The sequence below is a fragment of the Adiantum capillus-veneris genome, chromosome 3 (genome assembly GCF_014529385.1).
Source record: "Adiantum capillus-veneris isolate H3 chromosome 3, ASM1452938v2, whole genome shotgun sequence".
NCBI classification, from domain to species: domain Eukaryota; kingdom Viridiplantae; phylum Streptophyta; class Polypodiopsida; order Polypodiales; family Pteridaceae; genus Adiantum; species Adiantum capillus-veneris.
The window spans coordinates 41,146,119-41,218,207 of record NC_140933.1 but is presented as its reverse complement, the minus strand read 5'-3'; positions in this window follow the sequence as shown (position 1 = coordinate 41,218,207).

Here is a 72,089-nt window from a genome sequence, read left to right as displayed (position 1 = left end):
TGCTCGCAGCCTGCATGTCGTCGGCGCTTTTCCCCTTGCTTGGCTTCACACTTTTTTCCCTTAATTGGGTGGCCACCCCTCTTTAGGCAATGGCCGGGCGGCCTTTTGAAGGGCATCTCATTCTCTTTAGGCAACGGCCGGGCGGCCTTTTTAAAGGGCATCACATTTGGCATATAAATTTACCAAAGCATTGCCAAGCACATGTTTCTCCAGAAGCCCTGTCTAGCTGAGCTTATCCCACAATCTCGGACTATGAGCTCATCAAGTGCTAAATCGTAATGGCACCACTTTTAGCATGCATAATCTAGCATGGCATTGCTAAGCATGACATTTTAATGCTTCTCGAGCTCAATCCACTTAGCATATTTATCATCCAAGGCACTGAGCACATCAATCGTATCTTCATTAACTGGTCATGAAATACAATTTCATTGAAGCACCAGTTAACAGTGCACTGCAAGAGATGAAATACGGAACAAGATTCCAGTTCCCAAAACCTGACTGAAGCTCAAAATTTCCCAGATGGCACTCAGTACCAGCCGACCAGATTGGTATGGAACTAGCCCTCGATGAATCTTTAACAGCCAATATCTTGACGACTGGGACTCCGATCACTAATCTGAAAAGACCGACATGCTCCACAAAGTGAGCACTTCAGGCCCGTGCATTCATTTCATCTGTGTCACCTCACCTGTAGTTGCCCAATCCGGTATGGATTTGCAATCGACTTGAACTTCAAACTACCATAACTTCTTCACCGTAGCTCCAATCGACAAGCCGTAAAGACATACCGATAGAGCAGTTTAGGCACTACAATTTTTGATCATAATCTCTCATCTGTGGTCATTGCAAGCATACTCATTTTTGGCATCATTGAGGCATCTGTTGGCCCTTTTAAGCCGCATCTGGCATACATGAATCAGTAAGCTTGGCCTGTTATGAAGCCCTGATCCCTGCTCACTAAATGTGTAGGCTTCAAAGAAGCTTAGCTTGCATTTCTATGCTCTTTTTCTCTACATGGCAGTGGAGCTGCACGACATCCACCCCCTCTGAACCTGCACAGCCTCCGGTCTGTGCCAACTGCACTTCAATCTGCATCTGTTAAAGGTACCTTAAGTTATTTCCATCATCAGACTCACATTAGTGCTAAACATATGAAAACGAAATAAGGCGTATACCCTATCATCAATGTTCTAGCTTAAGCATTAGGTAGCTGCCCATGAAAATTCTTTGAACCCTATCTGTCGTATCTTCAAAGCATTCTATTATGGATAACCTGTTTAGTGAACCCCACCAGACTCAAGTGAACCCCACCAGACTCAAGTCTTTCAGTTAATGATGCACACGGCTTGACCATTAAGCTCTGTTTAAGGAACCTTGTCAAGCTCAAGTATGCCTTACTCTGTCTGGACACGGAATGGCCGTCAAGTCCTTTACTTCTAGTTCTGGTAGTAGAACCAACTCAAAATATAAGAAAATACTTCATCAATTGTCCAAAGAAATCAATTGGAAGCCAACCATGTAATCTTATTGACTGCATAACCAAAAACTCTTCTGACTTAGCATAGATCTAGAAAACAAAATCTTGTACCATGCAACCTACTACAACAGATAACTGGTACTCTTCAAATTTGCAAATTTGCACTTTAGTAGCCCCCGGGATCAAACGGGAACTCAATCATTTGTCCCACTGTGAGCATTCCTTTAAAAAATTTGCACCATCCTCTAGGATCATAGGGAAAATACAATAATTTCCAACCAGTATAGCATAAACATAAATTAGCCCACAAATCTTCATACAAACTGCCTGGATCATATGACATATTAGTCAATTTCCCGGAACCATGCATGTCTCTGTCACCTCCTTGGTCAAAAGCTAGCTCAAAATCCCCTACATCATAGGGTAACATCAGATTCCATATAGCATCAGGTAGCACTAAATTGTTAAGTATGGAGCTTGATTTACCCTTGTAATTTTTTGTGGTAAAAGCGCACATTTGTAAGGCCCCCATTATGAGGAGAAGCCATCGTGCGTGAAGGAAAATCACTCGCCGGAAACCAAAATTTTCACGGAAAAAAATCAGGGGCAACTTTAGGGGCCTCGGGGGCGGAAGCCCCCGAGACATTTTTTTTCCCTCGCCGGAATATTATGGCCGAACGGTGGTCGGAAAACAACCGTCGGTTGGCCGGTGGCCGGTAGTCAATGGCCAGTGGCCGGTGGTCGGAAGTCAATGGCTGGTGGCCAAATTCAAAAGCGGACTTGTCTTCTCAAGGGTGGCCACACATGGGTGGATTGGAGGGTCCGATTTGGACTTATCTACACAAGGGCGGTTACACATGGCTGCCTCTCATGAGAGAGGGAAGCCCTTTTGGCCTATAAAAGGAGGCCATTTCTACACACATTTTACAGTGTGTGAAGTTGATGCAACAAGGTGAGTGTGAGGTGGTGAGAGTGAAGCAAGGCGGGAGCTCCATTAAGAGTATAATCCCTTTGTAAACTACTTCTTGTTTTGAAGTACTAAAGCCATTGAGTGGCTGCTTTCCCATGGACGTAGCCCACATTGGGTGAACCACGTATATTGTGTGTACTCTCTCTCTCTCTCTCTCTACTCTATAATCTCGTGTATGTAAATTTGTCTCTCCCCATTAAGTAATCTACTCAATTATCTATTTAGCTACGTCTTATTTCCTAGCATAAATACTGCCATATCCCCTATGCAACTGGCTCATCCAATTGTCGATCATCACTCACAGGTAAAAGCATTGGCAGTTCACCTTCACTCTCACAAGTATTGGAATTCCGATCATGCATGTCTGAATACATCAAGTCTATGGTAAAATCCTCTTCATTAGGCTCAAAAGATGCATCTGAAAACAATTCTCTATCTTGTAGAGGCTCAAAATCAAGTAGTGCATTATCTAACAACTGCATAAGTTCATCATCTGCTGAATCTAAAAAAACTAGCTCATGCATGAATCTAGATTGATTGGTATCCTTAGCATCTGTGTTTGAGAACCCTTCCAAAGCTTCGTCCAGTAAGCACATAAGGTCTAGGTCCACCACTAAAGAAGGTTCCGCCATCTTGTACATCTCAGGTTGCTGTAAACTAAGATTTCCACATGTGACATGCATACTAAATGCATTTGCTATAAACTGCTCTTTAAGTCTTTCACCCTTAGCCAGATATCTTTGCACTTCTGTAGCACAAAGTTCAGCATGCACATTGAAAATTTCATCTACTGCCCTGTCTGTAACATCCACACAATGAAACCAATCATAATCATCAACAAGAGATTGCACTTCACTATGCACCACCTCTGAATTAGCATCATCAATTTCATAATCATTTTGCCATAGTGTGGGTCCTTTCTCACAAATTCTTCATAGAGGAAAAGTTTTCTCCCTCTCTAAATCACCATCATCAAATTTAGGATCAGTTTTCCAGATCGATAGCTCTAGGTCACAGAAGCATGTCAAAGGAGGAGTCTATACCCCCTCTGATTCATCATCATCACATTCAGGTTCAATTGTCCAATTTGGTAGTTGTGCTTCACAAAAGCTTGTCAATGAAGGAGTCTGCACCCCCTCTGAATCAAGCACATACTCTTGCTCAACCAAGTCCTCAAAAACTGGTACATCCAAATTCGGTAAATCTGGTATATCAAAATCCATGGTCTTGCTGCTCTTAACAGTAGCCCTGCTTTGACCTATAACATATGTACCATTAACAAAGTGTTTGGCAAAACCTATACCAGTATCTTCAATTACCTCTATGGTAGAATTTGCACCAAATTTTTTTTCCTCTAATTTTGGTTCAATAGCAAAAGTATAAGTTGTAACCGAATCTTCCTGCATGTCTACTTGAATTTGGTTGCACTCATTTACCTGCAAAATTTCTTCTTGAGCTTTAGTTACTTCACTGTTTTGATTCGATGATTTATTTTCTTCATGCACTGCATGCATAGGTTCTTTGCAAAATTCATTCTGTGTATCCCGAACTGCATGTGTAGATTGTTTGAAAAATTCACCCTGCGTATCCTGAAGCTGTAAAGCCTCACCCTCAAAGACTTCTATAGACTTCATGCACAACATCTGCAAAAACCAACTTTGCATACACAGCTTCAACTATGTCTTCATCATTAGCTTGTAAGAAGGTAGCATCCTGCACAATAAACTCATCAATCACAGCTTCTAATTTTGATCGTACTTGTCCTCAAATATCTGTGTAGTCTGGTAGATTTGAACTCTGTTCTTGATAGCTTTCATACTGCTCATAACGTACTTGCACAATAGCTTCTTTGAAATACTCCCAATCATCGTTGCAAGCTTTGGTAACTTCTTGAATCTGCTCCTTCACATCTGAACTCAATAACTGCTCAAAAGATTTGGTCATCAACTCTTCTGGTATCCCTCTTACCTTGGTCTCCAACTCATAGCTCTCTAGGTAGCCCTCTGGATTGTATCCATCAAAGAGTCGTCTCTCGTCGTATACTGCATCTAAAGCTGCATTCAAAGCTTCATCCATTTGATTTTTCTTCTTTACTGTCTCTATTTCAAGCAGAGATCCTTGAACCAATTGAAGCATCTTTGAAAAATCTGGAATTGTTGACTTATCATCAAAACCGTTCGCACTTAGCTCTGCAATCATCTTCATCATCTGCTCTGAATTCTCCATCTTTACCTCCCACCCCGACTCGTTTTGCATCGGGTTCACCAAAGATGTTGGGGGATATGTGTTCGCTACGTGAGCCGGGTAGGCGCCGGGCCTCTGGCTGTGGGAGGTGTCAAAGAGAGAGAACAAGAACAACTGATGCTACTAACACTAGAAATCATCGTACCCGTCAATTAATTGATTAATACATTTGAGTACAACTTATTCCTTAACCAATGCGGGCTGTTAACAGCACCGACACTTGGATCATCTGCTAACTAGGAGTTTAAGCTCCCGTTTTACAATATTAACTGGGCCTTTAATGACACCAGGCTTAACAAAATGATTAATCAAACTTTAGCTGATGACGGTGATGGAAATTTCCTCCTGTCGCTTTATCTTCCTCAACTGACCTTAGATTCTGTAAACTTTATCTTCCTATGTCAGTCTTTCCCTGCTTAGATAGCACTCAAGAGCTTTCTGCAGTGTTCCTTTTCATTGCTTAACCTCGTTTTCTCCTTGCCTTCTTGATCATGGCTGCTCATCTTATGCTCGATGAGAGAGAGACTTCATTTTTGCTTTGTCCTGGTTTTTAGGCGGTATCCTGCTTCAAATTCTCCCTTGCCGGCTTTTCTTGCCAAGGTCTCCTTATCCTCTTTTATTAACTCCCTTCACGCCTCTTGCCGAGCTCTCTTGTGAATCCCCTTACTCTTCTCGGCCTGCTCAAGCTCTCTTGCCCTTTCAAGCTTCGACCTTGGCTTCCAATTCATCAATGAGTAGCCCAAAGAGGGTTGGGGAAAGTGGGCATCCTTGTTTGACACCAATGGTGCTTGCAAAAAATTCTGAATTCCATCTCCCATACGTAGTCGACATATCACTTTCTGGTAGATGCGAAAGATTGCATGCATAAATTATCTCGGCACTTGAAGGCTTTGCATACGTCTCCAAAGATTTCCTCGCGGTACCATGTCAAAAGATTTTTTGAAATCCACAAAGCAACAATAAAATTTTTTTCCTTTCAATCGAGAAGCTTCCATAAGAACTCGAAGAGTGACAAGGTGATCAATAGTGCTATGATGCTTTCGAAAACCTGCTTGGCCTAGCGCACGTTTGTCATTCCTTTCAGCCCATTCACTTATTTTCATCTCCATGATACATCCAAATAACTTTTCCATCAAAGAACCAACCATTATAGTGCGATAGTTGTTCACATTGTTTACATCTCCTCCTTTGTGCGAAGGTTTGATCCAATTTTCACTCCAATCATGAGACATGCGATGCTGAAGTGGAAGGTTAAACATATCACATATCCAATATCATGTTTTCTTGCTTGTCCATTTAATCATTTCAGCCTTGATACCTTGAAGGTCCCCTGCCTTGCGGGTAGCAAGTTTCTCAAGCGCGCAACATACATATTCAATGGTAAAGAAGGGAGGCATAAACGAAAGGGAGCTACAACACTCCATCTTATCAACATTGGGTTGCTCATAGAGTTTCTTGCAATGCATATACATATCCTCAAGAGTCAAGTCACCAAAGCTCTCAACACGCTTGCCTTTTAGATTTTACCAAAACTTGCCACATGCATGTGCTTTCTCTTGCGCTAAAAGAAGTTGTTTTTTGACTTCCCACCTTCTCCTCTTTTTTTGAACAAGTGCTTTGTGTGTGTGTGAATGTTCCAAGTAACTTTCCTTGTCTTTGCTTGCATCCAACCTTAGCAAGTGTTTTCGGGCTTGACTACATTCCATGTCGAACCATTTCTTCTTGGTGCTACCTTTCTTAGATCTTTTGCAAGACATGTGTTTCATCGAAAAGCATTCCCTCGCACAAGAGCAAATTACTTCTTTGAAAAGTTTCCAACGTTTTTTGAAGATGGGTTCAGAGCTAGGATTTTGAGTGTAGAGGTTTAGGGACAGGTGTATCCTAGTGAGGGGGTGGTGTTCCTTAAGTTTCGTATGATTCTGGTATGATTTGATGGGTTTCCTTCCATTTGTGTGTATGTGGCTTGGGTGGTGTAGTTGAGAGTAGTGAGATTCTAAATTGTGGTTTAGTTGGCCTTCCAGAGTGTTGTATGTGTAGGATGTTCTCAACATGACAAGCTAAAGAGATTTCCTCTGTGTGCCTATCGTGTCATTTGTGTCCTCGATTGACATTATGTTGATCTAGGTTGTGTTGCATGCACTTTATGGGTGGTGTGATTCGCTCCCGCAACATTGGCGTATTGCCGAGGATACAAGGACTTATATAGGTTTCCTACTAACAATCGTGTGATGGTTGCTTGCTTTAGTTTTGGCTAAAGCAAGCATTTTTCTTAAGTGAATCTGAAAAAGGTTATTCCGAGATCAAGTGGATAGCCAGGAAGCGTGTGTCTTGCCGAGGATACGCGACTAGGTAGGTTTAGTTAGGATTTGTAGATTAGAGTACATGTTGGTGGTCGAGTGGTTTGTGAGGTGATAAAAGTGTTGTCTAATCCGTGTGTGGCATTGAAACGTTTTCTACTCATAGATGCAAAACCCCATATGATTTGTAGGAGTAGATTTAGGTAAGTAATTTGATTCTGATCTAGAGCTATTCGTCATTGATTTATTTGCTAAAGTGCTTGTCTACATTTGAAATCACGAAAAAGTCTGCCTTTGAGGAAAAAATGCAATAAACAGCTTTTTGTTGATATTTTTGCATGGCTGATTCGTGTTGAGCATATAAGAGAGCATGTGCAAGGATTCTGTGTACGAAAACTGAAATTTTGTAAACTTAGACATTATACGCGTATAATGTCTCAAGGGACATCTGGGGACCAAATTTGAGAAATTTGACTGCACCAGTGTCTTCAAAAGGGGGGTTTTACCCCAAGTATACATTAAAACTAGAGTTTTGACCAATTCTTGACACCCAAAAGACAAAAGACGGAGTGTCTAAAATGGAAAATAGAAAAAGTTGAGATTCTGAGCACTTACACCAAGTTTTATATCATTTGGACATATAGATTGAAAACTGAGAGGATTTTACTCTTTCAGGGGATTTCCTTATGAAAAGTGATGATTTTGTGCATTTTTGCTATCCAAAAATTGTTGTGAGCACATATTCTTGATCTACACAACTAAGGAGCACCTCTGGTAGAAACAGAGGAACTAAAATATTAGCAAAGGACATCATATGCGTATAATATCTTAGAGGTCAGATCTGGGGTCGAAAGTTACAACTGAGTGCACCCTTGTGATCTATAGCACTTAGGAATCATATAGGCCAAATTTCATCAAATTTGGATCATTTTTTGGATCATATAGACCATAAGACGCATCTAGGCAAGTGAATGCTTGTATTGGCCATAACTTACTCAAAAAGTGTCAAAATTCAGTTTTGAAACTTGTTGTGAGTTGCCAATGTTGTGATGAACCTCTGGCGTAAATCTCACTTCATTCTGATTAGTTAGACTTTTTACGCATATAATGTCTAAAGAGCACTTTTAGAGACCAAAATTGAGATATGAGCATACTAGGGTGTTAAGCACCACAAGACAAGCTTACTCACCAAATTTGTCAAAATCTAAGCACATAGACATTATACGCATATAATGTCTCAAGGCCAGATCTTGTTGGGTTAAAGGCCCGTGTGCCCGGCTGCCTGTTGTTCAGCAGCCCATGTACAACCATTCATTTACTCATTCATAAGAACTATACTCATAACTACACATTGTAGTGTGAGTACCGCCCCGCCACACACTGTGTCTATCTCCTTCTTCGTGCTGGCTCTCTATGTGTGTGCTCTTCGATCCCAACAAGTGGTATCAGAGCCAGGTTGTGAGAGCATTGAGAGCTTCATCATCATTGTTGAGTGTGTTGAAAATTGCTGTTGTTTCATTGCCGTTTTTCGATTTCGCGCACGCGTGCATTTCTAAAGAGCAAAAGGTTTTTCCGAGCTTGGCATTGGAAGGTTCAACACTCCGCGAGTATTTTCAACAAGCGTCCCAGAGTTTAACCCCCCTTTCGGAGCCATTCGTGCCATTAGAAATCCCATCCGAGCTACAGACTAGGAGCTGCGTTTTTCAGCCCTCTTTGGTAGTTTTCTGCTGCCAGAGTTTCCATAGCCATTACAGGTGCCATTGCTGTTGTGTCTTCCACTTACGTGAGCCCACAAATCATTTGAGAGTGTGTAGCCTCTTCTTGGAGTGGCCTCATACACACAGATAGAGTGGGAGTTTGGCGGCATTGTCTTCTTCAACTACAGGTACAGGTGTAGGTGCAGGTACATGTACAGGTTACAGGGAGCTTTGGATACAGGTTTCTTCTGTGGTTACAAAACATGTATTTTGACTACGGGACAGCCATGTATATGGTTGTGGTTTGAGTGGGAGCTTCTACTTTTCTGGGCAGTCTTTTTATGCGTGTTCTTGAGCTACAAGTTTACATCATCTATGTATGTTGATGGATGTGGATATGGCAGTTTGATAGACACTCTTTATGCATGATATTGTGGAGATTTGGTTCACTTATACATAGAGCGGGTTTGCTCTTGCTTGCAGTGTTGCGGTTTGAGTACAGACAGGTACTTGGTTGACAGTAGAGATTGGACTTCGTTGAGCTTGTGCATTGGTTATATGCTCACTTGGATCCATTTATGCTCACGGATTTGTGTAAGCTTGGTCTGCTTATGTCTCTATTGTGGTTATTCAAACATGGAGTATGTTTATGCCTCTATGACAGCTCATTGTTGATGCATTTTGTGGCATGGTTTGCCTAAGCCGGTTGAGTTACAGGTGTCACGGGTTTATGCATTTTTTTGTGGATTTCTACGTACGTTTTTTGACCATATTATGGGCTGATTTATACTCTATGCGTTTGCTCTTTGATTGAGCAGCAGGTGTTGTCAGATTTGCAACACTACTTTGTTGTGGCAGTTTGTTGGTTGGTTACAGGTTTCTCATTGTTGCATTCTTGTTGTAATGGGCACTAAAGAGGACACAGTTTTCAATATTGAGAAGTTGGATGGTGCTAACTTCTCATATTGGAAAGATCAGATTTGGGATGTCTTGGTGCAAAAGAAACAGATTCGACCTCTAAAGTTGCAGGGAGTTAAGCCAGAGAACATGGAGAGGGATGATTGGGAGGAGTTGGATGAGATGTGCCGGTCTACCATTAGGCTTTCCCTTTCAAAGTCTGTTTATTACAATGTGAAAGATGCACAGGGTGGAGCCTATGAGCTATGGCAGCGGATTTGCGATATGTATGATAAGCATTCAGATGCTTCTATGGTGTATTGGATTAAAAAACTTATTGATTTGCGAATGGAGGAAGTTGCTTCCATGAATGCGCATTTGAATGAGTTCAATACAATTTTCAGCCAACTTGCTACGCAGAAAATTACATTTGAGGACAATGTAAAAGCTATGTTTTTACTTGTCACGTTGCCTGAGTCATGGGACACATTTAGGACAGCCATAAGTAACTCGGTTCCTGCGGATGAGTTGACAAGTACTAATGTGGAGTCTAGTCTTCTCACAGAAGAGATTAATCGAAAGAATAATGCAGGTAGTAAGTCTTTTAGTGCAATGGTTGTCAGAGGCAGGACTATGGACAAGTATAAGTCCAACAGGGGTAAATCTAGAAGCAAGTCCCGTGCAGGCACAAGTAAAAAGGATGTGGAATGTTTTCATTGTGGTAGAAAAGGCCATTTCAAAAAGGATTGCTACAAGTGGAAAAGGGAAAATGGAGATGGTAAGAAGAAAGACCATGATGCTAAGGACAAGCCTAAGTCCAATGTCAATATTGAGGAGTTAAATGCAACACAGGGAGAGTGTAGCTCTCAAGATGACCATGTATGTGCTCTGACTAGTGCTACTAGTGAAGAGCTTGGTGATGTGTTGCTTGCATCCTATTTTGATGATGATTTTCTTCTCACTCATGAGAGTAGTATGCCTATGGATTGGGTCATTGACAGTGGTGCTTCTTTTCACGTTACGCCTCATAGGTCGTGGTTTCATGACTATGATGCTTCGAGCACAGGTACTGTCAGGATTGCCGATGGGCGTTCTATGCAGATTCATGGCATTGGGGATATTCATTTGGCTATGCCAAACTCTACTACGTTTGTCTTGCAACGTGTGCGTCATGTGCTGGCTCTTGCCAAAAGCTTGATTAGTGTGGGTCAGTTGGATTCACTTGGTTTCAATGTATCTTTTGGTGATGGAGGTTGGAATCTCACTAAGGGCAGCCTTGTTTTGGTTAAAGGTGCTAAGAAGAATACGTTGTATTCCCTTTGTGTAGCTAGTGTGGCTGATCACATTGTGGGGATCACTGAGCAACCTCCTGCTTCTTTATGGCATCAGTGTTTGGGGCATATGTCACTGAAAGGTTTGAAGTTGTTGGCACGTGCGGATTACATTCCCGTTTCAGATTTTGGTGGTTTTGAGTTTTGTGAGCATTGCCTTTATGGTCGACATGCTCGGTCTTCTCATAAGAAGAGTGTTCCACACAGATCTTTGGAAAAGCTAGCTTTGGTGCATAGTGATGTATGTGGGCCGATGCCCAATGCTTCTCTTGGAGGTGCTATGTACTTTGTTACGTTCATTGATGATGCTAGCAGGAAGGTATGGGCATACCCCATTCGTAAGAAGGATATGGTGTTTGATATATTTAAGCAATGGTTGGCTCTTGTTGAGAACCAATCAGGTTGTAAGTTGAAGTGCTTACGTACGGACAATGGGGGTGAATTTATGTCTCATGCTTTCACTACATTATGTGTTGAGAAGGGTATATGGCGTGAGCTTAGTGCTCCCTATACACCTCCTCAAAATGGTGTGGCAGAGCGCATGAACAGGACTATACAGGAGAAAGTCCGTAGTATGCTTTCTATGGCTGGTTTGTCAAATGGATTTTGGGCTGAAGCAGTTGCCACTTTTGTGCATTTGATAAATCGTTCACCTAGTGTTCCTTTGGGCTTCAAAGTGCCTGAAGAGGTATGGACAGGTTTGCCACATTCGTATGGTCACCTTCGTGTTTTTGGCTGTGAAGCTTATGTACATGTACCTAAGGAAAAACGCAACAAATTGGATCCAAAGAGCAAGAGATGTATCTTCTTGGGTTATGCTAGCTCTGGTGAGATGGGTTATCGATTGTGGGATCCTATTGACAGGAAGATTGTGCGCAACCATGATGTTGTTTTTCATGAGGACTCTATGTATAGAGCATCACCGCGAACGGTTGAGGTTCGGCGTGTGATATTTGAGGAGGATGGTCATCGGTATGATGGTCCCATGGCTGCTCTTGGGCAGCCCATTGACCCTCAAGTGGGAGATCAGCCCTTGTTGGGAGATCATGTAGATGCGGGACAGCCAGATGCACCTCTTGCACAGTCTTTGAGGCGTTCAGAGCGGCGTGCAAGACAGCCTCAACGTTTTGTGCCTTCTATGGATTATGTATTGTTGACTGATTGTGGGGAGCCATCATGTTATGATGAGGCCATGTCTAGTGTTGACAAGCTCAAGTGGGAGCAGGCTATGTAGTCAGAGATGGATTCGTTGATCCAAAATGAAACGTGGGAGCTTACTCCTTTGCCAAAGGGTAAGAAGGCACTACCATGCAAGTGGGTTTACAAGATAAAATTGTGTTCAATGGATGCAAAGCCTAGGTACAAAGCAAGGCTTGTGGCTAAAGGATTCAAGCAACAGAAGGGCATTGATTTTGATGAGATCTTCTCCCCAGTGGTGAAGATGTCTACTTTGCGTATGTTGTTTGCTTTGGTAGCTACAGAAGACATGGAGTTGAAGCAAATGGATGTAAAGACAGCTTTCTTACATCCGGACTTGCACAAGGATTTGTACATGGAGCAACCAAGTGGGTTTGTTATTCATTGTTCAAAGAAGATGGTATGCCGGCTTCTTAAGACCTTGTATGGGCTGAAGCAATCATCTCGTGAATGGTATCGTAAGTTTGATGCATTCATGAGTTCATTGGGCTATGTACACAGTTATGAGGACCCATGCCTCTATACTCGCAAGGCTGCAGATGGTAGTCTTATTGTTTTGGTTTTGTATGTGGATGACATGCTGATCGCAGGGAAGTGTATTTCTGATGTGGATGCCTTGAAACATAGGCTACATGAGACCTTTGCCATGAAGGATCTTGGGGATGCCAGTCGTATTTTGGGTATGCGGATCACTCGTGATCGTTCTCGTAGGATGCTCTTTCTTAGTCAGAAAGAGTACATTGTCAGGGTGCTTGAGCGTTTTCATATGGAAGGGGGGAAGGCCATTAGTACCCCGTTGCCTCCATATGTAAAACTCAGCCATGATGACTGCCCTCAGACAGATTTGGATACTACAGAGATGTCTCAGATTCCCTATGCGTCAGTTGTTGGTTCCTTGATGTATGCCATGGTGGCTACGCGTCCAGATCTTGCTCATGCAGTTGGTGTGGTTAGCAGGTACATGTCTAACCCGGGCAAGCGTCATTGGGATGCAGTGAGAGGTATTCTCAGATACTTGAGAAGGACTTCAGAGTTGTCCCTATGTTATGGTGAGAAGGATATTTCTGTTTGCGGATATACAGATTCAGACTATGCAGGGTCAGTGGACTTGAGGAAGTCTACTAGCGGCTATGTGTTCACAGTTGCGGGTGGACCGGTTTCGTGGGCATCATGTTTACAGCCATGCGTTGCTTTGAGCACTACAAAGGCTGAATATATGGATGCCACTGAGGCTGCCAAGGAGGCCGTATGGCTCTCACGACTAGTGGGAGATCTTGGTATGGCTGGTGATGCTTCGATTCTACATTGTGATAGCCAGAGTGCCATAGCGTTGGCACGGAATCCTGTCTTCCATGTGAAGACAAAGCACATTGAGGTGAGGTATCACTTCATACGAGAGGTGCTAGAGGACAAGCGCATAGAGCTTGTCAAGGTACAAACTGACGATAACCCTGTTGATCTACTCACGAAGTCGTTAGCCTCACAGCGGTTTGCACACTGCAGATCGTTGATGGGTATGGCTTGACTTCTTTTGCTATACTTTGGCCACTTTAAAGGCACACCGCCTTTAAGTGGGAGATTGTTGGGTTAAAGGCCCGTGTGCCCGGATGCCCGTTGTTTAGCCGCCCATGTACAACCATTAATTTACTCATTCATAAGAACTATACTCATAACTACACATTGTAGTGTGAGTACCGCCCCGCCACACACTCTGTCTATCTCCTTCTTCGTGCTGGCTCTCTGTGTGTGTGCTCTTCGATCCCAACAGATCTGAAAGTCAAATTTCACTTTTGACCACATAGGGGGTTTGGAAATGATGTTTTAAGCCTGTTTGAAAAATTTCATGTCATTATGAGCCAAACGTCTTTATACGCGTATGATGTATCATAGGCCAGATTTTGGTGAAATCAGAGCCACCTGGATTTCTTCTAGAGCCATAACAAGAGATGAAATGATCACAGAGATGGCATACATGCCTCCTCAGGTGAATCTGTCTAATGGACCATGGTTGTACCCAGATGAAACCATAGAACATGAATTTTAAAGAGGTGGAATTACGGTCACAACAGGACCATATATACCATCACCACCCCCTATCCAAATCAGAGAAGATACTTAAGAAGATATGATACTAAGAGTGAGAGTGACACATCTTCTCAAAGGAGTAATTAACCAAGAACGCAACCCACAATAAAGCTGGAGGTATCTGGTGAGCAATTGAAGCTTATAGAAGGATTAGCTTAGAGACTTGCTCCTCTAGTCAAATCTGACCTCCAAGACCATCTATGGTGCGAAATTGAGAGAAAATGGACAAACCATACGAGGGAAGAGTGTTACTATAGCATGGAATATGCTAGGGAGATATATGTACAACGTGTTCTAGTAGCACCTCCTCCACTTAGATACGCTATGGAGAATGCGCCATATCCAGTAGGAGTTTCAAGGCCACCACCTGTCTTAGGACAACAACCTATGCTGCTAGGTGCTAGAATGCCTATAGACATGAGATATACGCATATGATGGAAGTATATAACAAACAAGTGCTAGTACCAGCTACATGTATTATAACAACCAAAGCGGGTACTTTCCTTTGAAGCGACAGAAGATGAGAGAAACACATGGAATGGTGAGGCCAGTACAACTTCCACCTCCTGCGTTTCGACCTAAAAAAAGAAGATATAATATCGACGAAACGACATTGCAGTTCATTGCTAATAGAGGCTTGGCAAGGTCAAAGCCTATTTACAGCCAAGAGGAATTGCAAGAAGAAGATCCTCAGCCAGAGATAGATTGTCACAAGATCCATGACAAACACTTGGTCAAACAATGTATTCAAACGGAGATCACACAAGTAAACGCCTATTGTCTTGAATGTGGAGTCAATCACTTAATCCTTGACTGTCCAAAAACCCAAACCGAGTCATCAAGATCACAACGAATGTCTCAGGAATTGTTCAGCTACCCAATAGCGTTGAAAATGAAAACATCGTACTAGTTCAAGTAGTTACGACAGCGCAAGCTCAAAAGGAAGCTGATAAGAAGCCACAGACAAAGAAAATGGAAATTGACGCAAGTCCAGAGACGGGTGAACCAAAGATGGATGCACCTAGTCAAAAAACCAAAAACAAACGGAATAGCTGGAAAGCTAGAAAGGCTACTATGAAAGCACGTAGGGAACGAGAGAAAAAATCTCTAATTGAGAAGCTTACCGAAGCTGAAGAGAAGATAAGACAACATAAGGAAAGGGTTGCACCTTCTCTTGCGGAGGCATCTCAACCTCCAAAAGAACTATCAACGGAAAGTGAGCCAAGAAGTGCTAGTTCAGGAGGATCATTTGTAACATTTAATGGCATAAAAACTTGTGTGTAGCGGAAATTAGCATGAACATAGTGGGCATTTCATTAGAATAGATTCCTAATGAGAATTACAAGAGTGCTTGGGTGGAGAGAGCAACAAAAAGCATAACACCTAGTTAGATAGCATGAACAATACTTTTAAAAGAGAGAGAAATTAAGCTCTTGACAACAGTTGAGGACCGGATTTGCATGGAGCCGGTCCCCCCTCCAAAAGGCTTTGTATTATGGCTTCTCCCATCAAGAGAGACATTGTACAATACAATTCTTTGTGTTACTTCAACACTAGCTAGTGCAATGAAGATGAAAGCTTCATGCACTAAGCAAAACACTTAGCAAACACAACATTAATTATCCGCGATCTCAGAACCAAGACCTCACACACTTTCGAAGATGGTGAGAGCTAGTAGGGTATGAGAGTAGATTGAGAGGAAGAAGGAGTATCTTACGAGAAAGATGTACATCTCCTCACATAATCACTCACATTAGCATAGACGAGCTTAATAATTAGCATGGTAGAGGAGATGAGCATGCATTGAAGCTTGGCTCTTGGTTGGATTTGCATCCACATGCCAAGAGTGTGTCGATGTAGGCTTCTATCTCACAAGCTTGGAGTAGGTGATGAGCTCTCCATTAAAGCTTGGGAAGAGATAGTCTTCTTTTCTTCACACATGAGATTGTGTGAGTGTGTGTGTGATAATGCATTGCAAAAAGCAGCCCCCTCTCTCTCTTGGGCGAGCCCTCTTGCTATTTGCTCTTGCTCTACCCTCATTGGACCTCCCCAGGTCAAGCCAATGACTATTAAGTAGCATAAGTGATAGCCTTCTGACATGTGTCCCCCTTTCCTCTTTTGTGAGAGCTTTAGGTAATTTAATAATTCAACTAAACTCTCATTGGACCCCTTTGCCTCCTAGCCAATAGGAATCAGGCAAGCCATTGGGTTGCTGAATGCTCATTGGACCCCTTGGGAGACTGTCCAATAGTCTTCTAGAGGACTTAATTCTCATTGGTTCTTTTATTACGTGTTTTTAAATTAATGAAACTAGATTTACTCTAGCCTAATTCTCATTGGTCCACCTCCAAGGCCATCCAATAGGAATTGGGTACACCTTGTGGGCATCTGGCCTAGGGAGCTCACATGTGTCCCTCATTCCCTTTGTGTAAAGGGAGCTTGTGTGTGTGTGTGGCTTTCTCTCTCTTCCCCTACATGCAAGGCTTGCCCCCTCCCAAGTAGGGATTGCAAAGACTTTTTTGTACACACACAAAGCATCCAATTCCCTTAAGGTTTGACCTTTCGACACAACCTTTGAATTTTGGAACCTTAGCATTTTGGAAGTCTTAATGGGCTGAACCTTAGGGTATTTTTAGCCCATTATTGCACATGGCTCTTTTGCAGATGGCCCCCCGTTTGGATCCCTATTTTCCCTCCTTTGGATCCCTACTGTGGCCGGTCTGCTAGCTTAACCAATATTCTAGCTTTTTCTCCCCTGGCACTTCCCCATATTAAATGATGAGTTTGACATGAGAAAATCATTTAGGAGAATTAGATATTGATTATTATGATATTACCTCTCTCTTGAAATCATAGTCTTCCTCGACTATGGTGTAGAGAAGATAAAGCATATTCATGAGTCCTTTTCTTAGCGGGTAGAGGATCCCTATGTTACCCTACGACATCATTCCACAATGGATGACTAGTCCATTTTGTGCTTGAGAGCCTGAGGCTGCCGCAAGCATGTCTGCACATTAGTCCTATCAGTCCTCCATAGTAGAGTGACAAGCTCTACTTGGTGTTTGGGAGACGTCGTCTCCGCAAACTTGATCTAAGCATGCATACTACTTCATTTTTGTGCACAATACAGAAAAAGAGAGTCTTATAAGACAAAAAAACTTTGTTCATTTTTTACCATTTTGTACATTTGCTTACTCTTGGGAAGCATTGTAAGCATTGACAAGGTTTAGGTAATCCTTTAATTGTATGCCTTGCATCCATTTAGCATCTTCAAAAGGATAATTCTTAAACTTAATAAGATATCGTCGGATAGTCTTACCACCTCTTAATACCTTGTCTTCATGTTGGAGAATGGACTCGGGCTGCAACACCTCCTCTTGGTCCTCGATCTCCACTGGGTCTTCAATAGTTGGTTCTTGAGGTGGCTCTCCTTTGTAAGGCTTTAATAGGCTCACATGGAAAGCATTGTGTATGATCGAATGATTGGGCAACTTGAGTTGATAGGCCATCTCATTGATTGGCCTAAGAATCTGGAAGGGACCATAGTACCTTTTTGCTAGCTTAGCATAGTACTTTTGGTGTCCCGTAGGATTCTTGCCCGTCGTGTGCCTTAATCGAGCCTTGGGAAACTTTAATAAGACCCAATCATTTTCTTTAAAGACTTGGGCTCTTCTGTGCTTGTTAGAAACAGCCTTTTGCCTTTGCTTTGAGATAGAGATAGCATCCTTAATCTTTGAAAAGATTCTTGTAGGTCTCGGCTATACTCATCTACAACGAAGATCTTCCCATGTACCTTAAGTAGCAAGGGACTTTTTGATCTCCCCTCAATTACCTCGAAAGGTGCTTTTCTCATGGAAGTATGTACAGTGTTATTGTAAGAATACTCCACTAAGGGTAAGTACTTCTCCCATTGGGATCTTTGATCTACTTCCGTTACATAGGCTTTTAGTAGATTGAGAATGGTTAGGTTAGCTATTTCACTTTGGCCATCCGTTTGTGGAGGATAGGCCGAAGAGAAGTTTTGCCTTGTCCCTAAATTCTCAAAGAGACCCTTCCAGACATTACTGGTCATTCTAGGATCTCTATCCGACACTATGGACATTGGCAATCCAAAGATAAAATCCATGGATATGCGCTCCCATGGTGAATTAGGGATTGGCAAGGGTTGAAGCAATCCAAGTTGCTTCCCTCTATCAAATTTTGTCTTTTGGCATACCACACATTTAGAAACATACTCTTGTATGTTCACTTTCATGGTAGGCCAATAGAAATATGTTTCAATTCCCTTTAAGGTAGACTGAATCCCTCTATGCCCCGCATAAGGTGGAGCATGTGATTCATACATTACTTTCTCACGTAGTGAGTTAGTAACACATAGTCTATTGCCATAGAGAAGATAAGCATCTTGTAAAATAAATGGTTCTTCTTTCTTCCCTAATGCAAGGGATGAAATCACATCTCTAAAATCGGGATCAATAGCATACTCATCTGTCATTGAAGATAGATCATTGTGAGTTGCTATGGAAACCGCATTCACTCTCGGCCGTCTTGAGAGTGCATCAACTACTTGATTATGCTTTCCATCAATGTGAGCAATATGAAAATGAAATTGCGAAAGGAAATTTTCCCACCTCATTTGTTTGTCGGAGAGCTTGGTCTGCGTCATGAAGTACTTAAGACTTTGGTGATCCGTTCGCAGAATGAAAGGAGTCCCCAATAAATAGTGCTCCCATGAGTCTAAGGCATGTAGAAATGCAAGGAGTTCCTTTTCATATATGCCTAGAGCTTGCTCAACAGGGTCGAGCCTTCGACTCTCATAGCCTATGGCGTGCCCTTCTTGGAGAAAAATAGCTCCAAGGCAATCACCACAAGAATCACATTGGACCTCAAATGGTTTTGAGAGATCCGGTAGTGTAAGCACAGGTTGAGAGATAAGCTTTTCTTTAAGCTTTTGGAAAGCATTGTTCTCCTTATCAGACCATGTATACCTAACGCTTTTCTTTGTTAGGTCATGTAATGGTCCCGCAATTTGTGAGAACTTTTCTATGAAGCGTCTATAGTATGCACACATACCTATAAAGCTTCTTAGTTCATGAAGATTCCTTGGTTTAGGCCATCCTTTTATTACCTCTAACTTGGATGGATCCATTTGGATGCCATCTTGAGAGATAATGTGACGTAAATACTGAATCTCTTGGAAGAAAAATTCACTTTTCTTTTGATTAACATAAAGTTTATTCTCTCTTAAAACTTGAAATATTACCTGAAGGTGTTGCTTGTGTTCGTCTAATGAATTAGAGTAGATGATAATATCATCAAAGAACACTCCAGTGAAGGTTCGATGAGGCCTGAACAGCTTCTCCATCCAGCGGTTGAATGTGGCTGGTGCATTGGTCAAGCCAAAAGGCATGACAATGTATTCGTAAAGGCCAAATGTAGTGCGAAATGCGGTCTTTACAATGTCTTGATCAACTATCCTTATTTGATGATAGCCACTTTTTAGATAAATCGTAGTGAAGTAGGTCAATCCTTGTATCTTATCAAATAGGTCTTCTACCCGTGGAACGGGAAACCTATTCTTGATAGTGATCCTATTTAGTGCTCTATAGTCGACACACATACGACATGTGCCGTCTTTCTTTTGAACTAATAGCACAGGTGAGCAAAATGGAGATGAGCTAGGCCTAACCATGCCCTTCTCAACTAAATCATGCACTTGCCGCATAATCTCCTCTTGTTGAGCTTGAGAAACTCTATAAGGAGGTTTGTTAGGTGGTGAACTTCCTGGAAGAAGTTCAATTGTATGGTCATTATTACCTCGTTTAGGAGGTAGCTCACAAGGGATGTCGTCAAATAAAAACATCTTGAAAACCCTTGAGAAAATTGGATAACTCTAATTCCTTTTGGTTTCTTTTATTTTCTTTTGCTAAAGCATTAGGTTTATTTTGAGAATCTCTAACAAAAATCATGTACACGGAAATAGAGCTCTTTATTGACTTGTTGAAAGCTGGTGTATGTACAATGGGGATAGTGTTACCCATTTGCTGAGGATCTATATACATGTCTTTTTTCCTAAACTTAAAGGAGATTCTCCTTTCAGGGAATTTAACATTGGCAGCTAGGCAATCAAACCATGGTGCCCCTAGGATTACATCCTCATGCTTGAGAGGAGAGATAAAGAAGTCCTCTTTGTCCACATATGTTTGAACATGAAGCCTCAATTGCCCAATTAAGGGAGTGACTGAAGCTTCTTGCTCCTTGAAATCATTGTCTACAGGTAGGACATCTCCCATCTCGTAAGCTTGTATGCCTAGCTTGGTGGCCAACTCTATAGATATAAAATTGTGAGTAGAACCAGGGTCAAAGAGAATAAAAGCATCATGTTCTCTTACCTTTCCCCAAGCATGGCATAGAGGAGATCCTTTGTGGGTGAGTTTGGTGAGTCTCCTTCTCTTGGATTTCAACCAAGGAAGCTCTAGGAGGATCTTGGCAGTTGTTCTTTTGGGGACAAGCGCGGTACGCATGCCCTTGTTCGCCACACTTAAAACACCGGTTATCCTTTCGGAGCACAAAATCACTATCAGAGTGTCCTGTGAAAAACTTGTAAAAGAAGCTCCAAGAGAGAGAGAGAGAACATAGGGTGTGTCTGGAGTAACTCTTCACAATGTGTGAGAGCCCCTTATTCTTCTATCTAGTAAGGTATAAGGTCTGTGTAAAAATGATGGGTGGCTAGACACCTCTCATGCATCGGGCCGAGGTAAAAGGCAAACTATCTTTACCCCAGCACTGGTAAAGTTATCACACTGGTTGAATGCAGGTATCATAGTTGTGTCCTAATAGTGTCCTACCAATAATTCAATGGTATGATACCTTAAAAATACATGTAGCATACTAGTGTGATACCGCCGAGTCAGTGGCATGTTAGTGGTATGATACCAAAATTATGCCACGGAGACACTTGTCTTAAAATATAATATCTAACTTTACCAAATGATTTTCTCATATTAAACTGATCATTTAATGTGGGAGAATAAACGGGAACAAGAGTAGAATAGAGACATGTGCTTTTAGACCTATCTCAGCACGGGACCAAAAGGAGAGATGGTTGCATCTCAATAAGGGTCCAAAAGGAGATGGTCTATCAAAGAGCAATGTGCAATAAGTGCTTCTGGACTTACCTCAGCAGGAGACCAGGAGGAGAGATGGTTACATCTCAATAGGGGTCCAAAAGGAGGTAGTCTATCAAAGAGCAATGTGCATCTAATGGAGCTTAAAAGACCTTAGGGTTAGCTTCATTAAAGACCTCCAATGGTTAGCTTCATTAAAGACCTCCAATGGTTAGTGTTAAAAGTCCTTTGACCTTAGGCAAGCTAGGGATGAGTTTGAGGTGGGAACTCGACCTAAGCTTGATGTGCTTGTTGTGCTTGATGACTAAGGTGTGTGCTTGATGACTAAGGTGCTTGAGGTGATTGTCCTGCTTGATGACTAAGGTGCGTGCTTGATGACTGAAGTGCTTGAGGTGCTTGTCATGCTTGATGACTAAGGTACTTGGGGTGCTTGTCATACTTAATGAGGAAGGTGCTTGAGAATCTTCCCATGTATGGAGGGTAAGGTGCTTCAGTTAAAAAGAGACTCTACAAACTTAATGAGTAAGGTGCTTGAGAAGCTTCCCATGCATGGGGGGGTAAGGTGCTTGAGTCAAAAAGAGACCCTACAAACTTAATGAGGAAGGTGCTTGAGAAGCTTCCTATGCATGAAAGTCCTAAAGTTAGGGGAATCTTTGACTTAACTTTCCACTCACCCAAAGGGAACCCCTTTGCTGAAAGGGCACCTGGCCACATGGGGTGCTTGAATGCTATTGGTTGGGCTAAAGAGGGATCCAATGAAATTCTACTTCCACTGAACACATACCTAGATAGTTTCAAACTCTCTCTCTAAGGGGTAAGGAGGACACTTGTCCAAAGACTATCCATGTACTTGAATGCATGCTTCATGTGATTGGCTAGGGGGAGAGGGGTCCAATGAGCTTGAAGCATGTGGAAAAGCTACAACTTGCCCCAAGCAAGAAAGGGAAGTTTTGGGGGGATATACACCACACACACACTCATTTTGTGGATCATTCTCACTTGGTGAAAGTTGAGCAACTCCACCTCCTTCTCCAAGCTTGTGAGAAGTGAGAGCCTACACCAACACTCTTGGCTATGGAATGCAAATCCAACCAAGAGCCATGCTTCAATACTTAAGCTTTTCATCTTCTCCATCTTCATTACTATGCTATTATGCATGCTAGCAAGAAGAGTGATGATAAGTGAGGAACTATTTCTTTCTCCTATGGAATGTTTCTGCTTCCTCTTCCCTATCCTCATTCCCCGCTAGCTCTCTCCACCTTTGTTAATCCTCACACACATTCCTATCACCTACAACGGATGCCGTATTATTTATTTTGTAGAGTCAGGTACCGGGCTTGTCGGTCCAATAGGAAAAGGGTAAGAGTGATCGCTGATGAGAGATACACTCTAATTGGAACATTCAAGGGTTAGTTGGCTAAGTATGGGTGCCCAAGTGTGAATGGGGCGAGCTCATATAAAAGCCACCTAAACCTAAAATTTATTTATTCTCTCATTTGTGAAATTGAAGAGTGCTCTTGCTCCATCTTCATCTTCTTCTTCTTCATCTCCTTGTGTGTGTGTGTGTATGTGTGTGTGTGTGTGTGTGTGTGTGTGTGTGTGTGTGTGAGAGAGAGAGAGAGAGAGAGAGAGAGAGAGAGAGAGAGAGAGAGTGATTGAGCATTGCAATGATGGCATGGCGGTGGCGGCGAGGCGGTTGAGCGTGGCACAGAAGATGCTCCTTCTTCCTCGTGGCGAGGAATCCTCCACGAAGGCGAGCGTAGGGCGGTGAGTGACACACCCTTGCTCTCTTGAGCTTGCTAGATTTGTCTAGTTGTGTGCTTGGAGCAATTTGTGGTTCGCACACAGTGTATCGGTAAGTCCCTTGCATTGACACGTGTGACAGACGTGCACATTTTTGGCGCCGTTTCCGGGGAATGCCCTGCATTAAGCTCGAGTAGCACTCTATGCTACTTTGTGGTGCGTTTTGAAATGTAGAAAAGGTAGAGAGGGAAGGTGTGTGTGTTGAGAAGGAGTTTGTTTTGCTGTTGTGTATTGTTTTGTTGATAAGGTATTGAAAGGTACTGTGTTTTCTTTGTTGATAAGGTGTTTTCTCTGTGATAAGGTGTTAGGATTAAGGTAGTAGATCCATAATGTTAGTTTTGTGTAAAGTACAGTAAGTAGTTCTGTTAACTAATGAGTTGCTGTAATATTGTGTTAGTGTGTAACAATAGCTCTATTAGTTGTAAGTAGGTAGGTTAGAGGTGTGTGTGCTCGTGCGCACAGCGCGGCCGCGACGACCTTACCCAAAAAAAATTAAAAATTAAAAATGTTAAAGGTAGGACCGGGACCGGGAATATCCCCCCAGACCCAAGCCCAAGCCCACGCTTAGGCTCAGGCCTCAGTCCCCCTTTAAAATTACGTATTTTAGCCTCACGCCACGTAGGTAAAAATCGACCTTTTTGAGGACCAACGGAGCTTTAGGTAACCGAACACTGTGCTGTAAAGTACAACATGACCCCTTGAGGGATACACTCGTTTCGAGCTATCACATGCTCTAATCCAAAAACCGATCATTAAAAAACATTAAAAAACGAGTGAAAATGGACGCCTTAAAAAAAAAGCGGTTAACCTTCGAAGTTATTCTCCGACGCTTATAGGGTGCCAAAGGCACATGCATCTGCGCTCTGGTCGTGTGTTAGAGGCCGAGCAACTAGAGAGAATTTTGATTAATGCGAGTTCTCAATATCCACCTACCTTAGGTTCCGGGCCCTTGGCGGGGATCCAAGGTAGTACAAACCAAGACCCAAACATAGCAGCTAGTGACTCTTCCTCTGACTACGACGTCATGCAGGGTTTCCCAATGCCTAATTGTGATAGATCAAGCCAAGACGTGCATGCCATGGGTCCACGATCCGGGCAGAGCGTGCTTAGCCGCCTGAAAGAAACCTTTAGTAGAGACACTCGCTCCGAACATGGAGCTAACGATGTAAATGAGGAGGGTGGGGAAGTAAAATTGCCATTCATGACCAATGTAGACCCTATGCTCTCAGAGAGTGTGCACGTGAATACTCCATTCACTGCACCCCCTGGCTCTTTAGAGCTATTTCCATCCGAGGTTATATTACCTCATGGTAGAAGCCTTGCCGAAGTGCAAGAGGTTGAGCAATATATCATTACGGCTAGGGAAAAGAAAATTGAGAGCTTCCACAAGGTGGAGCAACGAAGAGAGTTAAAAGAAAAATCTCCTGTGTCAATATCCTTGCTAGGAGAGCAATCGAGTGCTCTTGACTTAGTAACCACTAAGGGTCAACCCATAGAGATCCACATTGCATCTAGTTCAAAGGACACCCCTAGCACCTCAAGCCTAGATGGAGAGTTCATAAATGAGAACTAGGAGTACGAACTACAAACAGAAACTCTAACTGACCTATACACATGTCACACCTATCACGTGGGTTAGTTAGATGTCCTACAATCCACAATGGGTGCTACTAGTGTGGAGGATCAACAACAAAGAGTTTGTGAGATCATCCATAGGGTTGTTGAGCTAGAGAGACAGAACAAGGGGATCCACATGCCTTCAATGGGTCTCATGAGATTCTTGGATACAGGGAAGGCTAAACAACCAACCTTATCGCAAATGGAGACTCCCTCAGTAAGTTCGATGGACCTCCCATATGTTGTTTCACTAGGGGTCTCAGTGCAATCTGAGCCTACCAATGATAGCTTTACTTTTCCAAGTCTAGCTCATCTTTCCCTTGATGAAACCATGGCTACGATGCCTACCCAAATGATGGGCATGCCAAGAAACACGCCATGGACCTCATTTGTTAGTAAAGCACCACTACATGGTAGCTCAATGCCTGCAACAATACCTACAAGTGTGTCCCAATCGTATATACCTATAGGTCCTTGTACTCATGTAGTCCCTACTCCTCCCATTGTTTCAACTACCTATGCTCCACAACCACAATACCCAAGATCTTATTTCCATGGGACCATACTGGCTAGCATTAGCATGTCACATCCGACGTCTGCTATGCCTAGGGCCACACATATGAGCTTTGGACCGCCACATGGCACAACACCGTACCAAACATGGAATCCAAGGGCTTCCTATGCGCCAAGCTTAATGCCAATACCTACTCCACATGTAGTCTTTGGAGCACCTCCACCCACAGTTCCTGCTCACTTAGGTGACTTGGCAACATTTGCTCAAGCTATTGGTCGATCTATTGCTGAGAATATGCGTAACACACCTGATAGAGAACCTAGAAGTAAGGCAGTACAAATAGCCAAGATCACACAAAAAATTAGTGGAGACGGGGATGTGAGAAAGCATATCGAAGTGTTTGAACAAATATGAGATTCTCTAGGAGAACACAATGACCTGCATATAAGAGTAATGATTTAAGCCTAACCTTAAGTGGAAAGGCTGGGGATTGGTATAGAACCCTAAGGGTGGAAGAAAAAACAAATTACCCTACTCTTAGGAGACTGTTCTTAAAATAATACATACGAGAGGGAGTGCTTTGGAGTGTATCCTCTCAGCTCCAAAAAGCCCAACGAGAGGAAGGAGAGTCGGTGAGAGACTTTATTAGTCGCTTAAAGCATTGGAATTCTTGTCGTAATCCAAATGAGCACTTCAATAATAATCAATTTCTTGATAGATTCATTAGGGGACTACGACATGAGGATATCTACAATGGCCTAGTCATTAGAGGTATCACCACTTGGGAAGCAGTCACCACCAATGCGATCCAATTGGAGGATAATTTAATGATTCAAGGAGAAAGAGTGTCTGTTGAGCCTAAATATATTAGCTCGCAAGCATCAGCACATCAACCAATGACCCTAAAGCCTATTGCTAAGGAGACAAAGATATCTGAGATGACTTTAGCAGATCTCACCAAGGCTGTTCAAGAGAGTCTTAGAGACAATCGTGCTCCACAAAACAATCATATGTATCCAAGAAGGGAGCAGCAATGGTGCTCAGTATGCTATGGACCGCATAGTACCAGTGAATGCCCTACTTTTAGAGTAAAATTCAATGGGAATTGCAATGCCTGTGGGAGGTATGATAATCAAGTTAAGGATTGCATAGTATTTAAGCGCGCGATGGCCAATAGACCAACCTTAGCATGGACAGACACACCTCGAGTGCCTGCATTGATGCCGGCCCCACCTCTTGAACAAACGTCACAACACATGGTCCATAGGGCCCAAAATTTTGTTCAAACAACACCCTTACCACCTCGAGTGCTAGGACCGCAACCACCACATCCAAGAATCACTTCTGTGAATCAAGTGGGTTGTGGGTCATCCATTTCTTGTTTGGAAGGCTATGAGGAAGATATAGACCCTAATATTGCCTATGGGATGGATGCACTTGAAGAAAGTCCACAATACTACATGGAGGACTATTGGGAACAAGTCAAACATGTCTATCAAGTAGCTGCTCTTGCTACAAGAGACCAAAATATCAATTACACTGCTAAGAGACCACCTCTTCAATGCTATGAGTGTGGAGGTCCACATCGTGTGGCCGAGTGTCCTATTAGGCTACAAAAGAACACCACACTAATGCAAACCAATCAAGCGAGCACGTCTACACTACCGATACTCATGTGTAATCGATGTGGTATAGATCATTTGATTGCCCAATGTCCAAATAATCCAAATGCACCAAAGATCACTCCATTAAACTTGATTGAGGTTAACGAGGACCCATCAGAAAGTACACTTGTGGTACCGATAAACGTGCTCACACGATCGATGCTCCAAAAAAGTATATATATTCTTGAGGAAAGAGACACAACGTATTGCCCAATCTCAAAAAAATAAGAAAACACGAAAGAAGAGATCGCAAAAAGCAGCGAAGTCAGACCCCAATTCAAAGACCAACATAAGGACTGGTGACGACCCCGTAAATATGAACGACGCTGAAGAGGATTCTGATTCAGGTGAAACGATGGAGACCAAAATGACCACTAAGATAGAAACCAACAAGGAATATCTTCATGAGCCACAATGGCCAGGATCCAAGAAGAAGGTAGGAACTTATCCAAACCCTACAGAGGAGATTGAGCGAGTCAAGCAATTAAGGAGTTTGGTAGAAGATACCCAAAGGGATCTAGAACCAACACCTAGGTAGATCCACATTACAGACACCATGTTCCCGATGCAACAAAAACCTAACCAAGTCCATAGACCCTTAGCTATACCTAGTGTCATCCAAGAAGAAAGTGACTTAAAGTCATGGGAAAGTGGGCGTACTCACTTCTTGATGGAAAGAATGTTTACAGATGGACTACTTGATCCTATCAAAGAAATGGAGATCCCATCTTCCCCATGTCAAGGGACTGAAGCCCAAAAGGTGCCATTAAACATTACCAAACTGATGATTTCATGTGTTCAGAAGTTAGAACCACCATCATGTCCAAACTATATAAAGACCCTGAGCTAGTCTCAGCTCTTTGAGGTTTCCTCAATGGAGAATTGAAGTTTGGGCTACCACAATTTGCATAGATGGATGGAGATGGGGAGATGACAATAGAGAAGGAACCCTTAGATCCACAACCCAACCTAGATGAGAACCTTGTGGTAGAAATACCTGTTAACAAGTTGGGACAATACTTTGAGGGTGATGAATCCAATGCGACCATACCAATCACTACTAAGGTATTAACTGTGAAAGGAATCCTTGATGGTGGCGCTAGGGTTAGCATTGTGACTAAAAATTGATGGGAAACTATGGGAAGACCTCACCTTGCGACCACAACCATAGTAGTGAAGATGGCCAATGGGTCTATTGTTAAACCTATTGGGATGCTAGAAGATCTCAAGATCAAGGTCTTTGGACATAAAATAAGAATTACCTTCATTGTTATGGATTTCTCCAAGCACACTATGGCATCGGAGATTATCTTAGGACGTCCTTTCATGAGGGAGGCAAAAATGGTGCATGACTGGTCTAAGAACCATGTCTACTTACAATTCCAAGATTCTGTCATTCGAGTGGATCTTGTAACTGGTCGAGCACATCCCCTAGGAAACAGGTTTATAATTGATCATAGATCTGACACCACAGTTCACTCGGCCCGATTGCAGTATTGTTACAAGTGTAAAGCGGACACTGATGTTGGGGAAGATTCTCCTTATATGGATGTACTACTTGGGATGACTGAGTCAAACAATGTGGATTGGGTCCACCTAGCAGCAACCATAGACACTTGGGGAAATAGGGGGACGACCTGGGTAACACCTGAGGGGGATGAAAAGTTCGTACTCTTAAATATGCTAGAGGCAATGCATATAGCTTCTGACAAGACTCATCCTCATATAACAAAGAAAACATACAAGTGGGTCCCTAAATATTCTTTAGCGACCATGGTTGATGCTAAAAAATAGAAGCCCACATTTTTGGCGCCTTGTAAGAAACGTCCCACTCGCTCTAAGAAATGTAAGGAAACGTGGCGTTGGATTCCTAAACGACTATTGGAAGCCCAAGGCTACTATCAAGGAAATGATCAAATCCGGGTGCCAAAACGTAGATTGTGTTCTTACCTGTCACCTGACCCACGTGCGCCCAATCCTGTAGCTCCAAAACGAATTAACGATCGTGGAAAGAAAAAAATCACAGAATGCTACACACCCACTCGAGAGCTAGTTTGGGTACCAAAGAAAGAACAATTTGTTCCACCTAGCTCAGGAAGGGGGGAGTCCCATGCTTCTAGCTTCTCGTGTAATGCATCCATAGAGGTAAAATCTTCTCCACAGTCTCCACCTACAATAGTGGACCTCCATAAAGCTACAAAGGAATCCACACCTCCCAGTGTTCAAGAATCACCTGATAAACCACTTCAAGTTCGATCATGTGAGAGTACCTTACCACCCTTGCAACTGGACGAGGCACCTAAGGTAATAGAAAACTAATGGCAAAAATCATCACCTAGTACCAACTGGAACAATTGATTTCAAAGGGTCACGAGCACATTTCAAACGGTATGGTCTACCCAAGGAAGGGGGGAGTGTTTTTGTTGACAAACATCATTCACTCACTCTCTCTCAACCTTCCTCCCTGACCTCTCAATCTCCCAATCTTAGGGAATGTATATATAAAGCCTTATACTCACAAAAAACAAAAATAATAAAGAGCAAGAGCAATTAGCAAACAAGTATGCACAATAAAAGTCAAAACATTGACCAAACCTACACATTCACATCCGGTACACTCAAATAGAAACCTATGTCATCAAACACCTTTGATCCTCATCACTCGAGTGATGGAGGGTAGGTAAGATTAGTACGATAGCAATGTTTCTGTTTTAGAGTTTAGTGATTAGCAAAGTTATTTCTTTCCACTGATGTGCCTCCTAGAGGTATTCTTTGTGTTTCCTCGTGTGTACAGGAACGTGTTGTTGTGGTTAGGATTTGGACCTTCATGGAATCTTTTCTCTCGTTCACTCTTCAAACCAAGCGCGATCATCAACACAAACAGGTGTTTTTTGTCCATTAGCATTGTCTCTTATTTTTTTGCATCTATGTTTGTCTGCTTTAATTGTGATTGGTAGCATAATATTCAGCACATTTGCTTAATACCAAACATTAAATTCAATATAATTTTTTGTCATATTCACTTGTCTAGGTTTAAAAATCAAGAAATCCGACTAAGCTAGTTTGACCAAGCTAGGCGTTACAGATCTTCTCTTAGTACCATGGGGAATGTCTTCCTAATAATCAATGGTTACTTAGGTTCTTAATCCGATTTAGGCAGTATTGTGTGCGATGTACTAGGGCTTTCTAGTGTCTTAGTCCCTATTGACCTTTAGCATAAGTATTATAAAGGGAGTTTACAAATGTGATGAGCTTGGGGAGGGTAACAGTGTTATATGACCCCCCAAAGTTACAAAATTAAAATGCTGGAAACGAACAAACAAACAAAAAAATCAAAGTGCCACAACGTAAAATCTTAAGCTGGAAGAGAAATCTGAGCTTGATATGGTACTTCACTTACATGTGTCGCCTATAGTACTAGAGCCCTAGAGGTTCCCAGTGTGGGCGCTTTTCCTTGAAAAGAAAAAAACCCAAGGCATACAAAATAAACATACACATCAAAATTAAATCACTGTGAAAATACTTTGGGGGGTCAAAGAAAAGGAAATAAGTCAGGTGATGATTTCATGAGAATTCCTTTTATCGTAGTTTAACTACGAGGTCTTCTAGGTATAGCCTCTAGTTAGCCCTCGAACATGAAATACTTGGCTCTCGCGATTAAACAACTTAATTGACCAGAGAAAATTGAGAAGCTTGTCCATGGTATTAATAGATGATCTCGAGTGTCTTTCAACCGTTAAATTAGCGACCCCAGACTTGTTTAGTTTTGACCTTTACAACTGTTTATGCGTTTGATTATATTACAATTTAATGTTTATTGCTGACAAATGGTTTAAATTTTTGTTACCAATCAATTTGTCTGTCTACAACTGCATATGATTTTTAATTGTATATGAGAATGCAATTACTGTGCCAATGTTGTTTGATTTTGCAGTGACTGAAGAAGGCTAAGGACATTCATCTCAAATGCTCTTCCACCTCGATGAACGACCTTCAACTCAATAGCTTCCGAGGATGGAATCTACATGAGGAAGGGGGGCAAATGTTAACCCTCATGCACATTCCTATCACCTACAACGGACGCCGTATTATTTATTTGGTAGAGTCAGGTACAAGGCTTGTCTGTCCAATAGGAAAAGGGTAACAATGATCGTTGATGAGAGACGCACTCTAACTGGAACATTCAAGGGTTAGTTGGCTAAGTATGGGCGCCCAAGTGTGAATGAGGCGAGCTTATATAAAAGTCACCTAAACCTAAAATTCATTTATTCTCTCATTTCTGTAATTGAAGAGTGCTCTTGCTCCATCTTCATCTTCTTCTTCTTCATCTCCTCGTGTGTGTGTGTATGTGTGTGTGTGTGTGAGAGAGAGAGAGTGCTCTTGCTCGATATTCATCTTCTTCTTCATCTCCTTGTGTGTGTGTGTATGCGTGTGTGTGTGTGTGTGTGTGTGTGAGAGAGAGAGTGCTCTTGCTCCATCTTCATCTTCTTCTTCTTCATCTCCTTGCGTCATCTCCTTGTGTGTGTGTGTGTATGCGTATGCGTGTGTGTGTGTGTGTGTGTGTGTGTGTGTGTGTGTGTGTGTGTGAGAGAGAGAGAGAGAGAGAGAGAGAGAGAGAGAGAGAGAGAGAGAGAGAGAGAGAGAGAGTGCGATCAAGCATTGCAACGATCGCACGATGGCCGCGAGGCGGTTGAGCAAGGTGCAGCGGCGGCTCATTCTTCTTTGCTTTGCAAGGAATCCTCCGCGAACGCGAGCGTAGGGCGGTGAGTGGCACACCCTTGCTCTCTTGAGCTTGCTAGATTAGTCTAGTTTTCTGCTTGGAGCCATTTGTGGCTCGCACACAGTGTATCGGCAAGTCCCTTGCGTTGACACGTGCGACAGACGCGCACAACCCTCGAAGGTGTTTGAGGCTTTGGGACTGAGGCTTGGGATAGTTAATGCTTTCTACAAAGTTTATGTTATGCTTGTGATTCATGAAGCTTTCCATCTTCATTGCATCACCTAGGTCACAAGGAACACAAAGATTGTATTTTACCAAGTCTCTCTTGATGGGAGAAACTATAATACAAATTCCTATTGGAGGGGGGACCGGCACTGTATGAATCCGGTCCTCAACTATTGTCATTTTCTCTAAAAACTCTCTCTTGCAAAATTATTGTTCATGCAAAGTTAACTAAGTATCATGTTTATGTTGCTACCATCAATTAAGTTCACCCACTATGCTCACAAAGTAATCTCACAGAAGTGCTTCATATAAGTTCTTAATTCCACTACTCTCAAAGTTCATAGGCCATTCCCATTACATTGGTATCAGAGCATTTAGTTTCTCTTTTCTTGCTTAAGAAGAGAGGTCCTTAACTAGCCTATTAATGGTTGATTTTGTTGATTATATTAGGGTAAGTGGGACTGGGATCTATTATCGGTTTTGTTGAGCCCATTATGTGGGATATGGTGCACACCTCGGGAGCTTTGGTCTTAATAATGGAGTCTTTTAGACTTGCCTACGGCTTTACCATTATTGAGCCTTAAGAAGTCTGAAAGGATCTATCCCTCGACAACTTTGCTATGTTAGACTCACCCCACTACTCTCTATAATTAACCAATTCGAGCCGTGGGTGTAGATACTTAAGTGCCTATTTTCAAAGGCTAAGATGAGTAGCAACTAAGGTTCTGAATTGCCAAAGCATACACTAAGTAAACACATAAGTTTAATTAACATGGCTGACAATAACCAAGAGAGTAGAATGAACATTGATAACTTTGATTTTGCACATGAAGGTGCTAATGATGATGCCCCCATGTTTGTTAATTATCTTGTCACTAGGTTGCAACAAGCTATGGGCAACCCCGCTTTGCAAGCCAAAGTTACTCAACAACTTCGTGCTTATGGGATTTCCTTTCCACTCCAAGAGGAGACAGAGCTTAGGAGGCCTCTTGATGAGACCCCCAAAAGAAGACTCTCTCCCATATGAGAAGAGGAATCCAAAGATCAAGAAAGTAATGAATCCCTAAATTCCTCCGAAGATGTGGCTCCACGAAGAAGGCGGACTAAATGATCGCCAACTCCTCCCAAGAGGAAACGGTTAACCCATAGTCCTTCTCGTCATCACTACAAAAGGGAAGAGAGGAAACAAAGGAAGAAAGGGGCAAGAAAGAGGTCACCCTCTTCTCCTTCTTCTTCACCTTCCTCCTCTACCAATGAAAGCTATGGCTATTCTCCTAGAGAATACAAGAGGGGAGGACATCACAAAGATTACTTTAAAAGGCGAAGGTCCCAAAAGCTCAAGAAGTTCAAAGAGGGAGGAAAGAGTATCTCTTTTCTGACCTATGATGACACCTTTGGTGCTACTGACAAAGTATTGGCCTTCAGCCAACAATTTGATGCGGCCTTTGGAGATGAGGGCTTCACGGAGTTCTCCAAGCTACACCGTGTAGCTATGCACTTTCAAAAATTGGCTCGTCAATGGTGGGCTAGCAATGGCAAAGCTCCAAAGACAGGGAAAACTCTACGAGTTTCCATCATGAAGAAATTCCTTGCAAGCGATGCAAAGGACAAAGTACTCACCGTATGGCAGAGTTTGAGGCTTCTCTCTCATGAATCTATCCACAAATATGTGGACAACTTTTGGGATTTACATCTCAAGGCTACTATCTTTCAAAAGATAGACTTTGCCGAGGAAAAGCAACAATTCTTTGCCGGACTACCCAAAGACATGGCCGAGTATGTCAACTCTCAATGGCCTGGTTCTATCACCAAAGTAATCCACCACACCATGGTTGCTTCGTGCATCAATTTCCAACAAGGGGCTAGATGAAATGTCAAGCCCATCGAAAATAAAGACAAAAGTGATGCCAAGAGGAAAACCAATGCTCAAATTCTTACCAAGGCTATTCCAACAACATCAACAATCGGTCCAAGGAGAAGGGAGTTTACAAAGGTAAATATAAACTCTCTCCTAAAGTTCTAGAAGTTTATTTTTAAGGACCATAAATTTTTAAAGTGTGGGGAGCAAGGCCATGGTTATCGTCCTTGCCCCAAGAGAATTGCCCGCAATGAGAATCCTAGAGCCTCTATGTTTGAAGCTCCAAAAGAGGAAGTTCGTTGCCAAGGATTTCTCCTTTCCTATGCTTGGGGAAAGATGCAAGAGCATGATGCCTTTATTTTGTTTGACCCTGTTTCAACTCACAACTCATATCCATGGAGTTGACCACCAAGCTAGGCATACAATCCCACAAGATGGGAGATACATTGAAATCCGATGGAGCTATCAAGGGACAAGACCTCTCAATTACTCCCTTAATTGGAAATTGAGGCTTCATGTCCAAAGTTATGTGGACAAACAGGATTTCTTCATCTCCCCTCTCAAACATGAGGATGTTATCATTCGGGCACTATAACATTTAATGGCCTAAAAACTTGTGTGTAGCCAAAATTAGCATGAACATAGTGGGCATTTCATTAGAATAGATTCCTAATGAGAATTACAAGAGTGCTTGGGTGGAGAGAGAAACAAAAATCATAACACCTAGTTAGATAGCATGAACAATACTTTCAAAAGAGCGATAAATTAAGCTATTGACAACAGTTGAGGACCGGATTTTCATGGAGCCGGTCCCTCCTCCAAAAGGCTTTGTATTATGGTTTCTCCCATCAAGAGAGACATTGTACAATACAATTCTTTGTGTTCCTTCAAGACTAGCTAGTGCAATGAAGATGAAAGCTTTATGCACTAAGCAAAACACTTAGCAAACACAACATCTATTATCCCCGGTCTCAGACCCAAGACCTCACACACCTTCGAAGATGGTGAGAGCTAGTAGGGTATGAGAGTAGATTGAGAGGAAGAAGGAGTATCTTACGAGAAAGATGTACATCTCCTCACATAATCACTCATATTAGCATAGCTTAGCTTAGTAATTAGCATGGTAGAGGAGATGAGCATGCATTGAAGCTTGAGTCTTGGTTGGAATTGCATCCACATGCCAAGAGTGTGTCGATGTAGGCTTCTATCTCACAAGCTTGGAGTAGGTGATGAGCTCTCCATTAAAGCTTGGGAAGAGATAGTCTTTTTCTTGCTTCTCCATAGACTGTGTGAGTGTGTGTGTGTGTGTGTGTGTGTGTGTGATAATGCCTTGCAAAAATCAGTCCCCTCTCTCTCTTGGGCGAGCCCTCTTGCTAATTGCTCTTGCTCTCCTCCCATTGGAGCTCCCCAGGGCTAGCCAATGACTATTAAGAAGCATAAGTGATAGCCTTCTGACATGTGTCCCCGTTTCCCCTTTTGTGAGAGATTTAGGTAATTTAATAATTCAACTAAACTCTCATTGGACCCCTTTGCCTCCTGGCCAATAGGAATCAGGCAAGCCATTGGGCTGTTGAATGCTCATTGGACCCCTTGGGAGACTGTCCAATAGTCTTCTAGAGGACTTAATTCTCATTGGTTCTTTTATTAAGTGTTTTTAAATTAATTAAACTAATTTTACTCTAGCCTAATTCTCATTGGTCCACCTCCAAGGCCATCCAATAGGAATTGGGTACACCTTGTGGGCATCTGGCCTAGGGAGCTCACATGTGTCCCTCATTCCCTTTGTGTAAAGGGAGCTTGTGTGTGTGTGTGGCTTTCTCTCTCTTCCCCTATATGCAAGGCTCGCCCCCTCCCAAGTAGGGATTGCAAAGACTTTTTTGTATACACACAAAGCATCCAATTCCCTTAAGGTTGACCTTTGGACACAACCTTTGAATTTTGGAACCTTAGCATTTTGGAAGCCTTAACACTAGGTTGGTAATGGGACACTTTTATGTCCTGGGACACTTTTATGTCCTGTTAAGTGACCATTTTCCTTGAATTATGTCAAGAGTTTCAAAATGGATTTTGAGGTGCTATCTGTCTAGAAAATTGTCTCATGAGCTGAAAAATACTTGACATTTTTTTGGAATATCAATTCCATCTTTAACCTTGTCCTTGCACAACATTTCACAACCTAAACTGTGTGAAAAAACGGGTCCTGTTTTTGTCTTTTTTCAACTTTTTGCAACTATACCACTCTAGAATTCATGTTTGTGAGGTCTATAATGCTAGAGAACTATCTTTAGTAGTCCTCAACATGTCTTGATGCTTCTAGGGAGAAATAAATGTTAAAGTTGTAAGTTATGACCAAATTATAAAAATTGTCAAATCCTGTTTTTTAGCCAATTTTAGCTCTTCTATGATTTTTTGGTGGCTTTCATGATATCCAAATGCATTTTTGATTTTCTATGTTGCATATTGTAACATAAAGCTAATATTCCTTGAGTTTTGGGGCACCTAATACCCTATTTTGCATAGTAGACAACGATGGTTGATTTTTTCAATTATAGAAGAAAACGAAACATTCTAGTATATCAATTATAGCTTTTTCAATATTGTAAGTTTCTTGTGACAACTACATGCATTTTGTAGGTAGTAGCCATATCTAGTCATAAGGATCAAATTTGGATAGATATTGAATAGTTTCTATGGGATTCTACAACTCATAATGTTGAACCCAGTTTTTTCATGTTTGCTGTATTTAGCACTTCATCTTTGTCCCCAAGATTCCCCTTGGTAAGAGATGTATTAATCTTTTGACATGCTCCATGGCTCCTTATGAACCTAAAGGACAATAGGGAACTAAGAAAACATGCATATATTATTTGTATTGAGCGTGGCTATAGAAACTTTGATGATAGGTTTGCAAAATGGTAAAAATTCAACTTTTTTGTACCTATTTCTTTGGCAAAACAAAAAATAGTGAGTGAAAAGTAATCATATGTTCTAATCACCAACCCATTGAAGTTAACTAGGGAATTTATCTCAAATCCTACAAAAATCCCTAATCTTATTTTTATGCAACAAAACGTAAGAAATGACTGTCTTTATGAAAATGTCTTGATGAAAATGTATTGGTCCATCAACTTTGGAGGCTTGGTGTGACCAAAAGATAAGAAATTTTACAAGTTTCTTATTTTTTCCATGTGTAGTAGGCCTTGAACTATAACCTCATGAAAGGATTTTACAAAATGAGTGGATCTACTATGGTTTTGGAGGTTTTTTTCAAAACCCTCAAAGGACACTTTTATGTCCAGTTAGGTTACCAACCTAGTGTTAATGGGCTGAACCTTAGGGTCTTTTAGCCCATTGTTGCACATGGCTCTTTTGAAGATGCCCCCCCCCCCCCCCCCCCCCCCCCCCCCCCCCCCCCCCCCCCCCCCCCCCCCCCCCCCCCCTATTTCCCTCCTTTGGATCCCTATTTTCCCTTCTTTGGATCCCTACTGTGGCTGGTCTGCTAGCTTAACCAATATTCTAGCTTTTTCTCCCCTGGCACTTCCCCATATTAAATGATGAGTTTGACATGAGAAAATCATTTAGGAGAATTAGATATTGATTATTATGACATTACCTCTCTCTTGAAATCATAGTCTTCCTCGACTATGGTGTAGAGAAGATAAAGCATATTCATGAGTCCTTTTCTTAGCGGGTAGAGGATCCCTATGTTACCCTACGACATCATTCCACAATGGATGACTAGTCCATTTTGTGCTTGAGAGCCTGAGGCTGCCGCAAGCATGTTTGCACATTAGTCCTATCAGTCTTCCATAGTAGAGTGACAAGCTCTACTTGGTGTTTGGGAGACATCGTCTCTGCAAACTTGATCTAAGCATGCATACTACTTCATTTTTGTGCACAATACAGAAAAAGAGAGTCTTATAAGACAAAAAAACTTTGTTCATTTTTTAACATTTTGTACATTTGCTTACTCTTGGGAAGCATTGTAAGCATTGACAAGGTTTAGGTTATCCTTTAATTGTATGCCTTGCATCCATCTAGCATCTTCAAAAGGATAATTCTTAAACTTAATAAGATATCGTCAGATAGTCTTACCACCTCTTAATACCTTGTCTTCATGTCGGAGAATGGACTCGGGCTGCAACACCTCGTCTTGGTCCTCGATCTCCGGTGGGTCTTCAATAGTTGGTTCTTGAGGTGGCTCTCCTTTGTAAGGCTTTAATAGGCTCACATGGAAAGCGTTGTGTATGAGCCGATGATTGGGCAACTTGAGTTGATAGGCCATCTCATTGATTGGCCTAAGAATCTAGAAGGGACCATAGTACCATTTTGTTAGTTTAGCATAGTACTTTTGGTGTTCCGTAGGATTCTTGCCCGTCGTGTGCCTTAATCGAGCCTTGGGAAACTTTAATAAGACCCAATCATTTTCTTTAAAGGCTTGGGCTCTTCTGTGCTTGTCAGTAGCAGCCTTTTGCCTTTGCTGTGAGATAGAGATAGCATCCTTAATCTTTTGAAAAGATTCTTGTAGGTCCCGACTATACTCATCTCCAACAAAGATCTTCCCATGTACCTTAAGTAGCAAGGAACTTTTTTATCTCCCCTCAATTACCTCGAAAGGCGCTTTTCCTGTGGAAGTATGTACAGTGTTATTGTAAGCATACTCCACTAAGGGTAAGTACTTCTCCCATTGGGATCTTTGATCTACTTCCGTTACATAGGCTTTTAGTAGATCGAGAATGGTTAGGTCAGCTATTTCACTTTGGCCATCCACTTGTGGATGATAGGCCGAAGAGAAGTTTAGCCTTGTCCCTAAATTCTCAAAGAGACCCTTCCAGACATTACTGGTCATTCTAGGATCTCTATCCGACACTATGGACATTGGCAAGCCATGGTACTTGAAAATTTGTGAAATGAAGAGGGTTGCCATTTAATGGGGTTTGATAGTCTTTTTGACAGGTATAAAATGAGCTTGTTTACTGAACCTGTCTACTATCGTCCATATTCCCGTATTCCCATGGATAAACTTAGGCAATCCAAAGATAAAATCCATGGATATGCTCTCCCATGGTGAATTAGGGATTGGCAAGGGTTAAATCAATCCAAGGTTCTTCCCTCTATCAAATTTTGTCTTTTGGCATACCACACATTTAGAAACATACTCTTGTATGTTCACTTTAATGGTAGGCCAATAGAAATATGTTTCAATTCCCTTTAAGGTAGACTGAATCCCTCAATGCCCCGCATAAGGTGGAGCATGTGATTCATACATTACTTTCTCACGTAGTGAGTTAGTAACACATAGTCTATTGCAGTAGAGAAGATAACCATCTTGTAAAGTAAATGGTTCTTTTTTCTTCCCTAATGCAAGGGCTGAAATCACATCTCTAAAATCGGGATCAATAGCATACTCATCTATCATTGAAGATAGATCATTGTGAGCTGCTATGGAAACCGCATTCACTCTCGGACATCTTGAGAGTGCATCAGCTACTTGATTATGCTTGCCAGCAATGTGAGCAATATGAAAATGAAATTGCGAAAGGAAATTTTCCCACCTCATTTGTTTGTCGGAGAGCTTGGTCTGCGTCATGAAGTACTTAAGACTTTGGTGATCCGTTCGCAGAATTAAAAGGAGTCCCCAATAAATAGTGCTTCCATGAGTCTAAGGCATGTAGAACTGCAAGGAGTTCCTTTTCATATATGCCTAGATCTTGCTCAACAGGGTCGAGCCTTCGACTCTCATAGCCTATGGCATGCCCTTCTTGGAGCAAAACAACTGCAAGGCAATCACCACAAGCATCACATTGGACCTCAAATGGTTTTGAGTGATCCGGCAGTGTAAGCACAGGTTGAGAGATAAGCTTTTCGAAATCATTGTTCTCCTTAGCAGACCATGCATACCTAACGCTTTTCTTTGTTAGGTTATGTAATGGTCCCGCAATTTGTGAGAACTTTTCTATGAAGCATCTATAGTATGCACACATACCTATAAAGCTTCTTAGTTCATGAAGATTCCTTGGTTTAGGCCATCCTTTTATTACCTCTAACTTTGATGGATCCATTTGGATGCCATCTTGAGAGATAATGTGACCTAAATACTGAATCTCTTGCAAGAAAAATTCACTTTTCTTTCGATTAACATAAAGTTTATTCTCTCTTAAAACTTGAAATATTACCTGGAGGTGTTGCTTGTGTTCGTCTAATGAATTAGAGTAGATGATAATATCATCAAAGAACACTCCAGTGAAGGTTCGATGAGGCCTGAACAGCTTCTCAATCAAGCAATTGAATGTGGTTGGTGCAATAGTCAAGCAAAAAGACATGACAATGTATTCATAAAGACCAAATGTGGTGCGAAATGCGGTCTTTACAATGTCTTGATCAACTATCCTTATTTGATGATAGCCACTTTTTAGGTCAATCCTACTTAAGTAGGTCGATCCTTGTAGCTTATCAAATAGGTCTTCTACCCGTGGAACGGGAAACCTATTCTTGATAGTGATCCTATTTAGTACCCTATAGTCGACACACATACGATATGTGCCGTCTTTCTTTTGCACTAATAGCACAGGTGAGAAAAATGGAGATGAGCTAGGCTTAACCATGCCCTTCTCAACTAACTCATGCACTTGCCGCATAATCTCCTCTTGTTGAGCTTGAGAAACTCTATAAGGAGATTTGTTAGGCGGTGAACTTCCTGGAAGAAGTTCAATTGCATGGTCATCATTACCTCGTTTAGGAGGTAGCTCACAAGGGATGTCGTCAATAAAAACATCTTGAAACCCCTTGAGGAAATTGGATAACTCTAATTCCTTTTGGTTGCTTTTATTTTCTTTTGCTAAAGCATTAGGTTCATTTTGAGAATCTTTTACAAAAATCATGTACACGGAAATAGAGCTCTTTATTGACTTGTTGAAAGCTGGTGTATGTACAATGGGGATAGTGTTACCCATTTATTTAGCATCTATATACATGTCTTTTTCCCTGAACTTAAAGGAGATTCTCCTTTCTGAAAATTTAACATTGGCAGCCAGGCGGTCAAACCATGGTGCCCCTATGATTACATCCTCATGCTTGAGAGGACAGATAAAGCAGTCCTCTTTGTCCACATAGCTTTGGACATGAAGCCTCAATTTCCCGATTAAGGGAGTGACTAAAGCTTCTTGCCCCTTGAAAGCACTGTCTGCGGGTAGGAAATCTCCCATCTCATAAGCTTGTATGCCTAGCTTGGTGGCCAACTCTACAGATATAAAAGTGTGAGTAGAACCAGGGTCAAAGAGAATAAAAGCATCATGTTCTCTTACCTTTCCCCAAGCATGGCATAGAGGAGATCCTTTGTGATGAGTTTGGTGAGTCTCGTCCTCTTGGATTTCAACCAAGGAAGCTCGAGGAGGATCTTGGCGGTTGTTCTTTTGGGGAGAAGCGTGGTATGCATGCCTTTGTTCGCCGCACTTGAAACACCGGTTATCCTTGTGATAACGCTCAAGCTCTTCACGAGAGAGTTTGTTTTTACCTTTGTAAACTCCCTTCTCTTTAGATTTGTTGGAGTTGCCCTTAGGAGACTTTTGGACATTGTCCTTCCCCTTAGGCCTGTTGGAACCCTTGTTTTCTGTGGGCTTATTATTTCTTTTAGCCCCCATTTGGAAATTGATTCGAGAGGCCACCATAGTATGGTGTATTACCACCGATATGGTACGTGTCCTTTGGGAGTTGACATACTCCGCCATTTCTTCGGTTAAGCCCGCACAAAACTGTTGCTTTTGCTCTCCAAAATCCAACTTTTTGAAGACAGTGGCTTTGAGTTGTAGGTCCCAAAACTTGTCTACATATTTGTGGATGGATTCATAGGGAGAGAGCTTTAAGCTTTGCCATTCGGTGAGTACTTTGTCTTTTGCATCGGTGGCCAAAAATTGCTTCATAATGGAAGCTCTTAAAGCTTTCCATGTTCGTGGAGCTTCACCATTGGCTCGTAGGCTAGACCACCATTGCCTGGCGGACTTTTGAAAGTGCATAGCTACATGGCGTACCTTAGAGGACTCCATGAAGCCCTCATCTCCAAACACCGCATGAAACTGTTGGATAAAGGCTAAGACTTTGTCCGTAGCACCAAAGGTACCATCATAGGTAAGGAAAGAGATGCTCTTCCCTCCCTCTTTGAACTTCTTCAGCTTGAAGGACCTCTTCCATGCGGCATAGGATTTCCTATGGCCTCTTCTTTTTTATGGTTCAAAGGTTGCACCATCACTTTCTTCAGAAGGTGAAGAATTTGAAGAAGGTGGAGAAGAGGGTGACCTCTTTCTTGCCTTTTTCTTGTCTTGATCTTTGTCATCTTCACCATCACTTTCATAAGAGGAAGAGGATGAAGAAGATGGAGAAGAGGGTTTCCTCTTTCTCGCCTTTTTCTTCTCTTGCTTTTTATCATCCCTCTTTGAATCATGGTGTGGAGAAGAGTGTGATGGTCTTCTCCGCTTTGGTGGTGATGGTGGAGAGCGTTTAGCCCGCCATCTTCGTGGAGCCATCTCTGCCGAGGTGGCGAGAGACTCACTTCTTTCTCGTTCCTTCGATGGAGGCTCTTGAGTTCTCCTTTGGGAAGGAGATGCATCATCAAGAAGTAAATTCTTGAGCCCTTCGTATGGATTCTCTTCTTCTTCACGAATCAGAGAGAGACCTCTTTTGGGAGTCTCACAAGGAGGCTTCCTAGGTGTTCTCTCGTCATGGTGATGAGCTTGGCGAATCCCGTAAGCACGGAGCTGCCGTTGCACTTCACTTTGGAGAGATGGATTGCCCATGGCTTGTTGAAGCCTAGAAACAAGATAGTTAACAAGCATCGGAGCATCATTAGTAGCTTGCTCATTAGCAAAATCAAAGTTATCAACATTAATTTCACTCTCTTTACTATTGTCAGACATTCTAACAACTTTTAGGTGTAAACTTTTTAGGTGTACTTTGGCACTTCAAGCCCTAGTTGCTACTCCTCTTTACCCCTTTAGAAAAAGCACTCAAGCTACTGTACCCGTGGCTCGAATACCATTAATTGCAAGTATTAAAAGAGAGGGTCTTTCAACACCAAAACAGCACCAGCTCCTGTCTAGCTTCTAATAGCTCAATAGTGGTTAAGCCGTAGGAAAGCCCCATAGGAATCCACTATTAAGACCATAGCTCTCGACAAGGATGCCCTGTTAACTGCACGAAGGCAGGCGCACTGCAAGGCTGAAAAATCCGTATTCTACTTACTCCCAGGCAATTAATAATACCAACCATTTATAGCTAGCTTGAGGACCTCCCTTCTTGAGCAAGAAAAGAGAAACCTTGTGCTCTGATACCAATGTAACATTTAATGGCCTAAAAACTTGTGTGTAGCGGAAATTAGCATGAACATAGTGGGCATTTCATTAAAATATATTCCTAATGAGAATTACAAGAGTGCTTGGGTGGAGAGAGCAACCAAAATCATAACATCTAGTTAGATAGCATGAACAATACGTTCAAAAGAGAGAGAAATTAAGCTATTGACAACAGTTGAGGACCGTATTTTCATGGAGCCAGTCCCCCCTCCAAAAGGCTTTGTATTATGGTTTCTCCCATCAAGAGAGACATTGTACAATACAATTCTTTGTGTTCCTTCAAAACTAGCTAGTGCAATGAAGATGAAAGCTTTATGCACTAAGCAAAACACTTAGCAAACACAACATCTATTATCCCCGGTCTCAGACCCAAGACCTCACACACCTTCGAAGATGGTGAGAGCTAGTAGGGTATGAGAGTAGATTGAGAGGAAGAAGGAGTATCTTACGAGAAAGATGTACATCTCCTCACATAATCACTCATATTAGCATAGCTTAGCTTAGTAATTAGCATGGTAGAGGAGATGAGCATGCATTGAAGCTTGACTCTTGGTTGGAATTGCATCCACATGCCAAGAGTGTGTCGATGTAGGCTTCTATCTCACAAGCTTGGAGTAGGTGATGAGCTCTCCATTAAAGCTTGGGAAGAGATAGTCTTTTTCTTGCTTCTCCATAGACTGTGTGAGAGTGTGTGTGTGATAATGCCTTGCAAAAATCAGTCCCCTCTCTCTCTTGGGCGAGCCCTCTTGCTAATTGCTCTTGCTCTCCTCCCATTGGAGCTCCCCAGGGCTAGCCAATGACTATTAAGAAGCATAAGTGATAGCCTTCTGACATGTGTCCCCGTTTCCCCTTTTGTGAGAGATTTAGGTAATTTAATAATTCAACTAAACTCTCATTGGACCCCTTTGCCTCCTGGCCAATAGGAATCAGGCAAGCCATTGGGCTGATGAATGCTCATTGGACCCCTTGGGAGACTGTCCAATAGTCTTCTAGAGGACTTAATTCTCATTGGTTCTTTTATTAAGTGTTTTTAAATTAATTAAACTAGATTTACTCTAGCCTAATTCTCATTGGTCCACCTCCAAGGCCATCCAATAGGAATTGGGTACACCTTGTGGGCATCTGGCCTAGGGAGCTCACATGTGTCCCTCATTCCCTTTGTGTAAAGGAATCTTTTGTGTGTGTGTGTGTGTGTGTGGTTTTCTCTCTCTTCCCCTACATGCAAGGCTTGCCCTCTCCCAAGTAGGGATTGCAAAGACTTTTTTGTACACACACAAAGCATCCAATTCCCTTAAGGTTGACCTTTGGACACAACCTTTGAATTTTGGAAGTCTTAATGGGTTGAACCTTAGGGTCTTTTTAGCCCATTGTTGCACATGGCTCTTTTGCAGATGGCCCCCCCCTTTGGATCCCTATTTTCCCTCCTTTGGATCCCTACTGTGGCCGGTCTTCTAGCTTAACCAATATTCTAGCTTTTTCTCCCCTGGCACTTCCCCATATTAAATGATCAGTTTAACATGAGAAAATCATTTAGGAGAATTAGATATTGATTATTATGACAGGCACCATGTTTTAACTACATGGCTTCCAACATGAAGCTCCTTGAAAGGAGAATCTACGTCAAGTACAGGGAAAAGAGCATGTACATAGATGCTAATGAGTTGGGGAACACCATATCCCCGCAATAAAGGGAATCAAGAGGAATTAGAGTTGTCTAGTTTCCTAATGGATTCCAAGATGTTTTCATTGATGACATCTCTAGTGAGCTACCTCTAAAATGAGGGATGATGACCGTGCAATTAAGCTCCTACCAAGAAGCTCACCGCCTAACAAGCCTCCTTATCGAGTTTCACAAGCTCAACAAGAGGAGATCATGAGGCAAGTGCATGAATTGGTGGAAAAAGGGATGGTGAGGTCTAGATCCTCTCCATTTTGTTCACCATTTCTTTTAGTGCAAAAGAAAGACGACACATATCACATGTGTGTCGACTATAGAGCACTAAATAAGATCACTATCAAAAATAGATTTCCCGTTCCGTGGGTAGAAGATCTATTTGATAATTTACAAGTTTTGGCCTGACAAATGCTCCAGATGCATTCAAACTCATAATGGACAAAAATCTTCAAGGCATTCAAATTCTCTTGAGGAGTACAAGCGACGCCTCCAGGTAATCTTTCAAGTTGTGAGAGAGAATAAGCTTTTCATTAATTAAAATAAAAGTGAATTGTTCCTACAAGAGATTCAATATTTAGGTCACATTATCTCTAATGATGGCACCCGTATCGATCCAACAAAGTTAGAGATCATAAAAGGATGGCCTAATCCAAGGAATCTATAGGAGGTACGAAGCTTCATAGGTATGTGTGCATACTATAGATGCTTCATTAAAAAAAAAAATCTTGCTAATAGCAAGCCCATTACATGACTTAACAACAAAGAACGTTAAGTATTCATGGACTACAAAAGTGCAAGAAGCTTTTGAAGAAGCTTAAGGAGAATCTTATCTCTCAATGTGTGCTCACACTACTAGATCTCTCAAAGCCATTTGAGGTCCAATGTGATGCTTGTGGTAATTTCATTGGAGCTATTTTGCTTCAAGAAGGGCATGCCATAGCATATGAGAGTCAAAGACTCAACTTCGATAAGTGAGTATTGGGTAAATACGAAAAAGAGCTACTAGCTATTCTATATGCCCCAAACACATGGAAACACTATCTCTTAGGGACTCCATTCATCCTACAAATGGATCACAAAGCCTCAAGAACTTCATGATGCAAACGAATCTCTCTGACAAACAAATGAGGTGGGAAAAATTTCTTTTGCAATTTAAATTTCAAATTGCTCACATTGTTGGCAAGCACAATCAAGTGGTCGATGCACTTTCACAATGACCAAGGGTAAATGTGGTGTCTATAGCAACTCACAATGATCTATCTTTTACGATAGATGAGTATGTAATCATAGCCTTTTCATTAGGGAAGAAAAAGGAACCATTCACCTTGAAGGATGGTTATCTTCCAAACGGCAATAGGCTATGTGTTACTCACCCATACAATAAGAAAGTCATGTATGAATCCCAAACTTCTCCTTATGTGGGGCAAAAAGGGAATCCATAATCTACTCTTCAAGGAGTAGAAATGTATTTCTGTTGGTCTACCATGAAACGTAAACATACAAGAGTATGTTTCAAAATGCATGGTATACCAAAAGTTGAAATTTGATCGAGGGAAGCAACTTGGATTGTTTCAGTCAACAGGCTTAACAAGAAAACACACTCTATGCCTGCCAAAAATACTATTAAGGCACATCAAATGGCAACCCTCTTCAGATCTCAAATTTTCAAGCATCATGGCTTTCCAACACCCATAGTGTCGGACAAAGATCCTAGAATGACCAGCAATTTCTAGAAGGTTCTCTTTGAGAATCTTTAAATAGTAGATTAAATTTCTCTTTCGGCTTATCATCCACAAATGGATGACCAAACTGAAATAACTAATCTACTGATTCTTGATCTACTAAAAGCCTATGTCATGGAAGTAGATCAACGTTCTCAATGAGAGAAAAAACTACCTCTTATTGAGTATGCGTAAAATGACATTGTAAATACTTCTTTGGGGAAAGAACCTTTTCGAAGTTAAAGAGGGAAGATCCAAACGTCCCTTACTACTTAAAGTACATGGGAATATCTTTGCTACTAATGAATATAGCCGAGACTCACAAGAATCTTTTCCAAAGATTGAAGAGGTTATATCCATCTCAAAGCAAAGGCACAAAAGGGTTGCTGCTAATAAGCACAAAAGAGCCTTAGCCTTTAAGTAAAATGATTGGGTCTTGCTAAAGTTTTTCAATGCTCATCTAAGGCATACTATGGGCAAGAATCCTATGGGCCACCAAGAGTATTATGCTAAACTAGCAAGAAGATACTATGTTCCTTTTTAAATTCTTACACCAATCAATGAGATGGCTTATCAATTAAAGTTGTCCCAACCATTGGCTCATGCACCATGTTTTCCATGAGAGCCTATGTAAGCCTTACAAAGGAGAAAAATCAAAAGGAGAGATGGTTGCACACCCTCCAAACATCAGAGATCAAGTACTTCAATCTGAGTCCATCCTATGACATGAAGACAAGGTATTAAGAAACGGTAAGATTATCTGACGATATCTTATTAAGTTTAAGAATTATTCTTTTTAAGATGCTAGATTGATGCAAAGAACCTAGCTTAAGGATAATATGAACCTTGTCAATGCTTACAATGATGCCTTAAAATAAGCATATGAAAATGCATTTTAAATGAAAAATGTTTTTGTCTTATAAGACTAGTGCTCTTTTTATTATGCACAAATTTAAATAGTATGCATGCTTAGAATTATGTTTGTGGTGACAACGTCTCCCAAACACCAAGTAGAACTTATCACTCTACTTTGGAAATATGATATGGACTAAAGAGCAGATATGCTTGTGGTAGATACGTCTCCTAAACACCAAATGGACTAGTCATCCATCTTGGAATGATGTCGTAGGGTAAAAAGGGATCCTCTACCCTCTAAGAAACATGGACTAATGACTAGTCTTTATCTTCTCTACCTCATAGTCGAGGACGACTATGATTTCAAGAGAGAGGTAATATCATAAAATATAATATCTAGCTTTACCAAATGATTTTATCATATTATACTGATCATTTAATGTGGGAGAATAAACCGGAACAAGAGTTAGAATAGAGACATACGCTTTTAGACCTATCTCAACACGGGACCAAAAGGAGTGATGGTTGCATCTCAATAAGGGTCCAAAAGAAGATGGTCTATCAAAGAGCAATGTGCAATAAGTTCTTGTGGACTTACCTCAGCAGGGGACCAAGAGGAGAGATGGTTACATCTCAATAGGGGTTTGAAAGGAGGTAGTCTATCAAAGAGCAATGTGCATCTAATGGAGCTTAAAAGACCTTAGGGCTAGCTTCATTAAAGACCTCCAATGTTTAGTGTTAAAAGTCCTTTGACCTTATGCAAGCTAGGGCTGAGCTTGAGGTGGGAACCCGACCTAAGCTTGAGGTGCTTGATGACTAAGGTGCTTGAGGTGCTTGTAGTGCTTGATGACTAAGGTGCTTGAGGTGCTTGTCATGCTTGATAACTAAGATACTTGGGGTGCTTGTCATAATTAATGAGAAAGGTGCTTGAGAAGCACCCCTTTTCTCAAAGGGCACATGGGACACATGTCAGGCTCTCCCTATGCTTAACCACATGGGGTGCTTGAATGCTATTGGTTGGGCTAAAGAGGGGTCCAATGAGATTCTAGTTCCACTCAACAAATATCTAGATAGTTTCAAACTCTCTCTCTCTCTCTCTCTCTCTCTCTCTCTCTCTCTCTCTCTCTCTCTAAGGGGTAAGGAGGACACTTGTCCAAAGACTACCCATGTACTTGAATGCATGCTGCATGTCGTTTGCTAGGGGGAGAGGGGTCCAATGAGCTTGAAGCATGTGAAAAAGCTACAACTCGCCCCAAGCAATCAAGGGGGGTGCTGGGGAGATATACACCACACACACACACTCATTTTGTGGATCATTCTCACTTGGTGAAAGTTGAGGAACTCCACCTCCTTCTCCAAGCTTGTGAGAAGTGAGAGCCTATACCAACACTCTTGGCTATGAAATGAAAATCCAACCAAGAGCCATCCTTCAATGCTTAAGCTTGTCATCTTCTCCATCTTCATTACTATGCTATTATGTATGCTATCAAGAAGAGTGATGATAAGTGAGGAACTATTTCTTTCTCCTATGCAATGTTTCTTCTTTCTCTTCCCTTTCCTCATTCCCCGCTAGCTCTCTCCACCTTCAAAGGTGTTTGAGGCCTTGGGATAGTTAATTCTTTCTTTATGTTATGTTTGTGATGCATGAAGCTTTCTATCTTCATTGCATCACCTAGGTCACAAGGAACACAAAGATTGTATTGTACCAAGTCTCTCTTGATGAGAAGCTATAATACAAATGCCTATTGGAGGGGGGACCGGCTCCGTATGAATCTGGTCCTCAACTATTGTCATTCTCTCTAAACTCTCTCTTGCAAAAGTATTATTTATGCCAAGTTAACTAAGTATCATGTTTATGTTGCTACCATTAATTAATTTCACCCGCTATGCTCACAAAGTAATCTCACAAAACTGCTTTATCTAATTTCCTAATTCCGCTACTCTCAAAGTTCATAGGCCATTCCCATTACATACTAGTATGATAAAAAACAATATACCTACATGATACCAAAATTATAACAATGAGACACCTTTATTCTCCATTTATCATATAGGTATAATAATGTATGGCACCAGTCACAATGATACCCCTATGCCAATGGTATGACACGTATTGAGCGCTTGTATGACACCTATATAGCATGAGTAAGACTTGGGGTGTCCACTAGGAAATATGTAAATAGTACATGCAAACAAAATAAGGGATTTATAATTAGGTACATTTACAAAAAAATGTACTCACATAAAGGGTTTTTTAATTGAGAAAGTGAAAATTTTCATACATAAGGGCTAGTTTTTTTACAAAAATGCATACATAAGGGGTACATATAATGCTTGAAAATGTACACGTAAGGGATTATTTAAATACGTCTTGCTCGCACATGCTATATGCAATCTTTAAATAGTTGACTCCCCGAGTAGTAAGACACTTGCTGGACACCAATATGGCACTTGTATCATACGAATATGATATTGGTTTAACATCACTATGAAATTGGTAGCATGACTATTGGGTAAGATAATGGTTTCATAGCAATATGGAAATTATATGAAATTTTTTGGACACCGACATTTTTATTATACCATTATGAACTAGATTGACACTGGTATGACAGAAAAATTACAAGTGTTTCATACGGATATCATTATGTATGACACATGTCGGTGGACAGTAGTATGATATTTCTTGGACACCAGTATGACATCGATATGAAACATATCCAACACCAATATACCACCTTTATGATACATGTATAACACCAATAACACACCTATTGGACATTGGTATGACACCTTTATCAGACCATTATAGTACCTTTTTGACACCGATATGGAAACAAGTGTCATACATATATTGGTGTCAAGCCAATTGGATACCTATAGGATACTTGATGGGCATCGATATATGCCACTTGTACAATACCATGACACTAGTATTATACCACAATGATAAGTTATCATAATAATATGGTAAAGGAATCATCTACATGTGATAATAGTATAATACCAATACCATGCAGGTATCATGTCGATATATCTAGAATGATATTTTTTTGCCACCGTTATGATATTGGTATGACAATGATATCATTCTGGTATGATACTCGCTTCATACTAGTGTCCCCAGTCGGTGTCATACCAAGAATACTTGACTATTAGACCAATATCAATGGTGTAAATTCTAGCTACACAAGAACCATATGGACAAACAAAGAGCACAAAGGAGTTGGTGGAAATGTGAAGCAAAAAAATGATCGATCAAAGAGAGTAAATGGTCTTACTTGAGATTTTTCCAAAAGGTGCACTAGATGTATCACATACTACTCTCTATCAATAAGCTTTTTTCATATGTCCCTTTTACCTGGGGAACCAGAGTGTTGGACACTAAAAAAGAAAAGACCAAGTCCTTTACCTCAGTTGATATCAACCCACTGTCTTTCAATTTTCTTAAACACAAAGAGATAGGAAAATTTCTATGTCTTGTTGCCTTAAGCTAGTTCTTGACTGCCAAGTAGCCTCTCTTGTGAAATTTAATCGATTTTGAAACGTTTGAAACATTTACTTTAGAGGTTGAAGTGGATTGTATGTTCATGAGCATTATCATGATGAAACATTTCAAAAACAACTAGTCCACTGGTTGGCCTTTTGATTGACTTAATAAGTATTCCTTCTCCCTTGGAGGAATAGAGGTCTTAAAGAGACAAATGGTTTTTACCAACTTGCTCAGAATATATGAGTGTGTTGAAAAATTATGAGACTTTGTACGCTGATTAAAAAAGTTTACAAGGTCATTGCAAACTCATTTGCTGCTTTGCATCATTAGCACCATTGGTTATTGTCTTCCATCAATGTTGCTCATGCATATTCCTTCCACACAACTCTCTCTTTCTCCAAGTTTGATATTTCTTAATGGTATCAACAACATATTTTTCACATTGCTCACATCCCAAGATGACAGCAATCACATTTGCTCTCCAGCATGGAGGGGAAAGGGAGTTATTGTGAGATGGGAGAGAGGGAGAGAGAGTTTAAGCTAAGAGATAGAAAGATAGATAGATAGATTTTATTATCCGCCTCAAAGGTCAAATATGACCTACAAGAACAAAGGTACATGTGATGTACTATGTATGGGGATGATAAGTGATTCTTGATGCTCCAAAGTTGTGGTGAGGAGAGTCGCAATGGAGAGCCCACACTATGGCTGGGAGAGAAAAGTGTGTAGGTCTAAGTCATGGCTAAAAATGTGAGGGAAGCATGTTTGGATGTGACCAAAATCTGAGCACTCTAGTTGTGTGTGGTAGTTGTGTTGTAGGTAGAGATAGAGCTTGAGAAATACCTTGGGTGTATGATGAAACAAAACTTAAGCAAGAGCAATTTGGGAGAGAGAGAGAGAGAGAGAGAGAGAGAGAGAGAGAGAGAGAGAGAGAGAGAGAGAGAGAGAGAGAGAGAGAGAGAGAGAGAGAGAGAGAGAGGATAGATTATCAAAAGGATTCAAATTATCAAAACCTATAGTGGGCACGAGTTTGTATTTCTAACCCTTGTGTATAATGAGCCCGCCCCATGCATTAATCCACATAATTATGTGGGAACCGGGGAGGTGAATACAAGAGAGGGAAGGAGAGAAGGGGAAGAAGAAGGAAAACAGTACACAAGAGGGTTTGGTGGAGCACATGAGAGGAAGAAGCCCTCTCATCTCCTTATTGTTATCATTATAACCAATAAGTGATAATGGGCGGGGGCCCGACCAAACTGGCCATCGGCCACTTGGCCAAAACCCTAACAATCTCCCACTTGAAAGCCAACGTGGCCCAAGTGGCTAGAGAATGTAGGGGTTAGTACGTACAATTGTACAAACGTGAAGCATGACCATAGATTCACCCTACGCCCATCATCTCTATGCAATGTGCAAACCGCTCTGAGGCTAAGCTCTTCGTTAGAGCATTTGCTGGGTTTTCATCCGTGTGAACTTTGGCTAACTCAATGCGTTTGCTAGCCAAAATATCCCGTATCACATGATACCTGACCTCTATGTGTTGGAATTGGTCTAGGTAGATGCTTGAAATGTAGAATGGCTAGTGAAGACCTCCGTCACCTTTTCAAAAAAAGTTTCCAATGATATGTGGCCTTGCAAGAAAGATCTGCAAATAGGTACAAAAAATTTGAAAAATACGATTCTTCAAGAACGATCTCTTCTAGGGAGGGAAGGTGATCAAGAGCCAAGCACTGCTCATCACAACACAAATCATGAGATTTTGTTATCTCAAACATATTTGGAAGGCAAGGAACTATCGAATCTTCAAGGACTCCATGAAAATAGCTAAGTTCACAAAGATAATCCATGAAAGTAGGGGGACAATCATTTCCATTGGAAAACAAAAGAACTATGTGGAGTGGAATAGGACCATGGATGCTGCAATGATGGACTTGCATGGGTAAAAGTGTGGGCTCATCCATTGTTGTGGAGTGGCTCCCCTAGTAGCCGATGTATCTATGATTCTTTGAAGATGTCATGGCTTGTCATGAGAATGGTAGACATTTGTAATTTTTTGGTTTTTTCAATATAATCTACTTACCATTTTGCGTTTTGAAAAGAAAAAGAACACATACACTAGTACATATGAAAAATATGTACACATTACCGAAATAAAAGGGACCTCATTAGCTAGATTACAATCTTGCTTATACCTCACTGAAAGAGTTAGTGGCACCCTCCAGGAACTTCTCTAAATTTGTTTTTTCTTTCAAACTCACATTTATGAGTGTATGTATTGTATTCACCATAAAAAAATGTTAAAAGAGGCCTCAAGCTCGTGTCAAGCCTTGAGGGTGTTGGTAATACATCGAAAAGCTACCAAGTCTTACCAGAAGGTGAGAATCTACCCATACACACAATAGCCTTAGTCCATCAGGATGACATTAATGGCCCTATACCATTCACCTGAGTTCTTCCTTTTACCAATGGATACAATCAATTCCCTGTTTTCTTGCATGAACTATGTAAAACTAGCAGAAGATAGATCGTTCACAAAGATACGACACTTCTTGGAATTCCATATTTTCTTGAAATAGCAAATTTAACAACTTGTATACAAACAAGTAGCACCTCGTTTTTCATCACCATCCCTCCCAAGAATATGTCGATGTTGAAAAATTCTATTTTCCAGGTCCTTTGTACCCATTTGCATATCTTCCCAACCATGCCATTTATAGTAGGGCACGCCTTCAATAGATGAGGGAGGTAGGTCCTCACGAGACATTTTACATCCCAAGCATCTGTCAGATCCAACCCCTCTGGCAAGAACCTTTACTCCTGTTTGGAGATCCCCCTATAGCACCTTCCAAAGAAAGATCTGTATTGTCAATGGTCATTGCAGGCTCTAGATGTTACTTGCAACCACCACCCATCTTGCCTCCAGCCATTGCTTCCCCAAATATTGTTAAGGGGGGGAAACCAATTGGACGAAATCATTAGATTGTGGTAAATATCCTTGGTTTCTTGTGTACAAAAGTGGCTACTCATGGGCCATCACCAAGATTTCCACTCAAACATAGACTCACCCACATGCATATAGTGATTGTTAATCTCTTCTAAAACTTTGATGACCAGTAGTCTTTTAGTTCCATTGAGGTGGAGCTGGGTAGCCAGCTGGTCTGCTCCTTTCCAACTCCTTGTGTTGCTATCCCAAAAACTCACTAGATGACTAAGACCTTTATTGTTTATCTTTCTTGCAATTTCCCTCCAAAAGGTGTTCAAAGGGATGCTTCTTGTTTTAGAGAGCGAATGGGACTAGTGACTAATAGAGCCTTGAAAATACCTTGTTACATCTCCCCGCTCTAGCATCTACAAGGCTCTAGTACATTTCCGTATTGTCTCACCTTTAGTGTCTGGACCAGGGGAAGCCTGTCGTGCACCTCTAAGGCTTTCTATTGTCCACCTTGAGAGAATATATTTGCCTTGTCAGTCATGTCCTTTGTCATAATAGCCCATGCCTAGTCTTGCTGTTGTTAGAAACTTGGAAATTGGGCCTCTACATGGACAACAAGGTTGAGAATTCAGATGCCTCCTTTCTCTATTGACCTTGCGATGGACTCCAATTTGGCACATTGCCAAGGTGTTGAGTCTTTGGTGCTACTTTTCCATAAAAACATTAGGAAAAGTTTGGACTCAAAAATGGGCCTTGTAAGAATTGTTGATGTGTCATAGCTTTCAAAAAGTGACGATCGGTAAATTTTTTTGCAAATAAGATCCAAACTTGTCGGAGGTTGGATATTTAGAATCTACTCTTCAAATGCTATCTATTGATATATAGCATGCATGTATCGGACATTGCCTTCATATAGATCTAGAAAAAGGTGATTTTAGACTACCGTAACGGTAACAAAACCTAGCTGATTGAAAAAAAATGGCATAACTTTCATAGAAGTCATCCAAACTTTTCAGACCTTGGCTCTTTAGAATCCATTTTTCAAGAAATTTCCAATGATAGGTCATATCATGGGGTTCTAAGCAATATTTAGAGGGGTCTACCGGGTTGCTTTCTTTTGTACAACTTTGATGATGTGGCACTCTTAAAAGGCCCAAAAATGAGTTCAAAATTTTCCTAATGTATTTTCACTCATTTCAAGCAATCCTTCTAGTTGCACTTGACTAGTTTGAGGAGCGGACGAGTGAAGGCTATTTATAGGAGCATAAATTAATTGATCACTTTAACACTACTCAGAAAAGGGAGTAGCACATACTCCCACCTTCTCATCTTGCTTCATATCTTTCCATGACCCATTAAAATCATTGTTTGTGTGTTACGTCCATGAAAGGTATTCTGGAACCTTTCCTTTTGTAGCTACCTCTCCGGTCCACATAGATGGATCGAACGAGCCATTTTTTTGTAAGTGAGATCGGGCCCTAGATTTTTCAATATTGCATTTTGACCTAGAGCCTATGGCGAATGTTCGCACAATTTCCAAAGCCTTTCTAACCATCTATGAACAAGCTTTGAGGAAGATCAAGGAGTCGTCAACAAAGAGCTTCGCATGGAGTTGGCCATTATTAGGCAAGGGCAATCCTGGATCTCCCCTCTTGTAGCACTATCTTCAAGCATTGTGCCAATCGATGCGATCCGATGGCAAATAGAAATGGGGGTAGCGAGCATCCCTGCTTTATTGATCTTTTGAATTTAAATGCTAAGTATTCTCAAGGGTCATTGTAATGAAGATGGTTTAAGAATTCAGAGAAGTTCATGTGAATGGTGGAACCTCTCTAAATTCTTTTCTTTCTTTCTTGCAAAACTCACAATGGTGAGTGGATTATATTAACAGATCCAAAAAATTACATTCCTACCATGTTCGTGACGAGTCATGACCACTTCAACGGATCCCAAATACATCGGCTGATGGGGAAGCCACCCCTTGACCATAGATGAGCCCACACATTCATCTTTTTCACGTCCGGTAATGCGGCCCCCATGGTCCTTTTCCACTCCTCTGAGTTCCTTTTCTTTCCAATGGTGATGATCGTTACCTTGCTTTCTTGAACTATCTCCGCGAACTTAGCTACCTCCACGGAGTTCTCAAAGATCCAACCGTTCCTTGTCTTCCCAATCTGTTTAAAGTAGCAATACCTCACAATTTGTGTAGCAACGAGCAGTGTATGTCTCTTGAACATCTTGTTATGGAATTGTTATTTTACTATTTATTGCAGGATGACAGGTGGAAAAGGCTTGACCGATCTAGGCCCATGTGAACATCAGGATATTATGTACATGTTATTATTCAAGTGCTCCTTTATGATCTTTGGCCATTTATGATCGGCCGGCCAGTTTCTACTCACTTTGACCATTCACGAAATCTATAAATCAAATATGTGCGAGAGGGAAATGGTCACTCTTGCACCGGGGGAGATTGCACCCAGCGTCCATCTTATTCCTCTCTCCTCTCCTCTCTTCTCTCTCACCGTGCCAACGTAGCACTCCACTCTAGGAGGTGCGCCTGCACGTTCTCCCTCGCTCTATCTCGCTCTCTATCTCTCTCTGTTCTTGTTGAGCTCGATTATGTGCGTGTGTGATAATTCAGGTAGTCCGATTTATCGTTTTATGGTATGTATTGTGCTATTTTGAGTATTTTGTAGGGCCATTGCGCATCCGTTTGTAGCAGTGGTATGAGAGCTAAGGATACACTCTTGACAAAAAGAAAACACACAATTCAAGATTTCTTTTTCAGCAGCATAGCTCTTCACAATTCTATAGCGCAGATAAGTACAATTACATACATTTATTTACGGTTTTATATTAAAATTTTATTTAATCTCTCTTGTTAAAATTGTAACACATGCAGAATTTTGTGAGGTTAACAAGTAAACATGAATAGGATGACAATAAAAATATATGATATCTTACATACTTAGAAAAGCGTAAATATTGTTAACATAGTCATTACTTTTTGATTCTATTGGCGTAAATTATTTTAATATAGTAGAGAGAGCACATCCGACTATGGAAATTATTTGCTTGAATCTGATATACAAATATGTGTGTGTGTCTGTGTGTGGGAAGACACACTAGATAGATTCCAGTAGGAGTAAGCAAGGTGAGTGGCTCAAAACTCCGTGTAGCCACTGATGCTGAAACAGATAATAGATGAGTTTAACTCATGAGAAACCCCCCCCCCCCCCCCTTTTTTTTTAAGGACTGTAAACTTAAAGCCAACATTTTCTTCCTTGTCGCCCTCTATAGCTCGGTTGTGTCGAGCATGCACTATGCCTTGTTCTGGGAAGATGATGCTCTGCCACCCTCTATGCAATTGGTATGCAACGCACAGTCCATCACCCGGCAACCACTGTCAACATTGGATGTACGGTTTCCAATGTATCGTCCAACCGACGTCACAGGATTATGAGAGGTTAAGTAATACATGGTTATCATTGCTACACAAATTGTGGCACTGTCCTAGTGCTGTAAGAGAATGTAGTCAACCTATTAGATTCAACACAACCTTAGGATTCACATGCAGCTCTCAACCACACGTCACCAATTTTATCACCTAATTCCATGCACCGAATCTGCACTGCAGACCCTATCCCACTGACCAGCCAGTGGCTGAACATGCAACCCTTCCACAAATCAATCTTGTCCATAGTTTGCACGTCGCTTTGTCTCTACTACCCCCGGCACCTGTCGCCATGCACTCCTCAGACAGCACAATCATACACCAACTCATGTAGCTACCCGCACGCACCGTCTGTGACTCTCTCTCTTTAGCCGTCTCCCATCAACCAGAATCTCTCTCTCTCTCTCTCTCTCTCTCTCTCTCTCTCTATATATATATATATATATATATATATATATATCGTCGCATGTCCAACCAACTCACTAGTCTCTTTTGCCATCTCTCTCTCTTTTTATAGTCACACCTTGATTACCCGCACAACCTCAGTGCATGTGTTAACAACCACCCCTCCAACCTATCCTTGCATGCTTCATAAAACCACCCGCTTGTGATTGACTCCCACCCCTCCATGCCTACTAGTTACCGATAGAAACACAAAGATTCCTATAGCTAGTTACCAGTAGTAGATACACCAAGAAGAACACAAGGGAGGCTTGTAAGCCTTCGGAAGAGCTGCCTACGCTTGCTCTGTAGTTGGGGAGCTTCAAGTTTGGGACACAAAGGTCCTTCAACAACACTCGACACAGGCTATTTTAGAGATTGCAAAAAAAGAGGGAGCATCCACAGTTGGTGTCGACTAAGCATATCACCGTCGTGGTGTAAACTCTTAGAGAAGCATCATTGTACAGTCACATCGGATTGGAGATGTACTGCACAACCAACAATTGGAACGCAAGCAATGAAGCAGTCGATGACGCGTACATGCATGATATGGAGCCTGGAAAGCCCCCTAGTGCTGCCACCTCAGCTTACCTACTTTCTGCAACTTTGCAACAAAAAGACGTGACCTACGAATCATTACCTGCCCCAAAGTAGAAGCCAGGTGTAGATGCAACATCAGGATAGGAAAAAATTTCTAAGATGACACATTACAAGAAGGCATACATTGACGAAGCTCTGAAGCAACCTTTGCAATACCTTCTCAGACGACACCTTGACGATGAGGATGATGATTAAATTTTACCTCATTTTAATTTATCCATACATTGTATTAGACTCACCAAGATCGTATCATTTTGATCTCATTGGCTTTTGAAGACTGTTAATATAACATTTTGTTTCATTTCTCTCTCTCATTGTTCGCGGATAGATCAGGTCTCTTCAGATAGTTTCCTACGAAGTTAAATACTCTTCTTCTTCCTTTTCTTCTTCTGGCGTGTCCACCATGCAATCCACGTCCCCTTTTTACTTGGTGAGCCAAAGGTTCTTTTCCCTCTATCTGGTCGCACAAGCCACCACGTGGCAGGTTCTCATTAGCAGCTTTTCACGTAGCCAAAAGCTAAATAAAACACCCGCTTAATAATAAAAACGCCAATAGCAGCTTGGCACGTAGAACAGCGTTCGCAGACAGATCTCCACAAGCACCACAGGCAGCTCGCAGGTTCCCCACAAGCAGTTCGGACAGCCAGTTCCAGTTCGCAGGTTCTCTAGAAGCAGCAGGTTTGTCTGAGAGGGTTGTCGAGTCCAGAATAGTTGTCCCTTGGGCTGCGCGGCATTCAACCGCTCCTAGCTGGAGATGGAGGAAAATTAAGAAGAGGAACATCGCACAAGCAGTAGCTGCAGCGGCGCCTGCACGAGTAGAGGAGGAAGCCATGGCCACAAGACGATTAGGAGATAGTAGGTGCTGGGTGGACGCGTCTTCTGTTTCAGTAGCACTAGAACAGACCTTTGTCGTGGCTTGATCGCACGAAATATTGAACTTTGACAGTGCTCATCACGTCGGCAACCATCCGAAGTACCTTCCAGCTTGATGATCTGCGAAATATAACTGGCAGCTCTTCCATGGCTTGATCGCACTAGAACAGACCTCTGCAATGGCTTTATGAAAGCTATTTAAAAGTAAAATCATTATGCACTGCTATATAAAAATTGCTCTGCACTATGCGCAATCGAAAGCAAGAGGCAGAATCAGTTCGAAATTCACTGTGCGCAATCGGAAGCCAGAGGCAGAAAGTTCACTGTGCACAATCGGAAGCCAGAGACAGAAACAGTTCAAAATTCTCCAGCTTTGTCTTGTCTCTAGCTACTCTTTGTGAGAGAGAGAGAGAGAGAGAGATAGATTCCATGCAGCAGGAAGAGGAAACCCGAGCATGGAATCTGTCAAAACAACCCACAAATGAAATGAATTAACCAGCTGGCATATCCAAAAACAACCCCAAACGAAGTAAAGCAACCAGCTGGCGTACTTATTGGTCTGGCTACATCAACTCGTTATCCTGTGAAGATCATAACTACCCATAATAGGGAGACCATAGCTCACTGCTAGGGAGGGCGAACTTGTGAAGAGCTGCAGTCTCGCGTCTCCTAAAACTGCACGAAAAATACACAGCTCGTTGTCCCCTTCTTGGGTCACATGAAACAGCCCACGTAGGCACCAATGTAGACATCCACGAAGGGCGAACTGTACTCTGCATGTCTCCTTTCTCAGAAACAAAAACTTGTTTTTTCCTTCCTGAGCTAGACTCATAGGTCCTCATATCACCATGTTTAATGACTCAAGGGGCCATGCCCATGCATTAAGTCCCCTACCATCCATCTCCTCAAAAGATGCCATTCCCATGATATTGGCTCCCTAGGGTTACAAGACCTTAAGGCCCTAAAAAGTGATGTCAAATCACAGGGTCGGGTGGTAGTGAAGGGTCTCCCCCAAAAGAGCTCACCCCTCCCACAAAAGAGCTCACCCCTCCCCCAAAAGAGCACATCGACGTCGATAAAGACCAAAGTGTCTCAACCTCCAAAAGAGCTATGCCTTGACAACTACCAACCTCATACACATGCGTAGAATGGACCACAAACCCACTATAGCACACATCCACAACAAGCGTACCGCTCATGAGTTGCCTCTCGACGACCATATATCCAATGGTTCCATCTGTCCCGACAACGACTAAGTGTTGAGTGCATCACCAATTTCACCCGCCACTCGCTCGAGAGCCTGGCTCTCAACTGACCATTGCAATCAGGTGAATGCATAGAATCCCTCAGTGACAATCCACCCAAAAGAGCATTGCAATCAGGCCCACATCGTACTATCATACAAGGAGAAAGCGCACCACAAACAGACAGCTGGCTATACCATAAGATAGGATAAGAATTTGATGGCCGAGAAGAGGGAGATAGTGCAATTTTAGCAAGTAAAAATCTACAGAGAAGCACTCATAACTCTTTATGTACCAGACCTTACATAGAACATGAAATTTGATATGTTTCTCTTTATGCTTAATACATCTCATGTACTTATCATAATGCGTGTTTTGTGTTTAGAAGGGAGAACATATATTCACAACACTGAACGTTTCAATTGCAAAAGCGCAACTCCAGTTGCACTACACTGCAAGGTTCATTATCTGAATCCAATTCTCCATGACTATACATTTGCTTGGCGCAACACAAACGCTACGGGGCAGGGCACGGCTCCCGTTTCTTATAATTTTTGGAGAGACCATAGTGTCAGCTCTCCACCATACTTTTGTATGGCACTTCTGCATGACGTGCACTATATACTTTGCAATTTCAATCTGTGACATTTCATTGTATGACATAATGCTTAACTATTCACATTCGTTTCTTGTAGCTCGACTCAAATATCGGCTTGTAGAGTGGATAATTGAAAAGCACCAGTACAACATTGCAGGTCAGTAAAGAACATTTCATGTTGTAGTTGATCATTAATGCTTTATCTATTTTCTTGTTTTCTCACCAGTACATGCTCAATCTAGATCATCATATCTATGTATGAAATATATTCAAAATTCTCTTCTCATAGATACTTGATGTCAATCTAGATATGTTTTGTATGTTCTATAGTGAAGCCCACCAAGCAAGACTAGTTTTGTGGAGATAGGCAATTGACCTTTTTGGGAGTCGAATCCACAACAGTTTTAGATCTTTCGGATGCTGGGTTTTTGCAATTGGATATCTCACATAAGCTATCATCTTCATCATGCAGAGGCTCTCGAAATTCAACATCCTGCTTCTTTTACTTGTGTGTCGAGTGTCACATGCATACTGATAGGGGCATTGTCCAAAACATAGTATGAGGGACAGATAGAGAGCAAAATTCCTAAGCTGATATCTTATTTTATGTTTTACAAAAACAAACAAATAAAAAACAAAAACCGTAGTGGCTACATACTGGTACTAGTTTGCTATTTGTGGCTTACGCCTTTTGGATCACAAACTGATATTACTCTGGCCGATAATCCCTTCGTGATTTTTTAAAATTTTTAATTTTTAGGGTCCCTATTAAGTGCCAGCCTCGTAGATTTATAACCCAATGAACAACACATTTTAGAGTTGACGGTTCGTCTATACAATTGTTAAGGCCTCTTTAGATTGTTAAGGGGTGTACGCGTCCATCCAAACCTGCTAGAGTGATCATGCTGACTCGAATAGTTTATCACTGAGCTTAACTAGAACATCCGCAAAAAGGTGCTTGTGCTTCACTCTACATTGAAAGCAGAAAAACAATACCACATATACACTAGTGATGGTAGACACAATAGAAAAGTGTATGCGATAATCATCACGATGCCAAAAACTGCACAAGAGATGATCACAAAGATCTAGGTAGTCACAATCCACATAGAGATGATCACAAAGATCTAGGTAGTCACTGAATCTGGTGGCAGCTTTTATCAAAACTCCAAGCATAGTCGAGTCCCCCCTCCTATTCCTTGTGAAGCGAAAGACCCAAGCTCTCGATACTCTCTATTTAGCATGGAGAGTTTCTTGAGATCCTTGCAATTATAATTGTTGCTGATGTTAGAGTGTTGTAGCTCACAATATTACACTCTTCGGATACGTTCTTTTGCTTTATTATATCATTCACAACTCCATCTTCTAACACAATTTCATTAACCACTAGACTCACCAAAGAATGATAATCTACTACTATCTCTACCAAAATTATGTGAACTTGCATCTTTCACTATTAGATATTTGCTCAAAGAATTAAGGCATGCTACTTGAATAGCGTGCCAAGCCTCAAACTTTTTTCGATACTCATGGAAAACTTAACTGCTTCTTGTCTAAGAAGCATAAAATAGGTCAAGTTTGTATTTGTATAGAAAGAACAAAGACTCATGGACTTAGGAGGTACTATCTGACACTAATCATAATATAATTTCTAGTAGCTACCTTGTCTAGCCTAGATGGACCTTCCAACAAGCATCTTACCTTCATTAACTCCAATCAATGTTTAACTGAGTTTTTTCTATGTATAATTATACCATTCTAGACGTTGAATCACATTGCTATTCTTTTATTTTTGACAATATAGTTTAATTGTCATGAATTTTTTTACCTTAAACAGGATGGCACATTGTTTTACTTCATGGTCAATTGTTGATACGAAATTAACACTTTTTGAAATTGTTACCTATACTTTAGTACAAGTTTGATATGCTGCGTGCTTTTTAGATGCACTATATCCTTCAATCATCTCTTGCATTGTGTCTTACACTTGTACTAAATGGACTTTTTATTGACATCATTGATATTGAGCTATAGCGTGAGTTCATTTGATTTGGGACAATCGTCAACATCTGGTATAAACTTCAGTATTCCAACATATTATAATTTGGTACCAAGTAAATTTTTTATAATTTTTATGCCTAGCCTAGTTCATTGGTTACGGACACACAGATTCGCCGATTTAGGCAGTGTGTAGGTACTCATCCTAGTGTCGATCCACAGATTTAGTCAACACATTGATAAAATTGCAGATTCATGATTTTTAAACAGTATCAAATGCAGATTCATCGATTTTGGGAGCACATCTTATTGGTGTAGATTCACGGATTTCGGCAACACCAATCATGAAATCATGCTGTAGCGGCTAGCCACCACTATAACTGATATGATTTTGTTACCCAAGTATACAAAATGAAGGATAAATGGATTTGGATTTGAAATGGGTATATGTTGGCAGCTATTTGGATTTGGCATTGGTATATGATGATTTTCTGTCATGACAATATTGATAAAAGTGAACGTGAGATTGATGAGCATAGATTATTCAATGATGAATTGTGTGACCAATGATATCCTGATTCATCAGGGTATGACATATACTGCTTATTCTAGTGGTATGGGACACTAGAATAGGTGGTATGTGGATGACACCACGCATAAGCAATGTTGTTTAGTTTAATAAATTTTCCTTTTACTATGTGATATTTTGACACAAAATACTTATCACTGTTTTGGACAAGTATCATTTGCAGATTCTTATCTTTGCAATTGAGGACAGTTGCTTTCCAACAGAGAGTTATGTTATGGAATTGATATTCTACTATTTATTGCAGCTAACAGGTGGAAAAGGCTTGACCGATCTAGGCCTATGTGAACGGATATGTATAGCATGTACATTTTATTATTAAAGTGCTTTTGTATCAGCTTTGGTCATTTATGATCGGCCGGCCAGTTTGTACTCACTTTGACCATTCAAGAAATCTATAAATCAAATATGTGCAAGAGGGAAATGTTCACTCTTGCACGGGGGGAGATTGCACCGAGCGTACGTCTTATTATTCTCTCCTCTCCTCTCTTCTCTCTCGTCGTGCCAGCATAGCACTCCGCTCTAGGAGGTGCGCCTGCACGTTCTCCCTTGATCTATCTTGCTCTCTATCTCTCTTTGTTCTTGTTAAGCTCAATTATGTACGTGTGAGATGATTCAGGTAGGCCAATTTATTGTTTTATGGTATGTATCGTGCTATTTTGTGTATTTTGCAGGGCCATCGCGCATCCGTTTGTAGCACGTCTTCCCTCCCAAGAATAGATTGTTCTTGAAAAATCCTATTTTCCAGGTCTTTTGGACCCATTTGCAAATCTTTCATGCAAGACCACAGATTGTCGAGGACACTCCTTGAACAGGTGAGAAAGGTATTCATAAGCCATTCTACATTATTACGAGCATCTATCTAGACCAATTTCCCTAGCAAGGAACTTCAATGCAGTTGGCATGGCTCCCCATAGTACCTTCCATAAGAAGACCTTCATCTTTTTCAGTCATTGAGGGCACCATATCTTCTTGAAGACCGTTTCCCACATTCACTGCAGTTGGCTTGGCTCCGCATAGTACCTTCCATAAGAAGACCTTCATCCTATCCACTCATTGAGGGCACCATCTGATCTTGACGATCGTTTCCCACCTTGACTTTAGCCAATTTTTTCCCCATTGTTTATTAAGCGAGGAGAACCAATCCTATGATTCCATAATGTTAGCGGGTCACCGCGACAAACGTTTACAACATAGCTTTTTGATACTAACATAATGTCAATACTCAGGGAAGTGACTCAGATGGGGCATGGAGACTCTTTGAGATCGTCAATCTCAAGAAGTGAACCTTAACAAGCTAACGCAACAACTCAACAAGCAAACCAACACTCAAAGATCAAGGGTATTTGCCTATGTCCTTTCTTCCAGCTCTAGGTCATTATGCCATTTCAGCACTCAAACAGAATTGAGGTCTAGGACACTTAGGGACACTATCCTACCAAGCATGGTCGCAATCCAACAAGGTACCAAAATCACGATCCATCATGAAAAAGGTCCTAAAAACTGCAAAAGATTAGTCCAAAAATGCACCCTATGGTCTAAGAACACTCTCCTATGATCAAAACGACTATAAGCAATGATTTAAGCACTCAAATCTGCAATTAAGGCTCACAAAGGTGTAGTCGTGAACCACAACAAAACTGACAATGCTTACATTGAATTGAAAGAGCAAAGAGAGAAGAACACAATGCAAGTTTTGGATTTGAAAACGGACTATCCAATCATTAGAAAAGTCAACTACAAGTTGGAGCAGTTTAGTAGCTCGAGTGTTTGTACAACAGAGCTCTTTCTTCTCTAAAGATAAGCCTCTTTTCACATTAAAGTTATTGACCTTTATACCTAGGGATTTCTAAATGGCCAGCGGCCAGTTCACATGGACTTTTACAAATGTCATAACAACATTACAACTCAGAGAATTGACCTGCTACTCTCGAATCAGAATTTACACAGAGTATCACTACACTAGCTCGGCAAAATAATAGACTACAAATGTGGTGTCCGACTACGTGTCCGACCAGTTGGGCGCCCATTCAATCTGTCTCTTAACATTCCCCCCTTCCTAATTCTTGTCATCCCTTGACACGACCTTGTGCAGTCTTGTCATAGGGTTGTCTTCAGCTTTGTCTTCAAGGTTGGACGTCAGCTTGGGAAGTGCTTTGTCATTGATGATGCTCCCCCCTTCCTTGAGTGATTCATATCTGCCGTGAAGATTTCTTTTGATGTTTCTGTCTTTGTCATTAACTTGAAATACTTCACTAGCTTTAGCACTTATGGAACTCTTTATGTTTTGTTGTTGAGAGATTTTTTGCTAAAGTTATCATTATTTGTCCGTTGTCTTTGAATGACATTCTTCGTCTTTCCATGGATCGTTGAATCTTTGTCTTCAAGGTTGGTCTTTAGCTTTGGAAGAGCATTGGCATTGATGACACTCCCCCCTTCCTTGAGTGATTCATATCTACCATGTTGTTGATACGTGACTTGATCTTTGATTATCAAGGCAACTTTTCTTCTCATTGTGCAGTCTTCTCTTTGTTGCTAGTCTTGGCCACCATGAAGAAGGATTTTAATGTTTTTGAGTTTATAGAACCAATCCTCTTTGTGGCATGGACTTTATGATGGGTATGCTTTCCATGTCTACACTAATTTGAGTTGTCTGCAATAAGTCACCAATGTTGAAGCACTATGTGAGCTACTTTTGATTGTTGTTGATGACTCTCTTGCGAAATTTGTCATTACTTGTCATTGTAGGCCGTCCTTTAACTTGCCATTTTTTCATGGAGCTTTGTTGAGGGTTTTTAGATTAGAGTCTTAAAACCTGGATTTAAAACCTGGATGACCAAAGGTAAAAAACCTGGTGGGAAAAAAGTGCCTTTGTATACGCTCTTATTGGAGTTGAGCATTTGAACTTCAAGTACCTGTCATGCAAGGTGAGTGCTTGGGAGAAAGAAAGGAAGAGTGTCTAATGCAAGTGCCAATTATGGGACACTCTATATGCATACAAGAAATTTGTCGAGCAAAAGCATGCAGTGTGGAAGATGGAGTTGATGGGTGCCTCAAGCACTACAAGAGGCTATTCATATTAGCGACGCTCACACAGCGACCCTCAAAAAAAAAAAATCCCGGCGTCGCTATGAGCGTCGCAACTTTCTTTTTAAATTTGCGACCCTCATAGCGACGCCGGCTGGGCTAAAAAAATAACCGAGCGCGCCCAAAAACTCAGATCTCAGATCTGAGTTTTTCGGCGCCCTCAAGCAAGGAGCAGGTAACGCTCTCCCTCTCTCTCTCTCTCTCTCTCTCTCTCTTTTTCTTCTCCACACACACACACACACACACACACACACACACACACACACACACGAGGAGAGGAAGGAGAGCCAGGTATGCTCCTTCCCTCTCCTCATTCTCATGTTCCCTTCCCCTCTTTCTCTCTCCCTCTCTCTCTCTCTCACACACACACATACACACACACACATAGTGTTTTTGAGAGAGAGAGAGAGAGAGAGAGAGAGAGAGAGAGAGAGAGAGAGAGAGAGAGAGAGAGAGAGAGTACAAACAAAAACAAAAACGCACACACACATACATAAACAAAGAATGCACACACACATTGAGAGAGGAAAAGAGAGAGAGAGCATGCATAAACAAAAAACGCATGCATTGAGAGAGGAAAAGAGAGAGAGAACATGCATAAATAAAAAACGCACACATTGAGAGAGGAAAAGAGAGAGAAAACATGCATACGATCCAAAAAAACGCACACACATTGAGAGAGAAAGAGAGAGAAACTAATTTAACGTCGTAGGAAACTAATTAAAATTAAAAGACCTAAAGATCTAGTCGACGAGGAGTTGAACTCAAGACCTATTATTCAAGAGGGAAATGGCATAATCAATCTATCATACTTGGCATGGGTGATAGAAAGGTTATACCATTTATCTCTTTTTATTGGCACACACATCCACACACGTGCACACACACAAGAAGAAGAGAATTATAACGTCGTAGGAAACTATCTTAAAAGACGTTAAAGATTAGGTTATATGTAGACTTACATTAAATTAGATTTAGGTTTATTTTTAACTAGATTTACGTTTATTTACGCTAGATTTAGATTTACGTTATATTAGATTAGATTTAGGTCTCCATAGACTGCGATGCCTGCATGAAGCGGGTGAAGAAAGCCCTCAATGGAATATATGGTATTGCTGCCTTTACTCATGGTGGGCTCCGTCGATCCAAAAGTACTGGTGAAATGTCTTCAGAAGATAGGGAAGAAGGTGGATCTTCAGGGCGGCAAGAGTCACTACATCCCCGACACAATGACCATCTAGACAACCTCTAGTCATTCAACAGCAACTTCAAAGCTAGTAACAAGAGCAAGAACGGTCTAAAGGGCCAATTGCTGTCGTCAGATGTGGATGGAGATGAGGCAGCGTCACCGCCGGAAGTTAACTCTCACATCTTTAGTGATGAGAATGCCAACTCTTGCCGAGTTATGTGAAAAATTATGTGTTAAATCAATTTTAAGGTTCTTATAACCCCTGTTAGTTTAGTTCTTTATTTTTAATATAACATAATTTACGTTAGATTTAGATTTATGTTATATTAGATTAGACTTAGGTTTATTTAGGTTTACCCACACACACACACACACACACACACAAGAAGAAGAGAGTTTTAACGTCGTAGGAAACTATCCCAAAAGACGTTAAAGATTAGGTTAGATGTAGACTTACGTTAAATTAGATTTAGGTTTATTTTTAGTTAGATTTACGCTTATTTACGTTAGATCGAGTCCACGCAAGAATTACTTACGGTTTAGGGTTTAGAGTTAGACGAATAGTGAAAAGATCTACTGTGAAAAGATGTTAAGATGCTGTGAAGTGCTACAGCTAGAGAAGAGGCAAAGGGGTTTTGTCCACTACATGCAGTATCATGTAGACGTGGGTGTGTATATTTCTTGTACCCACAAATATAGGTGTTGACCAATAAAGACGAGATTATAACCCGGTGGTTCTGATCTCCGTGCACCTCTAGACCGAGGTGTGCGGGGATTGGACATGACTAGAGAATGTGAGGTAAAGAGAGTGAGAGTGAGAGAGAGAGATAGAGAGAGAGAGAGAGATAAGACGAAGAATGCCAATAGAATATTAAATTTGTTGTCCAGGTTATAAGTTTTTTATCCTCATTATGAGTAGCGATGAGGATGTGGGACCGTCCAACCGAAACACCTATCTCTCAACGAGGGTCTTATGTCCTTGTAATCAATGCAAGCATGCTGTGCGACGGACAAGACGTGTTTCTTTGCAGCACGTTCGCGAATTTGGCGAGTTCGATCCATCTATTATAGATCGAGTTGTTGCCAATTATAACTTGTCGGACTCTGACGCTGGCCAACAAGCAGCAATCTTGCAACCCAATAGACGTGTTCGCAGGTGCTTTGGTCAAGCAGCATATGTGAGGCCACAAGATGTAGCCTCTGACAGCTCGGGGGATGATCATGCAGAGCACATTCCCAACGAGGCAATGTTTGAGCCCGAGATTGATGAAATGATCGAGACGATCATGGATTCAGAAAGGCTTATCTATGATGATATGAAAAGTGAAGCCGATACGCCATTGTATAATGGAGCACGTATGTCTAGATTGAAAGCACTCCTGGTTCTTCTCAACATGCAGGCAAAGTTTGGATGGAGTGACACTAGCGTCACAGCGCTTTTCAGGTGATCTATTACAATTAGTTTACTTTAATAAAACTCTAAATGTATAATGATCTGATAGATTTTTACACGACTGTATCATATTTTTATGTTGTGTAGATTGCTAAAAGAGCACATACTACCAGCTGACAATGTGATGCCAGATTCCCGAGATGAAGCAAGAAAGATTTTGGGAAACTTGGGGATGGATTACAATTCTATCCACGCTTGTCCTAATGACTGCATTCTTTTCAGAGGGGAATACATAGACATGGAGAAGTGTCCGAAATGTGATTCCGAAAGATATCGAGTAGATCTCCACGGGACAAAAATTCCACAAAAGGTTTTGCGACATTTCCCTCTGCTTCCTCGCATCAAGCATTTCTTCGAATGTAAGTCCATGGCCGCCCTAGCATCATGGCATGAGGAGAATAAATCTTCGGATGGTGTGCTACGAATTCCTGCAGATTGCGTAGCGTGGAAACATATAGATGGAACATGGTCAAACTTTGCCAGGGAAGCTCGAAATTTGCGCTTAGGCCTGGCTATGGATGGCGTAAATCCATTTGGTCAAAGATCAAAATCTTACAGTGTATGGCCCGTTGTCATCGTCAACTACAACATTCCCCCGTGGTTGACTACGAAGAAGGGGCACCTATGGCTAAGCTTGATTGTGCCAGGGCGATATAAAGTGGGGAATATGGATGTGTATCTTCGTCCACTATTGGAAGAGCTACAACAATTGTGGATTGGCATAGAGGTGGTGGATATGAGCCGACACACAGGACGACGGAATGCTTTGATCAGAGGCATTCTAATGTGGACCATGCATGACTATCCCGGGCTAACAGAATGCTCAGGTGATCTATTGACACTCCTCACTCAGACACTGTAAATCTTGTTTTTTCCCATAGTTGATCTATTATCATGTGTATACATGCAGGGCTTCAAACAAGCGGATACAGAGCATGTGTCACATGTGGACCTAGACTGAATGCACGTAAGGCACCCTCACTGAAGAAGCAAATCTACGAAGGTCATCAAGCGTATCTTCCAGAGAATCATGTGTTATGCGACGGCTTTTTGGGAAGAGAGCCACCAAGGATGTTTGCACAAGCATGGTTAGAGCAGAAGGAGATGTGCGATGACGGATTGCCTCCAGGGATGAAGAGACTATCTCTATGGTACGAGTTACCATACTGGCCCCGACTCATGATCAATCACTTGCTCGATCCAATGCACATATTCAAGAATGTGGGTAATCTACTATGGGACCATCTGACCGGCAAGAAAGATACTTTGGGAGCCAGAGTTGACCTTAGAAATGTGGATCGTATGGAGCAATATTGGCCGCAAACAGCGTTTGATGGATCGATAAAACTCCCTAAAGCACCATGGATTTTCACAGGAGCCCAAGAACGCAAAGTAAAAGAGACCATTCGATCTTTGCGGACCCCCACTGGCGTAATGCACTCGCTCCGAACGTGTTTTACTAAAGAAGGAAAGCTTACCGGTTTGAAGTCACACGATTGGCATAAAATGTGTCAGGTACGTTCATAGTGGACTTTAATATCATTGCATAAAATGTGGACTTTAATATCATTGCTGCACATACTTTACAGTTTATTTTACCAGTTGCCATTGAGGGATGTTTGTCTCTCGACATCCGTAACACAATCTACAAACTTGCAAAGCTGGTGCAATGGATCTCACAAAACGAGATCAACGTAGACTCCATACCATTTGCCAAACTAAATGCTGCGGAGCTTGTGTGCATGTTTGAGAAACATTTTCCTACTACAATGCTAACCATTCAGGTGCATCTTCTTGTTCACATAGTTGATGAGGTGGAAATAGCTGGCACAGTTCATTCCAGATGGATGTTCTTCTTAGAACGTTTCATGAAAACGCTTAAGGGATATGTGCGTCAAAAGGCACATCCGGAGGGTAGCATGGCAGAAGGTTGGTTGGTATCAGAGTCCCTAGTGTACATTGGAGAGTGGCTAGACAGATTTGATAAACCCCAGGACACGCTATGGCGAACCATAGATGATGAGCGCATATCTGGGATTGTCATGTGCAATCTCGGTGTTGAGAAGAAGATGACGGAAGATCTAGAGGCTAAAATCAACCGATTTTGCATGCTTCACAATCCAGTGATGCAAAAGTGGATTTCACAATATGAGGATGCAAAGCAAGAGCGACAAAGGGCACGAATCGAGTGGAGACGGGGAAGACGACCACCGATGCACTATCCAGCAGTTCTGGAGAGCCTACCAACCTTCATGAGCTTAAGATGGTTGCACAACCAATTGAAAAGCGCACAACAATGCGGTGACGAAGTGACTGAAGAAGAGTGGGAGTACTCTCGGGGTTGCGCGACCAAGGTAAGTTTGCAATGTACGACTAGCAAGTGACTTTATTTATAAACGTTTGAACGGCCACTCATAATCTTTGTTCGTTGTAGTATAAGTCATACACAGCAGCATGGTGTAAAGGTCGACATTTTAGGGTGGAACGAATCGACAAAAAGCGTTTTACTCAAGATTGTGGAATCATGGCAAAATTTGAACAGTCTAGTCGACGACGTTCCTCTGATGCAGATCCTGTGGTGGCGGAACTCACTTACTTCGGCACGCTGCAAGAGATTTTGAGAATCGATTAGAGAGGATTTTTTGTCGACTTGTTCGACGTGCAATGGTTCAAGATAATCATGGAGGGTCGCAACGCTACTGTGCGTAGAGGAGAGTCTGGTTTTCTTGAGGTGGATTCTACTAAGAAATGGACTGACCTAAGAGACACTTTCGTACTACCCGAGCATTGTGAACAAGTAAGTATGTAAATAGTTA